Consider the following 72089-nt stretch of genomic DNA (forward strand, 5'->3'; position numbering starts at 1 on the left):
TGTGAGGCAAGTAGCATAGCCTACCTTACGCTGAGTTTCGGTTCATTTATGAGACAAGAGTCCAGTTCACTCGCCCGCGCCTCCGTGTCATGAGTAGGGGAGAGCGCGGGGCACAACCTAACGCGGGGCTAGTTGTAACACGCTTGTTTTAAATACTTCCGCACATGCTTGGATGACGAAACTGTGTGTATTTACTAGTTGCCATATCAACACTATATAGAAAAAAAATTCCGCCAAAATTCTATATTTTTTGGAAGATATCCATAGACATTTATTAAACCATAGCAAAAGTAAATTTCTTACTTAAGTTCATTTTTCTTCTCTAGTTTTTGTGTTTATTTAAAATAAGACAAATCTGATATTATTTTAATCTCCAATATGTTATTTAACAGTTGAGATAGTTATTTAATGCTTCGCTAACTAGCAGAAGACACTAGCCGGGTTTAAATCCCAGTTGTGCAGGCGGGGGCATGTTGTAACACTGCGTTACAATGTGCCCCTATTAGAAATATGCTATTATATTCTATACTTTTATTAATTTTATTGAGAAAACGTGAGAAAAAGGTGAATAAAGACTGAGAGTCAATGTTCAAAAATGACTAATTATTTATTTGTTTTGAACTATGTTGTAGCTGTGTTTTCATGTGTTTGTAGTCAAAACTCAAAAATTAGTTTATATTTAATTATTAAAAATTGCCATTATTTTATATGAAAAAGTTTTTTAATTGTATTTTATTTAGAAAATATTTTAGTTTGTTTTGTATATTTTTTTTATTAGATCAGATAACATTTTAAGCTGTCATATGGTCATGTTACAATGTACCCCACCTATGGGGCATGTTGTCACATTTCACTTCCATTCTTTCAGGGTATGTCAAGAAAAAAGTATATAGGCCTACTGTATTAATAAAACAAAACCAAATAATTGTACTAGACATGTGGGAAATTAATGTGGGGAAAAAAAATACTCTGAACCAAAAGTTTGTGCCCCGCTCTCCCCTATCTATTTTCAACTATATTTAGACTACTTCTTATTTATTAAATCCAGATGAAACATTGATTAAAATTAAGATAAAATTAATTAAAAAACGAAATTCACTTTAAAGAAAGGCTTTGTGCTTTCTGTTTGAGGTCTCTGTGAAATTTTTAAAGTCGCTTCAGAGCAGTCATGACCCGTAATGGAGAACTGTCACGTCCGTAACATTGTTTTTTTGTTTTGTTTTGTTTTTCACATAAATGCGAACACTAAAAATAAAATAAAAATAATATAATATTTTATGTTCTGTGGAGGCCGATCTTTATTCATCCGATGGGTATATATATTTGGTTTGCACAGTGTAATTTATAGAATTACTAAAAAATATTTTGCCACATATGTATTTCCCTCATATTAAATATAAAACGCATGTGTAGACTGATATTTTTCTAATGTCTTGACTCCTTTCAGACGTTTCAAAATATTGGTATTAAATGCATTTTCTGAGAATTTTTATTTTAAGTTTTGACTGCAAATGTCACGTCCATAACACTGGAATCGCCCAATTTTAACGAATTTATCCTCAACTAGTTTTTGTGGTGTAGGTCTATGTATTTTATGTTAACTTAAATAATACTAATAGTAATTTAAAGATGTGGTAGCCCTACATCTTACACATCGTGGAAACAAAATAAGAATGGAAACTAAAATATGCAGTATCGCCCTACAGCGCACATTCTATCAGCTGCAGTTCTGTCGCCTCAGTCCCTACTGTTAAACTCGACGTACGTTCACACATAGATGCAGCGGTAGAGTTACACTCACAGGACACTGTGCACTTAACAAAAGTTCATTATTTGCTCGTGCTTTAAAGCTTTGCCGGGTAAACATTTCTTTGGCATTCTGTTCTGACATGATGCACTTTTTCTAAGCGCGAACTGAAGTGCGCGCGCACTGTCAAACAGCGCCAAACTGGATTTTTGTTGGGTCAGACCCATCTGATATCGAAGGGGAGCTGATAACGCGAGATCAACATGGAGCTAAATGGAAAAAAAAAATAGCACCAAACAAGCCACTTTGAAATGTTGCTGTCTTCATGAATATAAAAGTTGGGTGACCCTCCCCCTAGACTAAAAAAAGTTGGATGACCCTCCCCTCAACAAAGAATAAAAAGACATGACCCTCCCCTATTTTCCTCCGGTGGCCCCTTCCATAAATACCGAACGGTCCCTTATATTTTGATAAACATGACACAATATAACAACGCGACTAGATGAAAAGAGATTTTACTGTTATAAAAACAGATTTGTGAGCATTAGTGGAACTGAAGGTATGAGAATAACGACACACACCTGATCGTTGTCATGCGGTGAATCTGGCCAATCGTGGAACAGCTGTGTCGTCATCAGAGCTCGTGAGTCGCTCTGGAGAAGCTGCTCTGGGGTGCGTTTCCCGAAAGCATCGTTGGCCAACTATGGTCGCAAGTTCATCGCAATGTCCATTGAACTCTATTGGTAACGACGGAACTTGCGACCATAGTTGGCCAACGATGCTTTCGGGAAACGCACCCCTGGTTGAGTCCTCCTGCTCTGAATCACTCTCAATGTACTTTGATGGCATACGTCACAGTCACGTGGCGTCGGCACTGTCTCAAGTCGGACACAATTTCTAACCAGCATGCACTGCTTCAAGTCAGCCGCCGATCGGTCTGTGCAGTGCTGCATGCAGTCGAACTAGCCTATAGACACTGCTATTCTTTTATATTTAGAATGACTTTTAGAACTATATCTTTAATCATCATCGTTATCGTACTTGTTGTGACTGAGCCTTTACCAAGGAAAAGAGAAAGGTATTCAGAATAATCAGAATAATAGCTTACCAATATTTCTGAACAGAGAGCTCCCCCTAAAGTAGTGTTGAAGTTAATGAGATAATTAAGTGACACCTGATATTAATAAGCAGAATCACTGAAGGAAAGAGTCTCGCGGGTTCAGGTCTCAGTACCAGCAGGAAATGTAGGTGGTGGGAGTGAATGAACATTACCCACATGTAGCGAGTGACATAAATCATATGATATAAAATTAAGTGTCTGTATTAAATACCATACCATGATGGTAGTTGAACAAACTCCAAACCAATCCACTCAGATGTGTTGGTACTGTGACTATCGTGAGGAATGCTAAAAGCAGAGCCACTTTCATGGTGCCTAAAATCCAGGGTTGGAGCAAACTAAACTGAAACACCTTGTTAACTTAAACCGGCTTCATGGCTTAGGCCTCAGGCCACTACATGTTATCATCAATACATACTAATCATCTACTACATAATTATTTGTCACTGATTTTTTTCTATAACAAATGTTCTTTATAACAGCCAGAGAAAAACAAATGTTAGAGTGAAGTGTAACTTAATAAAACTAACAGATGAATAAGACTGAATGAAACAATGGAATATATCTAGAACAATAACACACTGTTTCTGCTTCACGTCAGAGATGTAAAGTTTGTCCACCCTGAACGTCTAAATGTGGACCTAAACAAATGAGTGATGAGGATGTGTTAACATGCAAATGTGTTCATGTTCTATAAACTAAGAACAGCAGGAGTATGACACGAAACACAAGAAGAATTTTCTAAATGAGACTAATTCTTAAAAATGTAACAATGTTTTAATGAACACATTCCAGCCGATCACAATCAAGTATTTAGACAGAGGAAATAAAGACGTTTATTCTGAAACAGCAGAAGATGATGATATTATTTCAGTGGGATAATGAGTTTAATAATCTTTACTAACATTAGGAATGGACTATAGGGGAATGAAAGCATGATATGAGCACTTTAATGTCTTTATCTCGTCTTTGTTGTGAATGTCTGCCGTGATCTCCACACCAGCGATCTCGGCTCTCAGAAGAGGAAAAAGAAGAAGCCTATATATATGAGCAAAACAGTTCCCTTTCGTAAAGGGAACTCCCGCTGCATCGATACTCGATACTTTGGGGAATGTCTTCGGCATGAAGCGTCTGAAGTCAACTATGGAACTATTCCAATCTTGATTGGTGCAACGTCACCCGTGACGTCGCATGTGACGGTGATCCGGAAGCTACAAAAGGGTCACAGGAACCAGGAAATGTTAGCTTCTGGTCTTCAGCAAGCGCTCTATGTCATCTTGTCTGTTCTATTTGGTGTTGTTTGTCCCGTGAAAAGAGTATTATTTATGGCGAAAAAAGAGAAGCTATTCAGGCAGTGTGCGTCCCCTTGCCCACGTTATTTAAGCGAGGATGACACACACACGCTTTGTGTAGTTTGTCTGGGAGTGGAGCATGCACGGGCGGTGCTCGAGGGCGCTGTCTGTGCAAACTGTTTTCAATGAAAAAGCTCCGCTCCCGTTTGAGCTTGTTCGATCAATTAGATCAGGCTCGCGTTTCCAGTGCATCAGGTCCCGCGTCTGTTGAGGCAGCGCGCCGCTTGTATGCATGTGATTCGCACGTGGGGCTGGCATATGATACTGAGACGGTTGCGACCCTTTCTCAGTGTTTATTAACCAGCTCCACTGGTCTCGCGCACGGTTCGGAAGCCCGCGCTGCGGCTTCTTCCGACCGTGTTAAAGACACAGCGTTTGATTTATCTGGCTCCGAGGAGTTAGATATTATCTATTAACACTGAATCACGTGGATAGGGGGATTCGCCACCCCATATTCCCGTTAGTGAGGAGTTGCTGGAGGTTGTAATCAGGGCAGTGGTTAAATTAAATGTTAAATGGCCATATAATAAGCAGGAAGCGACTAAGAAAAATAAAATGAATGAGCGCTTCCTGCAGACCCAGTTACAATCTTCGTGTCAGAGCCTTCCCTTTTTCACTGATCTCCATACTGAGGTATCAAGATCGTGGAAAAATCCATTTTCATCTCAATTATTTTCCCCCATGTATATATTTACTCATCCATTAGGGAATCTAATGAAAATGGTTATTAGGTGATGGCTCGGGTTGAGGAATATTTTGCGAAATATTTTCTCCCCGACATTGAGTCACCCCTGATAGCTCAGACACTTCCCTCCAAATCTCGTACATCGAATTTGTTAGGGAAAGCATATATGGCGGTGGTCGAGCTGGTGCATGCCCACACACGATGGGGTTATTACAGGCATACCTGGCTGACCTCCTCAAGCAGGTGGATGATAACTGGGAGGTCTCACTCTATATTACTGAATATCGTAGAGTATCTGACTTATCTCTCCGTATTATTAAAGAGACGGCCCGTGCTATTGGCCGTTCTATGGCAGCACTAGTCGTCTCAGAGAGACATTTATGGCTTATTCGCTTGTGGATCGGGAAGAAAGACAGGGCTTTCCTTCTCGATGCTCCCCTTTCACCTTCTGGCCTCTTTGGCGACGCGGCAAGAACCGTTGTCGAGAGGCTTCAGGAGGCAGAGCGACAATCAGCTATCCCCAGTTGTCAGTCCAGGTCTCATGGGGTTGCTGCCAGGGGGCAGCCTCATGGGACAGCCGCCAGCTCTTCATATTTTGAGAAGGTTTCCTCTCGTGCCCCCCCGTATAAGGCTTGGGGCCAGAAGAAACATTCTCGCACGAAGCTCTCCATACCGAAGACAGGTCTGAGGATTGTCTCTCGGGCTAAGAAGGCTTCAACTAAGAGGTCTTGTCGTAACACGCAGACCCTTATGGGCGTTCCCCCAGGAGAGCGAGTACAGGAGTCTCGCCCCCTTATGCAGCCCTTAGGAAATCGATGTTTGCTTCCCGCCGCCGATGGCGCTTCGGGACACATCGGCTTCCAGCGAACACAAATCGCAGTATCTGCCCGAAGACGTTGCGGCACTGTCGAGTTCGCCGCCTCTCAGGAGGTCTGTAGAGAGCATATTTCGGTTAGTTCCTGCCAGTTAGCTGCTTCAGGTCACCAAAGCCATTTGGAAATTTATAGCCGAGGCCAGTCTCGAGGGACTGGTCCCCATAATGGCATATTTAGACACCCCGAGGGGTCTTCAAAATATAGCCTGGGGGTCCTGCTTATGGTGGAGCTAATATACAAATATTATCTACTAAGGGTGGTTCACATGTCGGCCAGCCCCGAGCAGGGTCGGTTTTTGGAACAGGAAGTCTAGTCCCTCTTAACACAGGAAACCTCAAAGTGGGCTCTTCCTTGGTTACGGGAGCCCGGGTTCTACAGCTGGCACTTCATAGTTCCTATGAGGGGGGGAGTTAGGCCTTATTTTGGATCTCAGGGTACTGGATCAACCTCCGAGGGGGTTCAGATTCAAGTTACCGACTGTCAGTCAGACCAGCTCCGAGGACTGGTCTGTCTTGATAGATCCACAAGCTCCTTAACTCCTCATTCCCTTCTAACCCCATCACAGGAAGTTTCCGAGATCTGCTTTTGGGGGGAAAAGCGCATCAGTTCTGGACTCTTCCAGTCGGCCTAGCCTTATCCCCTCGCACCTTCACTAAATGTATGGACCACGGCCCTTGCTCCATTGAGACTTCAGGGGGTCCGTATCTTATAGATGACTGGCTCATTTTGGCTCAGTCAAAAAGAACTAGCAATTCAACATCGAGATGTTGTTTTGCGCCATCTGAGGTGCGTGGGGTTGAGACTCAATGTCAAGAAAGGTTCCTTAACTCCTCTTCAGAGGACTACGTCCCTGGGAGTAGAGTGGGACTTAGTCACAATGCGGGCACAATTGTCTCCTGCTTGTATAAATACTATCTTAAACACAATGAAGAGTATTAGGTTAGGCCAGGCTATCACTGTCAAACACTTTCAAAGAGTTTTGGGTCTTATGGCTGCAGCTTCCAAGGTAGTACCCTTTGGTCTGCTCCATATGAGGGCCTTGCAGTGGTGGCTCAGGAACAAGGGATTTTCTCCTCTGGGAAACCCTTTTCGTGCGATCAGAGTTACGCACAGATGCCTTCGTTCTCTTGTCGTATGGAAGAAACCATGGTTCCTGTCTCAGGGCCCGGTTTTGGGAGCACCATGTGAGAGAAAAACTCTGACCACGGATGCGTCCCTCACGGGCTGGGGTGCGGTTATGGAGGGCCGTTACACCCGAGGTACTTGGAAAGACCATCATCTCACATTGTATATTAATCGCTTGGAGATGTTGGCTGTATTTTTTGCCCTGAGGCACTTCCTTGTAGACCTCAGAGGCCATCATGTTCTTGTTAGGACAGACAATATGTCGGTGGTCTCTTATATCAACCGCCAAGGAGGTTTGAGATCTCGCCCTCTTTGTAGACTGGCGCATCAAATTCTTCTTTGGTCCCAAGACAAATTTCTCTCTGTCAGATCTATTTATATTCCTGGGGTTGAAAATATGGGAGCAGACATCCTGTCGAGGCAGGGGCCGAGGCCCGGGGAATGGTGGCTCCACCCTGAAGTGGTTGAGCTTATATGGAGAGAGTTTGGCCGGGCGGAGGTTGACCTGTTCGCTTCTCATGAGAACTCTCATTGCCCGCTCTGGTACTCTCTCTCACATCCAGCTCCTTTGGGCTTGGATGCCACGGTACAGATGTGGCTGAGGTCACATCTGTATGCTTTTCCCCCGATCGCTCTGCTCCCTGGGGTTCTAGAAAGGGTCAGGAGGTACGGAGTGAGACTACTCCTTGTAGCTCCGTACTGGCCGGCCCAAATTTGGTTTTCGGACCTTATTAGTCTCTTGGAGAGTCCTCCATGGAAAATTCCTATTAGGAGAGATCTTCTGTCTCAGGCTGATGGTATATTATTTCATCCCCGACCAGAGTTATGGAGACTATGGGTCTGGCCCCTGAGGGGGTCCCACCCATAATTAGGTTGCCCTTTCCACCGAGGTGGTCAGGACATCCATACTAGAACCCCACTCTACTAGGAACTAAACAATTAAGTTAGGGAGGGCATTGAACCCAGTTTATTACTGCCCACTGGCTTCAGTACTGGTGTTCCATCCCGCTCTCTAACGGGATCTCCTGTTCATGCTTAGGGCCTCTGTGGCGGCCTCAGTGCCCTCCGCAAGCCTCTAAGGGTGTTCTCGAAAGGACGTTCCCACTGAAACTCCATGTTCCTGTAGATTGGAGGATGAATCCTGTCATCCAGCCTATTGGCATCAGGCTGATGGGTTATCCCTGGCACCCATCATGTCCTGTGGGTGAGGTATACAAATATATATTTGAGATATATAAGTATATAGGAGAATCTATTGAGTCTGCTTCCTGCTCGTCTTACTCCCTGGAAGAGTGGTGGTGCTGCCCCCTCTTACTTGCTAGCGTGGGAACCACTCAACGTTATTTTTGCCCGGTACTGAGGTACTTGTAGGCAATGTTAAGATTCTTCAGGTATTCCATCCTCCATCGCATGTGTCGGATGGTCAAGGTCGTAGCCTTTGAGGTTCCTACATTAGGACTCAGGCTGAGAGGAGTCAGTCCATCTAGTTATGCATCAAGGGTTAGGAGCTATTCCCTTTATTAAGAGTACAGTTGGTTATCTAAAACCACTCATATTTGAAGTACAAGGTGCGCTTCTGCCTTCACCTCTCATCTAATATTTTCTACTGTCTGGGGCTCCCAGCCATGAGGTCAGTCGAGCCTCCGGCTCCAGACCTCCCCTTCTTGCACCAAATCTTATGACAAGCTAGTTTGGATCTGCCCTCTACTCATTCTATCGTCCGTGAGTGTACCAGATGCTTTATACCAGGGCGTTTTTTCTCTCAGTGTGGTGGCGTGGGTATTCGTTCCCCAAAGTATCGAGTATCGATGCAGCGGGAGTTCCCTTTACGAAAGGGAACGTCTCGGGTTACGTATGTAACCCTCGTTCCCTGAGTAGGGAACGAGACGCTGCATCCCTCGGCCACACTTTTCGCGCCCCTGAGAACGACTTGCTTTGACCAATTAGAAGCTAACATTTCCTGGTTCCTGTGACCCTTTTGTAGCTTCCGGATCACCGTCACATGCGACGTCACGGGTGACGTTGCACCAATCAAGATTGGAATAGTTCCATAGTTGACTTCAGACGCTTCATGCCGAAGGCATTCCCCAAAGTATCGAGTATTGATGCAGCGTCTCGTTCCCTACTCAGGGAACGAGGGTTACATACGTAACCCGAGACGTTTTCTCACAGACATTTATTTTTCTTTGACTGGAGCCTGAAACGGAGGGTTTTTAAAGGCTCTCAGTAACCAGTATCACCAGTCTTCACTAATGAACTCAACCCTTCTCTGTTCAGTTCAAACAGCAACAGATAAAAGTGGCCCAAAACAGAGAAACTCAAACATGGGGTCTGTCCAAATACCCACACTTGGCCACTAGAGAGTATGTGCACGTAACAGGATATAAGTGAGCACATTTTACTGGTGCAAAGACGAGTATTTTGTTATTTGTACAACATTTGCAAATGCTTTTTATCACTTAAAGCTGCAGTCCGTAGCTTTTTAGGGTTAAAAATTATCCAAAATAATTTTTTGAGCAAGTACACAACCAGCCAGTGTTCAAAACTCTCTGCTCGACGTAGCTTGATTCAAAACGGTAAGCTTGTAATAGTGTTTTTAATTCCAGTGGTACTGGTGGATTTCCACGGGAAATTCGAGCATGTCTTTGCGTCATTACGTCACATCTGTCCACATAAAGAAGAGTCTCGGCTAGTCGGCTATGAGTGTGAGGATGCCGGAGGTGGAGATTTATAGCCTTTTCTCTTCTTTTCTTTTCTTCCTATTTTAGCTATAGGAAGAAAAGAGGAGGGGGTATTTGTATTTATATTAATGAAAGCTGGTGCCGTAATTTTGCGGTCAGGGAAAGAATTTGCAATCCTGATCTTGAACTACTGTGTATTACTTTGCGCCCATATTATTTGCCAAGGGAGTTCACCAATATATTTGTCTGTGCAGTGTACATTCCACCTAGTGGGAACGTTCATAGGGCAGCTAGTCAAATTGCTGATTGTGTTCACAAGCACTTACAAATTAAGCCTGATGCACCTGTATTGATTCTTGGTGATTTTAATCAATGTGGTTTGGAGAGATCCTTACCAGGGTTTTTCCAATATGTGAAGTGCGGAACGAGGAAAAATAATATCCTTGACAAGTGTTATGGGAATATTAAGGATGCTTATGTGGCTAAAGCCAGACCCCCCCTCGGCAATTCTGACCACAATGTTATTAATTTGCTCCCCACCTATCGGTCAATTTTTAAGAAAAGTAAACCAGTTACAAAGGTGGTTAAGGTGTGGTCAAGTGATAGTATAGAGGAGCTGAAGGGATGTTTTCTCTGTACGGACTGGGACATTTTTTATCAAGATGCAAATATAGATATGGTCACTGAAGCAATTACGGCATATATCTCATTTTGTGTGGATCTAGTTATCCCTCAAAGAGCTATTAAGAGGTATCCGAATAACAAACCATACGTTACAGGGGGAATTAAAGATTGCATTAAAAAGAAAAAATTGGCCTACAGGTTGGGGGATACAATGGGACTTAAAGCAGCACAAAAGGACCTTAACCAGCAACTAAGGGTAGCACAAAAACAATATAAGGAACAGGCTGAACAACAGTTGGCAAAATGTAATACTAATGAACTGTGGAATTCAATTCGAGGAATGACCAATATGACCCCGAAAAAGAAGCCATTGTTCGCTGTCAATGAAACTGATAAAGCAAATGAACTGAATAATTTTTATATGAGATTTGAGACAGACACTTTTAAGGAATGTCATGATATTTTAGGTAATGTAAACTGTAATATCAGTAAGGATAGAATATTGATATATTCAGGGGATGTTACAAGGGTTTTTAAAAATTCATGCTCTAGTAAAGCAACGGGACCAGATGGGATGTCATGTTTTCTTTTAAAGACATTTGCTGAGGAGCTCACATCAGTCTGGCATCGCCTTTTCCAGCTCTCAATTGATACGCATACAGTACCAGAGCTTTGGAGAAAATCTATTGTAATTCCAATTCCAAAAAATTCATGCCCTCAGGACAATAATGATTATAGGCCAGTGGCCTTAACATCGAACGTTATGAAATCATTTGAGAAGATAATAATAGGAGAGCTGCGTAAGGAAGTGGAGCCATCCTTAGATCAGTATCAATTTGCATATAAAAGCAATCGTGGTACTAATGATGCGGTTTCTACATTAACACACCTGGTTTTAAAGCATCTGGAGAGTCCAGCTGCCTATGCTAGATTGCTTTTTATTGATTTTAGTTCTGTGTTTAACTCCATCCAACCACATAAACTGCTAGAGAAATTAATTAATCTACAAGTTAATCCTTTTATAATTAATTGGTATTATTCCTTTTTAACAAATAGGACACAACAGGTGAAATTTAACTCAGTGCTGTCGGATGTTGCGGTGAATAGTACAGGGGCCCCTCAAGGGTGCGTAAGTTCGCCATTTCTGTTTACTTTGTATACAAACGACTGCATTAGTCAGCAATCAAATCAATTTATTATAAAATTTTCGGATGACACAGTAGTATTGCAATTGTTGACAAGAGACTGCAGTATTGACGACTACACAGCTGCTATAGAAGCGTTTGTGGGCTGGTGTGACGACCATTATCTACAGATCAATCTTAAAAAAAACTGAAGAGGTCATCATAGACCCCAGATCAGTGGGGGATAGGAGCTCTGTTGTGGTTCATGGTGAAGCTATTGAGCAGGTTACTTCATATAAATATTTGGGGGTTTACATTGATAGTGAGACACATGTATCATGGGTGTGCACAAGGGTCCACCAGCGTTTACATTTTCTACGGAGATTGCGATTGTTTGGAGTGAGCAGTAATATCATGTTAATTTTTTTATAAAGCAACGATTGAGTCTGTTTTAAGGTATGGAATTATTGTTTGGTTCGGAAGTCTAACAGGAAAATTGAGAGCCCAAATAAATAATGTGTTGAGAGTGGCAGGAAAAATCATGGGGACACAGACAATTAGCTCGTTACAGGATATTTTTGAGCGTTGTATCACCCAGCAGGCCAACAAGATTTTATTAGACCCTTCGCATGTGTTGTATCCTGAGTATACGCTGATGAACTCTGGTCGGAGATACAGGGTTACATTATGCAAGTATAACCGATATAAATATTCATTTTTACCGTTGTCTATTAAATTAATTAATGAGCAACTGCAGGAAGATAAATAATGGTAATAGAGGGTACAAGAGGCAGGAACTGAGGGCTGTGTTGTGTTATGATATATGATATATGTATTGTTTTTATGATGTAGGGTTTTGGGACTGGAATGTGTTTTACTTTTATTTTATTTTAAATGTTGTATGTTATGTGTTATGTCTTGATGTGGCAGCAATTTCCCTAATCTAAAACAAATCTCTCCTAAGGGAGACAATAAATGCTACCTTGACCTTGACCTTGACCTTGACCTTCTCACAGCACTTGGTATAATTAAACTTATCAATTTGATGGCGGATCCAGAATGGTTCAAACGACAATAACCAGTGACAACTGGAGATTCACCCATTGTAAAACGCGAAAGACTTCGGACTTGGGAGAAAAAAAGAGACTGCAACTGGCAAAACAAGGATACATATCAGAAGGGCATAAAGTGTAGTCATGCAATGCTGACATTAACAATTTGAGAACAAAGAATAATTTGCACGGTTTGGCGTGATATGATCAGCGATCGTTAGATTTAATCGGCGTGATTTACTGCAATGCTTTTTCCCCTTAGTTGGTCAGAACAAAAGTGGATGTTACTTACTTGATAAGACGACATTTTCCGGTGAAAATTCTAACGTTGTTCATATTTCCAAAAAGTAGAATCTGTGATTGTGAATGACAGTATCCACACCGGTGCGGTGATTGACAGCCGCTCATTCTCCTCAAAACATTGGATTCATCCGCGCCGTGCCGTGCCGAGGCACAACGCCAGAGGAGAACTGGCCCCCGACTGAGCCTGGGTTCTCCCAAGGTTTTTTTTTTCTCCATTAGGTCACTTGATGGAGTTTTAGGACACCACTTGATGGAGTTTTTCAGTTCCTTGCCACTGTTGCCTTTGGCTTGCTCAGTTGGGGATATTTTAGGGATATTTAATTTAATTTTATCAATCAATAAATTCCAATAGAAACAAAACTTGTTGTATTATTTTAATGTAATAATGTGAAGCTGCTTTGATACAATTTGTATTGTGAAAAGCGCTATACAAATATACTTGACTTGACAACGCTCGTAAAGTTGATAATTCCGTGAATAACTGCAGTTGCAGATTTCGAACAGAGATGGCGACAAAGAGGAAAAACTGCGGACTGTAACTTTAATTAAAAGCACCATCATTACTAGTAAATCGTGTTACATATATGTATATGACTATAGGCACTGCTGTACAGACGCTTAGAGGATTATTTAAAAATGCAAAGCTAGAATCAAAATAAAGCTCTGTAAACACTTGCATTTTTACAACACTGTAAATGTGTCCCATCGGGTAATCAAAAGTTCTACACACACTTGCGGTCTTCATGACCTCTTGAACACTTGGGCCAAACACAAGGACAATGTCATGCAAATGTAGCTGGAGTGCATTAAGAACATTTATTTTGTGATTCCACTTGCCATGACCATTTTTGGGCTTTCCTCACTCTTTCCGTCCGCCAGTGACACACTTTGCTTCTTCCCAGTCTGCATGCGCATTCACAGCGGTGGGTCACGCAAGTTTAAGTGCTGAAGGCCGTAATCTTGTAAATGATTGTTTCATACGTTATACTGTTGTACTGTGAATTCAAGTCCCTCTGTGATGGACACATGTATGTTTTATTAATTATTTTCTTTCTTTAAGTGGTTTTCTTAACGTTGATTTGATCCTTTATCTTTCTCAGCATCGTTCATTACTGCTCTAAGAGCTGCACGAGTCCTCATTATCTGTTTTTACTACAGATGTTATAAAAGGAGGATTTGATGGGACAAATTTCTGCATTCATGAGTGATTCTGAGTAGACACAACACAGATAATACACCGCTACACACGCAGACAAATGGTGAAGTGCAAAGATCGCAAGAATGGAACGGCCATTTATGTCAAGATGATCAGGGATGAAACACGAGTTATGCAGTCCAGCAATATCTTTAAAGCTGCTGTTTAGTTGTGAATGTTCAGATGTAAATTGTAAATGTTCATATCATTTTTTTATTAAGATTCATATGAATATAGACTAATACTGACACAGACGTCAATATGCAAATATAGAAAAACAGAGGTAGACAAACACAAATAAGGAGGAAGTAAAACATGAAAATTAGTTTTAGAGCAATACACAAATGATGTGTTGAGCTGAATGAGGGATGAGAGCAGATATAATAATAGCGTAGTGTAAATCTGCAGACAGAAACATCAGACTCAGGACAGAAACACACAACCTCTAAAGTAAGAACATGTTCATTCTTCAAACACAATTACACTTTCAGGTGTTAATATTGTCTGGATGATTATGTACAGTGAAGTCATGCGGCTGTTCAGATACTAATTGAAATGGTCATATTTTACTCCAAAATGAATCTGGGAATGTTTGTTGTCTGAGTTTTTCTCTGTGTTTCTTCCTCAGAAATGGACCAAACTCTATATTTGATTATTCTTCTCATTGGTGAGTGTGTTTGTTGTATTATTTATGGTTTATAGTTTCATCAGGTTTGACCCTGTTATGAAAAGCATTAAATCAAATGCTCTCTTTCACAGCTCTCTGCTCCATATCTGAATGTGTTCAGCGTCAGTATCACTTTATAAACGAGAAGAAGACCTGGACTGAAGCTCAGAGATTCTGCAGAGAGAAATACACAGATCTGGCCACCGTTGACAACATGAAAGACATGAACGAGCTGAAGAAGAGTGTGAATGGGGTTGGTCAGTATGTCTGGATTGGGCTGAAGAGGACGAGTGTTGATAAATGGCAGTGGTCTTCAGGTGAACCTGCGCTCTATCTGAACTGGGCTGATAAACAACCTGAAGGCAGAGATTATTGTGGAATGATGTCAAATGGACAATTTCATGATTTGTCATGTAGTGAAAATCATCATTTCATCTGCAACAACAGTGAGTGCAGCTACTTAAAACTACCGTTTATTTATAGATGCACCATATACCAAATATGACGGCTCCAAGACATTTTCTACTAACACACACAGTCTTAACCTATAAATTAAAGGTAGTGTAGGCAATTTCAGAGAGGCCAGCAATATCAAGCTGGCTTTGAAAGCATGAGATCCCACTCTCCCTTCAGAGTCTCCAAACCCACGGCTCCTCTAAAACACAAGAACACACACAGCAGAGTCGGCTAAGCGTCACAAGCAAGGTTATAATCATAAACGAAAACAAACTAAAAAACGAAAACTAGGTGGGAAAAACATTATCATTAACTGAAATAAAAATAAAAATGAGGCATTACAAAAAATGATAACTAACGAAAACTGTAATGTGTGTTTGGCAAAACTAACTAAGGGTGTATTCACACCAGGAAAGTCCGATAGTTCACTTGCTTTGGTCCGGACCAAATAGGATGTTGATTTTTTTTGTTTGGTACGGTTCGCTTTCACACTGCTCTTTTTACAAGTGAACCAAAATGTGTAAACAAAACCACACGTGTGCTAAGGTCGTCCATTCATTGGACAGGAATTCTCAAGCAGGGAAAAGCAGGAAGTGCACAAACAGGCTCAGCATGGAGATATTTCGTAATGTAATATTTGTTATTTTACTGATTTGGTGTTATTCTCTACAAACGCAATATGAAGAAACTATATGGTATAGATAAAAGCCCGCCCGCACCGACAATTGATTGCTTGATTCCTTACATGCGCTTCGTGAGGCACACTAGCTGGCACACGCACGCAAGGTCTCTCGCTCCCTCTCTCTCTGCCGTGCGCGCGCTCTTGCTCGCTCGCTCGCTCGCTCGCTTTAGACACCATTATGCCAAAATGTCCGTATCCTCATAAGAGCAGTCAAATAAAAGGCGCAGTTTTCTGCAATTGGGTCGGTTCATGTTCACACCGTAAACGAACCGTACCAGAGTTCGTTTGGAACCGTACCGAGACCACCTCTTCAGCTGGGTCTCGGTTCGATTGTTTGGTCCGCACCTGAGTTCGATTGCTGTATTCACACCTGCCCAAAAGGTCCGCACCAAGGGGGGAAACGAACTAGAGTTCGATTCAATCGAACCAAACGAGGCAGGTGTGAATACACCCTAAAATAAAATAATACAGTAAATGTCCTTATTTTACGTCTTTGTCAATGTCTTTCATAGAGCAAATAACGTTCAGCTGCATTTCCTTTCCCTGCTCTCCCTCCATCTCTATGTCACTGCGTGCACACACACACACACACACACGCGCGCACACACACAGCCCCTCCCCTCCGTGCACTCCATGAAAACGAGTGTTCGATGAAAGCAAGTTTGCTAAAGGTCTGTATCTCGTGAACACCTTTACACAATCACACATTAAAAAGTCTTTAGAAAGTTAACTAGTTGCAAGTTTGAGGTAAAAACTAACACTAAAACTAATAAAAAAAACTAAACTAAAACTAAACATTTTCAAAAAAATAAAAAATAAACTTTAAAAACTAATTAAAATTAAACTGAATTTGAAAACAAAAAGTCAAAACGAAATAAAATCTAATAAAAAATGCAAACCTATAATAACCTTGGTCACAAGAGACTGTAACTACCTCATGTCTCAAACCACATAATGTAATTGTCACAGTGGATTGCAGGAAGGCAGTCTGAGACGAGGATATTTTTCCAAAACGAAGGTTTATTTGTAATTAAACACATGGCGGCAGAACAGGTAGCAACACACACACTAAGGGCCAATCTCATTTCTCTGTCTTTCCCCTTCCCCCTTCCCCCTCCCTCCCTAATGCATTAAATACTTAATAATAAAATAATATTTTTAGATTTAATTAAAAAAATCAAATTGGCAGATTTTTAAACATTGCTTTAAAATGGACACGTGAAAAAAGAGTGCTTTATAAAATTATCTTTAAAGCTGCTAAAATGACCCAGACACAGACTTGTTTTCTTCTTCTGGTCTGTGTTGCTGCAGGTCTATTAGTCTGCATTTACACTACAGCACTAAATGCACAGGTTTATTTTGACAAATGTTTTTTCCAGTCCGTCGCTTCAATGTAACAGATTCACACCCGTAATTATATATTTTTTTCCCCCTTGGCAATTTGGCGTGCAGTTTTCATACTCTACACTTTGCCTATCCTGTTTTATAAAGGCCCACTTGAACATTTCTGGCCTCACCCCTGTTGTGTGTGTGTGTGTGTGTGTGTGTGTGTGTGTGTGTGTGTGTGTGTGTGTGTGTGTGTGTGTGTATGTGTGTGTGTGTGTGTGTGTGCAAAACATAAAGCAGCATAAAAATAATGAATAATGAACAAACTGATTTATGAAACTGTTTTTTTTTTTTCTTCATACAGCGAACACAGGACTCGTCTTTGTCGATCAGCCGAAGAACTGGAGAGACGCTCAGAGTTACTGCAGACAGAATCACATTGATCTGGTCAGTGTGAGGAACCAGAATGAGAATCAACAGATTCAGAAGTTCATTAGTGGTCTTGGGTTATCTGGATCATGGATCTGGATCGGTCTGTTCAGAGTCAGAGACTCATGGCAGTGGTCAGATCAGAGTGACTCCTCTTTCAGATACTGGAATACAGGTGAACCTAATAATGCTGGAGGTGTTGAAAACTGTACAGCGGTCATTCAGAACACACAGTGGATAGACATCTCTTGCAACAACCAATTTCCTTTTGTGTGTCATGAAGGTGAGCAGATCCTCACAAACACACACAATCCATCCATCACCTCCAGATATCTTAAAGTTCACGCTACATGTCTGACATGACAGATTCCTCCACAGTGTTTGTTCTGCATGTTGTTTTTGATCAGTCTCTCTCTAGTTTTTGCTTGTGGTTTGTTTTGTGTCCAGATAAACTGATTCTGATCAACGAGACTCTGACGTGGCCTGAAGCTCTGAGATACTGCAGACAGAATTATACGGATCTGGTCTCGGTTCATTCAGTCGAGATGCAGGAGGAGGTGATGAATGTGGTTAAACGTGCGTCTACTGAGGCGGTGTGGTTGGGTTTACGTCACTCCCATATTTTGGGCATCTGGTACTGGGTGAGCGGAGAGACCGTGTGCTATCATAAATGGGCTTCAGGAGAGGAGAACTGTGTGTCTGGAGTGAGATCTGGAGCAGTTCGGTCTGGAGGAGATCAGCGCTGGATCAGCCGTCCTGAACACGACAAACTCAACTTCATCTGCAGCAGATATTAGGAGTGAAGGATATGATTGTGTTCTTACATAACTGGCGAATGTTTTTTTTTAACTGGCAAACACTTTTTGTATTGTTTTAATCATCAGATAATGTGCTTATATCAGTACATTGAAATTAATTTCTGTAATTTAAAAGTATCATATGAGTCTTATTACTATCAATGTAATGTTCTTTGGGTATTTAAAATACTAATGTGCACTATATGTTTTAAAGACCCCATGACATCAACATGAGTTTTTATCTGTGACTGTTCAGTCAAACATACTTGCTGTTAAATAGAAAGTAGAAGATCTTGATTCGAGGATGTGGCTCAAAGTATATCGGCTGTTATAAAGAAAATAAAAGTAAAGCACAAGCCACGTCACTGTCACGGTTCATGAGTGCGCTGCTTCCTGCTTGTCTCGTGCATTTGTTATTGTTGTCTGTGTGCCATGTGCGTGTGTGTGTGGGTGTCACCGTATCAATTATCAGTCAATCATCTCATCTGTAATCAGCTCGGCGCCAGCTGCCACTCATCTCCAGTTCCTTTAAAGACTCACTGAATTCTTCTCTCATTGTCAGATCGTTGGTCGATGTTTGTGCTGTGTTTCCTGTTTCCCGTGAGTTGGTTTCTTCCTGGAGTCCTGTGTTGTGTGTTCTTCGTGTCTGGATCCTGTCTTCACCTTCACGCCGTTTCACCGCCGGATTCATCGCGACCATCTAGTCCCTGCGCCACCCTGCTTCAGCCGTCTGACCCTCACCATCTGCCTGCGTCTGAACTTCTGTGTTTAAGTGTTTAATAAACATACATTCTTGAGATCGCCTGCATTTGCTTCCTTTTTCCAGTGCGTCATGACAGTCAGTTGATTTCATGGGATCTTGTTATTCTGGTGGTGTGGCTTCTTTCTTCTCCTCACTCCTGTGTTTTGCACTAATCATATATTTACTAATTACTTGTTTAAAATATGATTGTGAGCATCTATATGTGTCTCAATAAAATGAAATATGGTTCATTCTTAAAGCTACAATATGTCATTTTTTTCACCACTAGGGGTCGCTAACCTCTTACAATAACAGAGGCGTCGGTTGATGATGCAGTGATAAGAGGAATCATGGAACTTGTCGTCATGCTGAAGGATCTAATAATGTTTGTGGATGTGTGAATACAGTCATGTTTTTTATTACATAGCTTGGTTGAATTCTAATGTAGAAAGCATAGAATTATTTCTTGATAACAGCCGCTGCTAAGGATAACACACCGTTGCCATGATAAACAGAGCGTTGCTATGGACACAGGATTCTAACCGTAGAGACGGAACAGACTATTTTCTTCAGCGGAAGCAATACAATCGTTTTTAAATCAATAAACTCCTTTTTAAATCAATATTTTGTTTCAAATTATTGATTTATTTGGTAGATAGCCATGCAATAAGCGGGATAATGTAGAGCGAGGCGGTTGTTATAGCGAACACAACCCATTCAGGCTGAATCAAGATCCCGACGTGACCCGATCAGCCTGTCGGAGTTGTATTCGCTATAACAACCGCTCTACATTATCCCTTACATATCATGACTGTGGTATGACACAGGGCGCGATTGCTAATGAGAGACAGACACACGAGTCCCGCGGATATTAAAGGAATGAGGATATTTCATTCTACTGAACTATCCGCAAGTGCTGAATCACTACTCACACAGGACAGTTTATTAGACAAATTAAACTTGTGAGGTAACGCAGCGCTGTTTCACTTGGTCTAACGTTACACTATCACACTAAACTGCATTTGAGTGTGTTGAAAGTTATAATGTTATTTATTGTGTTAGTTTGTTGGCTATATGAGACTTGCAGTGAGCTAGATCATAGGTCTCATCAAGTCTTAAAGCTCTGTCAAGTCCAAGTTTGTCGAGAAGCTCTTGGCATTTCGAAAACGACATGCCGATATTGATCATCGTTTTAGTTCTCCTTTTGTCCCAAAGTCTGCTTGCCATGGTCAATAATGTTTGAACAAAACAACAACCGCGTGAGCGTTGCGCTAAGCATTACGCAGCTGTCCACGTCTGTTGCCATGGTTACTATGGCAGTACTAGCAGAAACCAGGGATAACGCGGATATTACGTCATTGACAGGCGACAAGTGACAAGAAATGGGCACTGTTTAAAATTGTGAATTTCTCTGAATTTATAAATTCTTGTAAACATTTAGGATTATGTAAGTACACAATTGAAAGAAATATATTACACTGTGCAAGTGGTTTTTGGATATTTTGATACAAAATTCTTATATATTGTACCTTTAAAGAAAAACTAAAAGTTAAGTATAAAGTATCTTGTGTACCATGTGAATAGCGCCGCGGTGTGGCGGCCTCGCTCATTAGAGATAATGAAGGGACAATGAAAAGACTGTATATCTCCATGGTTTTAAACGGATTTCATAAACTGAGAATATTTGTTTTTTATATGAATTACTTAATTTAAAATAAGACAATTCAAGCTTTATAAAGACATATCTCTTGTGAAAGTGTGGCAAGCATTCACTGAGTTACAGTTCATTTTCGGATGCGTTTCAGAATGAACTTCAATGACAGGAAGACAGCAGAACTCGCATCATGTTTTTTTTTTTATTTATTTTTTGGGAAAAGCACAAAAGTGTACACTAAGTAGACACTTAACACAATCAAATGATGTATAACACTATGATAATTACTATGGACAGTCAAATCCTATACTGAATGCCGTTAAAAATAGGTCAGATATATGCGGTGCTTGCCTTGCATTATGATCATTGTATATTAAACTTGAGCATTCACTTAAGCAATGTTAGCCATTATAGACATATTTATTAAAATCAGAGTAAATAGGACCAATAAGTTCAAGCATAATAGCCAATTATAAACAGATTTCCTCAAATAAAAATTCATCCACATAAGTCAGCATGTTAAGGTTACCACGGCAACCACGTATGTGTCCAGGTTTGAACTCACTTCTAGTGTATGAAAAGTATCTGTACACATGACGGACGGCAAACATCACAAGAACAGCTTGACATGTACCGACAAGTATATTATTTAAGTGTATTCTTTCTGTTAGGATCAAGTAAGTGTCAAGTAAGTTTCATTCATAATATTTCGTCTTAAATCTGATATACAATTTCATACAGTTTTGTCCCTCATAACCAGTAGTATAAGAAGCCTAATCAAGCTTAATTGTTATTTGCTAGTTTGACATGACAGAAGAAAACAGGAAGGTTTTGTGTAGGTTGTCAATGTTTTTATCATTCATCAGCTTGAAACAAAATTGTCTTTCTGTGCTGCTATAGACCTTATGCCCCAGAGAAACAAGTGCGCAGCATCTTCAGAATATTGTCCGTTTTAGCGGCAGCTCTGTGTGTTTCTATGGCATCGCTGTGGAAGAGTAATTAGCTGGTGAAGTGGATTTACTTATTGTAGAGTTAACGAAAGTTATCACGAGCATTGTAATGTTTAAAGCAGATATATTAACAAAAGTCAGTAGACCGGGAAGATTTTAAAACGGGCAGTTCATTCATAAATTCTTAAGATCGCTGGGAAAATACAAACCGGAAGACAAAAGACAACAAGCGCAGCGCTGAAAAGGTGCAGGGCTACATAAGGTCTATAGTTGTGATGTAAGGTGTGCTGGACATCGGCTGCGGCTGGATGTAACCGATCGGCGAGAGTTCGCGTTCAGGAGCTGAAAACTCAGGCGTGAAGTCAGACACTTTCTGCTTCTTGTAGTGACGCTAGCGCTGTGTTTGCATACTTTACCACAGCTGAAGTGAAATAAATGCTATATTTGTCAAATACACAGACGCTTTAGATACTTTTCTGTTTAATACGTTATGCAGCCTACACTGTAGTACTGCTTAATACAGCGTCTGTTTATACAAGAATAAAGTTCAACATAAGCTTATATGTAAATACCAATGTAGTGGGGTCTACGTTTTTATATCAGTTATATGTTGATAAACTTGACACAATATAACATCGACTAGATGAAAAGAGATTTTACTGTTAAAAAAACAGATTTGTGAACAAACTTTATTCAGTCTCTGTTGTCCTCTTGGTAACTTTCTTCTCCTCTTCTCCTAGTGTTGGATTGGGTCATCGCCATCAATGGAACTTTCCGGTAAATAAAAAATAAAAAAAAACCTGACCACATCCAGTATTTTCCACACGATATACTTCAAGATTGACATCCACACGAACATAAAAATTAACTGGATTCTTTCAACATAACGGTCTCTTCATGAAATCCAAAAGTTTATAGACAAAATCTACAGTTTACAAATATATATTTCCTTCTTTGTATATAATACTTGCTCTTGCTTATTGCTCTGCATTAGTTGCTTCGTTAGATCAGCTTCTACTGACTCAGCAGGGCAGAGTTTCTCAGTCTTCTCTCATTGGTCAATTCTATTATACATCTTATTCAAATTATTCCTCTTTCACATTTATTTATTTTTTCCCTCCTACATTATATTTCAGTTAACAATCATATAGACATTATAATTTAGTTAAACTATATACAATTCTTATTATTAATCCTGAAATTAAGTCAGGGTTATACACAACTGAAGTGCTCTTGAACAAGACACCGAACCCCCAATCGCTCCCCGTGCGCCGCAGCAAAAATGGCTGCCCACTGTGTGTGTTCAATACTCTCTACAACTAATGTCCAGACACACTGAAGGTACTCAAGATTAACATGAGATTGACTGAAACTGAGTGTTTCACCCCCCCTTAACACAATCAAATGGTGTATAACACTTATATCATTACTATGAACAGTCAAATCCTATACTGAATGGCACTAAAAATAGGTCAGATATATGCAGTGCTTGCCTTGCATTATGATCTCTCTACAACTAACATCCAGACACACTGAAAAAAAAAGAGTAAAATGTACTTAATATTTATTTTGCGCACATACATTTGAAGTAAACTTTTAACAAAATACACTCTTAACTAAGTTAACGAAGAAAATAAGTAACTTTACCTTTGCCAGTAAAAGTTTGTTGAATAATTTGTACTTAGTGGAAGTTTAGCTTGTAATACTTTTTACTCCAATAATATAACACAGAATTACACCACACTTTTAAACTGGATGCTTTACTTCTATATAAATAATACAATAGATATAGTGCAGACACCATATCTACATAATAGAAGTAACACTGTACTCACCCAAACACACAGACCTCAATATCTGGTTCACAATACACAATGAGGATAGTCAAGTCACCTTTATTTAAATAGTTGTTTCAAAGCAGCTTTACAGTGATAGCAGAGAGATAATGCAACAGAGTTTGTTTCTGCTGTTCAGGTTCATTGACAGTTCAGAGTGTACTGTTGAAGGAGATGATGATTTTGCAATTATACTGCCTTGAGTAATGCTTGATTTGCTTTAAAATGATATAACCTGAGTAATAATAATGCTTTTGCTTAAGTAGAGATATGTAACCCAATTGTTAATGCTGAGCAGAAAATGTATGATGTGATTATTACTGTTAAGAAAACTACTTACTTGCATGAAAAGTATGTATTGACTGATTTAGAGTAGAAAACATTTATGTATTAGAAATTGTTATTATGATAAATAGAAAATGTATTAGTTAAGGTATATGTTACAGACGATTAAGAGAAGAAAGAAGAGAAAGAGAAGACGCAGACGCTGTGAAAGGATACACCGTAAGCAACTGAGGGCTGTGGTGAAGGATTTGGCAGAACTCCATGTAATGACACCAGAAGAGAGTCTGGCATCTGCAGTGGACTGTCTACGTATAAAAGACTGAGAGAGAGACTGAATTGACAGACACTGAATAGCGCAGTGTTCCTCGACGCCTGATGCCAGCTGATTGTGCCTGATTGAAACTTATTATTCTAACTTTACTATTGTAATTTTGTTAACCTTAATAAAACTTGTACTATTATTGGCAAGTTGTCGTCTACTATTGTAGTAATTGAAAAGCCTTAAGCAAGAACTGACCACAGGGAAGTCTGCTGAACAGTTTGTAAGTACCTTTTGAATACTTATAGTATCGTCCAGGTTTGACTTTCCTTACCTACCTGAGATTAATAAATGAATAGGTAAAAGGTGTAAAGATTAAAGGACACACCATAAAACAGTATATTTTTGTGTTAGTTGGTTTGATTGTCACCATTGTTGTGATTCATGTGCTGATTTTTGATGTCTGTGAAGCACAATTATTTTTTATATGAATGCTGAGTTTAAAAAGCTGATTGTTGTAGTTTCACAGTGGTGGTAATGTAGAATTTAAGTGTGTTTGTTAGAGCCATAATATACATTGTGCAAAAGTCTTAGGCATGTTAATATCCCCCTCAAATTGAATTTATTTATGATTTAACTTCTATTAACTAATTCAAATCAATATATGGTGTAATGACCCTCTGCGTTTAAAACAGCTTTTGTCCAGGTACACTTGCGCATAGTTTTTCAGGGAGCTTTGCAGGAAGGTTTCTTCAAGCATCTCGGAGACGTTCCCCCAGTTCTTCTGGACATGTTATCAATACATTATAATCATCTACTACATAATCATTTGGCACTGCTTTTTTCTATAACAAATGTGCTTTACAACAGCCAGAGAAAAACTAATGTTAAAGGGACAATAAGTAACTTTTTAGGTATTTTATTATCTAAAAGCAATATTTTTAATCATAAATATGTCCTCAATGGTGTACAAATACCTATGCCAATGATCTGACTTATCCTCGTAAACGAAGAATTTATTATCTTTATATACATAGGACGGGTAGGTCCACGGAGGCTTCCATGTAGTTCCGCCATCTTGAAAAACTATAATAGCAGAGAGGGACAAAAAGTACTAGGCCAACGCGTTTCCACAACGCGTTTCGTTCAGAGCTCGCGTCACGTGACTGAAACCAGCAGAAGCGGAGCAGAAGCGGAGCAGAGCAGAGAGAGGCGCTTTTGTCACTGCCCCGGCGAGTTTAAAAGGCTGCACTGCACGGTTAAGTCACAGGATAACGAGTCCTCTTCGTCGAAAAAGTCCACAATAAGACCGTAAAAGGAAATGTGATCGGAGATTACAAAAACAAGGGTTATTATAATGTCGGGATAGCTAATGCAGGAGAAAGCTTTCAAAAGAGACGCTGAAGTTGCCTGCTTTCTTCTCGACAGGTAAGTCAATGTTAAGGTCTTAATTACAGGCTTTTTATTTTTATTTTTTTATTAGCCTATATAGACCAGCGTTTCCCAGCGGGGTGACACGGCACCCTGGGGTGCTTCAGGCGAGAGCAGGGGTGCTGTGTAAAAAAACAATTTTTACCATCAATCTCGGATCGTCGGAAGTCTCTAATAACAACAAATAATGCGCACAAATTTATAATAAAAATGCAAATCATAAGTTTTCGGCGTTGAATTGCGGAGGTTGCGTTTGCGTGTGATTTTATTCCCGTGCCTTATTCCCAGTGCGTCCACATAAAGCTGCCTATTTTTCATTGATGCGCTTACAGTCAAATACACACGAAAACATTGTCACAACGTCCGTCTTGCCGCGTATTCACATAAACACATCGGTTATGTCCGTGCTGCTGTCAACGCAACGCGTGCGATTAATGTTTTTCAGTTTAACACGTTAAAAATATTTAACGCAATTAAAGCAGCATTTTTTTCTGTCATCCTTTGGCTAGCGTTACATTATATAATCACGTTCTTCTTCATGCAAATGCTTCTAACATGCAAGCGAGAAAATACAAAAGAGAATGCGCTGTCTGTGATGCTGACACGACGCGCGCCAGACTCGACTTCTCTTTCGCGCTTTAGCTTTGAGTATCCTCATGAGAGCAGTCTTAAATTAAATAAAGTCTTAAATGAACGTTAAGAGTTGTGAGAAAATGGGACGCGTGTGGGATCCACATGTGACAGTGCAGCAGTGACATCAGAATCAAATAACACTTCATTCATAAAAATATGCCATTAAACAATTATTTGAATACTGTCTTTATGATGTTTCTACATTAATTTGGAGATTTACTGTGAAATTATTAGGCTACATAAAATATAGTAAAAACAAGCTATCTTGTGCAATTATAACAAAATTATCCCAATAATTATCCCATTATCCCAATTATTATCCCAATAATTATCCCATACACTGAGTGAGCAAACATTTAGGTGAGATTTGCAATGGTAATTGAGCAATGTTTATATATGAATAAAAAGCCTTAATTGAATATGTCATTATGTAAAGTGATCTCTTCAGAAGAAAGTAATGATTTCCTAGATTTTAAATGGATGGACAAAAAAAATAAGAAAATAATAGATAAAAATATCTATATGACAGTAGGCCTATAAGTTCTTCCCTGTGGTATTGAAAATTGATACATTTATTTATTTATTTATTTATTGCTCAAGTCATACATACATGTTTCATTCATTCATTCATGAATTCGTAACATGCATGAACGAAGAAAAAAAAAAGGAACAGCAAGAAGAAAATCTTATGGTACCTGTCATTTATTTGTGCACATCAAAAATTAAATAAAAAAAAACCCCAGCACATTTCAAGGTATAGTATCAAAGTAGTATCTCTACTATTGAGTAAAGTAGAGAAGGCCCTATAAACAAGGTTGTAAGTTTTGTTTGTTCAAAACTGTAACATTCGTTTGTTCGTTGTGTCAAGTTGTAGTTTGTTTGAAATAACAAACCAGTTCACCCGAAGGAAAACTCGATGAAGTGCTATTAGAGGACATCCTGTCATAGCTTTTTGGTACATAATGGCTACCGTAGATGCAACACACATTTGAAAATGCGAGGCGCTAGAGAGCACTATTCATTTGATTGCAAAATACAATTTCACCACTAGATGGGAGAAAATCCCACTTACTGTCCCTTTAAGAAGTGTAACTTAAAGGGATACTTCACCGATTAGCATTAAGCTTTGTATCAGTAGAAACCTGGTAGTATTTTGGAATGATGAATGATGTCCCCCTGAGATGAGAGATGTCTGTATTGTGTGTCTGGAAAAAAACCTCCAATGACGCAAAAATCGTTATTTAGCGTCATCAGAGGCTTTATTGTCCAGAGGCGAGAGACTACAGCCATTAGGAGGAGCTCGTTCCGCATGTGTTCAACCCGCCCATAGAGGGTGCGATCTCACTCACAGAATGTACAAATAGAGTCAGCCATCTTTTTTTTTCAAGCTAAGCTAACAGGCTCTTGCTCTGTGGAGAAAGCTGAGTAGTTTGGCAGAAGGGGATTTTGAAGATCTGGTGGGCGAATCCGATGCCCGTGGCTGCCTGTACGAGCCACAATACAGCGATGAACAGATGCGGATGATGGAGGAACAAGAGGCGGCCGGAGCAGCTGCGGCTCAGGAGTGGCCTCATAGGGCAGCGAAGCAAGTGCATTCTGGGAGTTGTCTTTCATCCACATGTGCCAAAAATACATTTTCTGGCTTTTCTCAGTCTAGAAGGCTCCAACTTCTAAAATAATTTTACATTTCTACTACATAAATGACCCAATTTAAATACACATTCATATTTCCAGTGGAGAAATATCCCTTTAATAAAACTAACAGATGAATAAGAAAGAATGAGACCATGGAATATATCTAGAACAATAACACACTGTTTCTGCTTCTGTTTCACGTCAGAGATGCAAATATTGTCCACCCTGAAAGTTTAAATGTGAACCTAAACAAATGAGTGATGGGGATGTGTTTACATGCAGATGTGTTCATGTTGTATAAACTAAGAACAGCAGGAGTATCACACGAAACACAATAAGAATTTTCTAAATAAGACTAATTCTTAAAAATGTAATAATGTTTTAATGAACACATTCCAGCCAATCACAATCAAGTATTTAGATGGAGGAAATAAAGACTAATTTATTCTGAAACAGCAGAAGAAGATGATATTATTTCAGTGGGATAATGAGTCTAATAATCTTTACTAACATTAGAGATGGACTTCAGGGGAATGAAAGCTTTCATGTCTTTATCTCGTCTCTGTTGGGAATGTGACGGGTCTCAGCTTTCAGAAGAGGAAAAAAAGAAGCCTATATATGAGCAAAAACATTTATATTTTTCACAAAGAAAAAAAGAATTGCCTTCTCTTCCTCTTCATTTTGTCTTTTTTAATGCCCCAAACTCTCTCACTAGTCAAACTCTCTCAATATTCAAACTTTAAAGGCTCTCAGTAACCAGTGTCACCAGTCTTCACTACTGAACTCAACCCTTCTCTGTTCAGGTCAAACAGCAACAGATAAAAGTGGCCCAAAACAGAGAAACTCAAACATGGGCTCTGTCCAAATACACTTGGCCACTAGAGAGTCTGTGCACGCAACAGGCTATAAGTGAGCACATTTTACTGGTGCAAAGACGAGTATGTGTATTTGTAAATTTGACAACATTTGTAACTGCTTTTTATCACTTAATTAAAAGCACCATCATTACCAGTAAACTGTGTTACATAGGCACTTGCTGTACAGACACTTATTTAAAAGTTTATTTAAAAATGAAAAACTTTGAGAATCAAAATAAAGATCTGTAAACACTTGCATTTTTACAACACCATAAGTGTGTCAAATTAGGTCATCAAAAGTTCTACACACACTTGAACACTTGGCCAAATACAAGGAAAACACTATAGTAGACAAATGGTGAAGTGCAAAGATGGCAAGTGTGGATGGACGACGATTTCAAGATGATCAGGGATGAAACACGAGTTATGCAGTCCAGCAATATCATTAAAGCAGTGTTTAGTTGTGAATGTTCAAATGATTTTTTGATTCAATAAGGTCCATATTATAGACTAATACTGACTGACACAGAAGCCAATATGCAAATAAAGGGAAAGACAAGGATGGACAAATACACAAATGTAGAGGAAGTAAAATATGAAATAGGGGTTTTCAGAGAAATACACAAATGATGTGATGAGCTGAATGAGGGATGAGAGCAGATATAATAATAGCGTAGTGTAAATCTGCAGACAGAAACATCAGACTCAGGACAGAAACACACAACCTCTAAAGTAAGAACATGTTCATTCTTCACACACAATTACACTTTCTGATGTTAATATTGTCTCAATGATTGCTAAAACATTTTTTTTTATATATATATAATTATGATCATGATTTACTCTAAGATCAATATTTGAGTATTTGGGATTTTTAATGTGTTTCTTCCTCAGAAATGGAGCAAACTCTATATTTGATTCTTCTTCTCATTGGTGAGTGTGTTTGTTGTATTATTTATGGTTTTATAGTTTCATCAGGTTTGACTCTGTTATGAAAAGTATTAAATCAAACGCTCTCTTTCACAGCTCTCTGCTCCGTATCTGAATGTGTTCAGCGTCAGTATCACTTTATAAACGAGAAGAAGACCTGGACTGAAGCTCAGAGATTCTGCAGAGAGAATTACACAGATCTGGCCACCGTTGACAACATGAACGACATGAACGAGCTGAAGAAGAGTGTGAATGATGGAGGTGATCAGTTTGTCTGGATTGGGCTGAAGAGGACGGGTGTTGATAAATGGCAGTGGTCTTCAGGTGAACCTGCGCTCTATCTGCACTGGAAACCTGGACAACCTGAAACCAGTTATTGTGGAATGATGTCAAATGGACAATTTCATGATTTGAAATGTAGTGATAATCGTCATTTCATCTGCAACAACAGTGAGTGCAGCTATTTACAATTACAACAACCTTTCATGCACCATATACCAAATATAACGGCTCCAGAACGTTTTCTACTAACACACACAGCATTAATTTATAAATGAAAGGTAGCGTAGGCAATTTCCGAGAGGCTACCCTCGCAATATCAAGCTGGCTTTGAAAGCATGAGATCCCACTCTCCCTTCAGAGTCTCCAAACCCACGGCTCCTTTAAAACACAAGAACACACACAGCAGAGTCGGCTAAGCATCAAGAGAGATAGTGTCAAATTACCTCATGTCTCAAACCACATAACATTACAATAATAAATGATGTTTTTATTAACAAAGTTCAGGAGGAGCACATTCAGATAATTAACACAAATGGAGAGCACTCAGCAATCAATGATAAGAGGTGTGTGTATATATATATATATATATATATATATATATATATATATATATATAATATATATATATATATGTGTGTGTGGCGATATGAGGGCGATTGAATGATCACGGGCACGTTCTCCCATACAGAGGTATAATGAAGTCACGACTACGCCACCCCAGCATTAACCCAGCTGGGGAAATACCCATAAGCAAAAGGGCACATGAGTTCGTTTCTCCCTCCCACAATCACCAGACACGGAGACGTGAATACGTACAAAAATATATATAATTCTTTATTCAATGATCATAAATAGTTTAATAAAAAGGTACTAGAGTCAGTCAAACAATGGGGCTGGATGGCAAGGCCACTACTTTGTACATGAAGTTCAATCAGTAAACAGACATGTCGACTCTCGTGACGGAGCTGGGGTGCACCATTAGCTGGGCAGGCTGAGCTGTAGGCCTCGAATCAGCCCGCAAGGAGTACACCGTGCCCAAAACTTCCAAAGCACACACACTAGTGAAATCCACTACCGCACACTTAAAGGGAGAATTGCTGTTCCCCAGGCACAGGATGGCTAGCCTGCCCACCTTTGGGTCACCCCTACTCCTGGAAAAGAAAGAAGAAAACCAGTTAACAAGAATATAAATACAGAAAACAGCCTTAATTGTTAATGTGACCAGCAACGGGCAATAAACGCCCAATAAACGCACAAACAATGTATAGTGGCTTACCGACAATAAAGGCAGAGAGCACAAACACAAAATCAATTATATCCAAATCAAACCATAAACCAAATCTATAATGAGAAAACAAGAAAACAAACCAACATCAAAGCAGCCGTCCACAGCCCAGCTGTATGCAAAACAGCTTAACGCACAAATGCTGTCAGGAACAGCTATCCGCAAAACAGTTGTCAGAAACAGCTATCAACAAAACAAAATAGAAACAAACAAAAACAAAACAAAAAAAACACAAAACAAATGAAAACAAAACTACTAGAAGCAAAACCGCAGCGTCGAGGCCAAACCGCGTTGCGATCAAACGCCCACTTTAATGGCCTAAAATACACAAGAAACAGGATTAAAACCACACTTTTACTTAAAAGTGAACAGAGACATGAGTGGGTTTACATACCGATCAGCAGGACTTTCGTTCAAATATCCGGCAGACCATTCCCTCATCCCCTTTATTACACAGAGAAATTCACGGGTCATACATTTGCTAAATAAATACAGTCCCACGCCCGCACATACACAATACAATGGACCTACCGCGCAGAAGAGCAGCAGTCACTCACAGCACGCCGTGTTATACGTGCGATCGGATCTCTTTTCTACACTGGAACTACAATGCAGAGGAACAACCCTCGAGCAGTACGATCCGTACCTCCACACAGACACCAGCTGCGTGGAAAAGTCAGCTCACACAGAGCAAGCGGGCACCAGCAACCATGACACCCAGATGAACGCAAGGATGACACCATATCCTACCACTCTGGAAATGCCCTTTATATAGAGCTGGTAAGTCCCGCCCCTTCCGCTAATCCCCGCTGGACCTCTGAAAAATCGTCAATGCAAGTGAATGGGAGAAAATAATTATTTTCTGGTCCCGTTTGAATTGTGCCATGAATGTGAACATATGTTGTCTGTGAATTTTTAATATAATTTTTCGTGTGAAGAATGCTACAATTTAGCGTGTAGAAGTTTGATACGGTTAGACTTTGTGTGAGAGCACTTTGTGGACTACAACTCTTGCTGCTTTCGACGCGTTTGAAACGTCAACACCACTAGCACACGGACACTAGCTCACGGATCCCGCTAAACATGGCTGTGTCTTTGGTGCACTTCATCGCCTTCTTTCAGGGAGAGAACAAAATCGTTGAGGTTGGTGAAAACCACGGGTAAGTCAACTTTATGGGGTGACGTCACATGGCGACATGTAGTCTTTCTCGTTATGTCTTTTCCACAACTGCTAGCCGAAAAATCATACCATATACTGTCAAACTCGTAACACGAAAAATTATATAAAAAAATCACAGACAACATATGTTCACATTCATGGCACAATTCAAACGGGACCAGAAAATAATTATTTTCTCCCATTCACTTGCATTGACGATTTTTCAACCTAGAGGTCCAGCGGGGTTTTACGGATGGGCGGGACTTACCAGCTCTATAGTCCAAATAAGGCCCGCTAAATAATCATGGGGCGGAGTAATGCTTAAAGGAGCACTTCGCCACATATATATTCAGCAGTCTGTTTAACAGTTTAGCAGCAGCATCCCTCCAGCACCCCTTCTCCACACTTCTAGTCCTAACCACTTTCATACGGGGGAGTACTGTGGGTTCAGGCCGAGCTCAGAGCCCTCCCCCCGGACAGCACGCCAAATACACATTAAACTTAACTCCCTCTAATTGTCTGTAAGTGTAAACTGGTGAATGAACATAAACAGCATACGGAGCTCTAGTTGTACCACCTGACTGCTGTAGATTCATTTCGGCGTTGATAGTGTTGACATAGAAACACATGAATCCGAGTCTGAGGACGTGAACAGCTCCTGGTAGATAGAGTTTGACATCTCATAATTACGGTTCCTCATGGTGTGAACGCAGCAGGAGCTCGTTGTTCTGGTTCAGGAGGAACTGTAAAAGACGACTGCGGTGTGTTTGTGGTGCTCAGTGACTGTGTGTTTCTGCAAAGCCTCACAGAACGCGCTGATGATGTGTGACGTCTGCGCAGCAGGTGCATATGCAATGATTTATCAAAATAAAACAACACAAAGAATATATTTTTTTTCAGGTAGGCTAGTTTTTCATTTGCATATCTTAAGTGTAGAAAAATATATAAAGCCAGAGGTTTTGTAGACAAATTTGCAAATGTTTTAAATGTTGATTTTTGGGCTATGTGTATTATAAAAATGCTTAAAAAGAACAATACGTGAACTTTATGTAAACTGCAGATATTCTCTTTGTCAAGTATCCTCGGTCAATTTGATTTTAAGCCAGATTACAAAACTACCACAAACCCCTATTGTTCCAAAAATTATAATTAAGGTAAATTAATTGACTCACTGTATTCAAATGAGTAAAACAGAGAAGTATTATTACTCACATCATCACTACGCCTCCTTTTCAGATATCTGAAAAATGCCACTAAAGTAAGCAGCCTTTTCATGATAAAATGCTGAACTGTTTTATCTTCAATCATGGAGGTCTGCGCAATCGGGCCGTTTTGTCTATGGTGCACACTAAGGATGTTTAGACCCCAATATTATTATTATTATTTTTTAAAGAAGGTCTTAAACACTTAATTATCTTTTTCTTCTATAGTTGTAGACTAACTTTAGTTTAAAGAAGATCTAGACTACATTTCTCATTTTCATTAATGGAGATATGGGAAATATGCCATGCTTTAGTTTAGTGGATGATTTCTGTCCCCTAGTGGAAAACAATGACATTTAAAAGGAAAATGACATAAATTACCACTATAACCAGTAGATGGCAGCAGAGGACTCGTTTGCTCATACAGTGGTGCGAGTATGACGTGACTGTGTAGGTGTAGGCCAACCGGCAGTTCGCAGCTCGCTGGTTCCCTCGACAAAAACTCAATAGGGTTTTCCCATAGGCTTTTGGATTATTATAAAAGCTTTGTGATCAACAAAAGTTTATGATACTTGCACATTTTGTCGATCAAGATCATAGATGAACACAACTTATGAATTTTGAAGCATAAATGTAGTCTAAAGTTAGGCTATAAACGAACTCCACAATGGTCCCACAAACTCAAGACTATCATCACTAAAGCTTCTGACAACTCTTTCAGTTTTTATCTAAAAACTTTTTCCCAGAACATTGAGTTGGAATATAGTTTATAAGAGCAGAATTATAAGCATAATGAGTCTGTAAAAGCGGATTGAGTTAATCTGTTCGGCGTGATGATGTTTAATCTCCGACAGCCTCTGTAGTCTCATTTAGCCACTTGTTAGCAACAGCCTTTTTCAAGACATGTAAAAATCAGGAGTAGCGTAATATTGATGTATTTTATGTCGAAGAATAATGTCGAATGCAAAAAAAAAAAAAAAAAAAATTAAACTGATTTTTAAACATTGCTAAAGGACACATGTGGAAAAAATCTGTATTAAATAAAATCTTTAAAGCAGCTAAAATTACCCAGAAAACATAAACTTATTTTCTTCTTCTGGTCTATGTTGCTGTGGGTCTATTAGTCTGCATTTACACTACAGCACTAAATGCACAGGTCTACTTTGGCAAATGTTGTGTCCTGTCCATTGCTACGGTTATCACTGTCAATCACAGCAATTTCAGGAGTGACTGAGGAACAGTGTAACAGATTCATTCCCGTAATTATATATGTTTTTTCTTGGCAGTTTGGCTGCAGTTTTCATAGTCTATGCTTTGCCTATCCAGTTTTATAAAGTCCTTTCCATTTCTGGCCTCACCCTCTCTCTCTCTGTGTGTGTGTGTGTGTGTGTGTGTGTGTGTGTGTGTGTGTGTGTGTGTGTGTGTGTGTGTGTGTGTGTGTGTCTGTGTGTGTGTGTCTGTGTGTTTAAGTTTCCTCGGAAACTTACTTGAAATGAAATACTTCCATATTAATTAAAGTGTTTTCCTTACAAATTATACTGTATTATCAGCATGACAATTTGAGTAAATGTAACTGTGTAAAATATAATAACATAATTATTGTATGTAATTCATGTAATTTGTTAGTGAATTTAGAACAGACTGTGGATAAATGTCACACTTTCAATGTTGAGTCAATTTCTGTATAGAATTTTTGGTAACACTATAATAACGTTCAGTTGTAAGTCATTTATAAGTGGTTAGTTAATGATGAACTAATCATTTACAAAACATTCATAAATGAGTAGCAAGTGACATATTAACATTTTATGTATGTTTTGTAAATTGTGTTACAAGTCATTAACAATTGATTAGTTAATGATTAACTAATCATTTAAAAAACATGACTAATCATTCATAAATGATTAATTAGTGATATGTTCATTATATGTTTTGTAGATTCAGTTATAAGTCATTTAGGGGAGACCGGGGATGGTTGTAACACGGGTCAGTTGTAACAATTCCAATCTGTCCAATCAGGAACTAGTTACAAATCACCTGATTCACTTCGCACACGCTCAGTTTAGTTCTTATTCCACATGTGATAAAGTAGAGCCCTGTGGCAGACACAGCACATGTTAGAGTGGAAAAAACAATTTTGAGATAAGAAAGTTACTTTTTTTTACTTTTTTTGTTTTTGTTATGGGAATTTCTGCTTTGTAGTTAAACTCATCAAACTTTTATTATGTTTATTGTGTGTCTGTGTAGATATTTTCCATGCAAGTTGTTAGTGCTAATGTTTTGCCTGTTAGCTGTAAGGTGAGCTAGTTCATGGCTACATGACTCTGGGTTAGTTGTAACAACAAGACTCTGGGTTAGTTGTAACAACAATGAAACATTAATTTTTATTATGGCCAATACTATAGACTGACAGTAACAACTATGCTTACACAAATAGAATGTTCAAGTGTTCAAGTTCAATTTATTATGGTCAATTACTATGACAGAGTAACAACAGAGTCACACACACACACACACACACACACACACACACACACACACACACATGCGCGCACACACACACACACACTGTTCAAGTGTTCAATTTTATTAATTATTATTATTTAAAATTTACAATTTTATTATTCAATTTATTATTATTATTTTATTTATTATTTATTATAATTTTATCAATTTATAATGGTCAATTACTATGACTGAGAGTGACAAACACACTGAGACAGAGTGACACACACACATCAGTTATATTGAAAAGTCAGTGTTGAATAAAAACCTTTCAAAATATTTTTTTTGTCAAAATCCTTATTTCATTATGTTACATATCACCCCGGTGGATATCATAATATTACATCTCACCCCAGGGTATGTTACAACTAACCCAGACTATGGGGTGAATTGTAACATTTCACTCCTCGTGTTTGAAACTAAACCATGCATTTTCTATTTGTGTTGCAAAGATAATAGCAATGTCATTTAATAGCAGACACTTGTAACTAGTTTGGATCACATTTTGAACACACTGACTTCAAAGTACTACAAGATATAGACAGAAAGGTCAAAACTGTTACAACCATCCCCGGTCTCCCCTACAATTGATTAGTTAATGATTAACTAATAATTTACTAAACATGACTATGCGTTTCATAAATGTTTAATAAATGATGTTACATTTTTTTGGTATGTTTTGCTCACATCAGGAGCACAGTGGTTAAAGACTCCATGTGTTTCAGAGAAGACAGCTGTCTATACCCTCACCAGTCAGCACTTACACTGCAGTGCACACTACACTACACACTACAGTGTTCAACACCTGTTATAGATGTGTAAACACATGAATAAATCATTTACAACCCTTTCTGCATCCCCTAATCTAAAGTGTAAACTATTTATCACTTGTGAATGTCTTACACTTCATTTGTAGATTACCACTTCAAGAATGAAAAAGGCATAAGGTCTGCGAATGTTATCTACGAATGTGTCACACATTTACAAGTGATGAATAGTTTACACTTTAGATTAGGGGATGGAGAAAGTGTTGTAAATCATTTACAACACTTTCTGCATCCCCTAATCTAAAGTGTAAACTATTCATCACTTGTAAATGTGTTACATATACCTACAAATGATCTGTATGTGTATTCAAGGCATTTACAACACTTTTTGCACCCTCTAATTCAACACATTACATATAGACAAAAAAACAAACATTTATTAAACATTTATGAAACACATATTCATGTTTTGTATATGACTAGTTAATCTTTAACTAATCAATTGTAAATTACTTATAACTGAATCTACAAAACATACATACAATAATTAACATATCACTTATTAATCATTTATGAACGCATAGTCATGTTTCGTAAATAATTAGTTAATCATTAACTAATCACATGTAAATGACTTGTAACGGAATTTACAAAACATACATAAAATGTTAGTATATCACTTGCTACTCATTTATGAATGTTCTGTAAATGATTAGTTCATCATTAACTAACCACTTATAAATGACTTACAACTGAACATTATTATAAAGTGTTACCGAATCTTTTTATGAAAAAAGTCCAGTTCAAAAAAAAAAAAAAAAAGAAAAGAAAGAAGAAGAAAAAAAGGAACAAACTGATTGTTTTGTTGTTGTTGTTTTTTTCCCTAAAGTGAACAAAGAACTTGTCTTGGACAATCAGATGAAGAACTGGACAGACGCTCAGAGTTACTGCAGACAGAATCACACTGATCTGGTCAGTGTGAGGAACCAGAATGAGAATCAACAGGTTCAGAAGTTCATCAGTGATCATCAGTTATCAGGATCACAGATCTGGATCGGTCTGTTCAGAGTCAGAGACTCATGGCAGTGGTCAGATCAGAGTAACTCCTCGTTCAGATACTGGAATACTGGTGAACCTAATAATGCTGGAGGAAATGAAAACTGTACAATGCTCAATCCAAACGCTCAGGGTCAGTGGCATGACATCTCTTGCAACAACCAATATCCTTTTGTGTGTCATGAAGGTGAGCAGATCCTCACAAACACACACAATCCATCCATCACCTCCAGATATCTTAAAGTTCACGCTACATGTCTGACATGACAGATTCCTCCACAGTGTTTGTTCTGCATGTTGTTTTTGATCAGTCTCTCTCTAGTTTTTGCTTGTGGTTTGTTTTGTGTCCAGATAAACTGATTCTGATCAACGAGACTCTGACGTGGCCTGAAGCTCTGAGATACTGCAGACAGAATTATACGGATCTGGTCTCGGTTCATTCAGTCGAGATGCAGGAGGAGGTGATGAATGTGGTTAAACGTGCGTCTACTGAGGCGGTGTGGTTGGGTTTACACAACTACTGCCAAATGAACATGTGGCTCTGGTTGAGCGGAGAGATCGTGTGCTATCAGAACTGGGCTCCAGGGAACGGAACGACACCGGAAAACTGCAGCCTTACGAAGAGAAAAGGAGCAGTTCAGTCTGGAGGAGATCAGCGCTGGATCAGCCTTCCTGAGACTCACAAACTCAACTTCATCTGCAGCAGATCTTAGGAGTGAGAAGACGTCAATGTTTGTGTGTTTACTTACATTCACTGTTTTCATTCTTTACTTTTCTTATTTACTTTCATATGTTTATTTTTTTCGTTTAGTAATTTCTGAATGAATCTATTTCTGTACTATTTCTCTGTGTTGATTATCATAACATAATGTGATCTTATTAAAGTTTTCTGACATCATTGAATATTATTTAGATGTCTAAAATACTAACACAATATATGTGTGTTTTAAGAATCTCTTTGCATATCTGGTATATTTATGTGTCTATGTTTTTCACTAATCTTATCTGTATCAGAAACTGTTGAATATGATTCTGTGAGCAGCAGATCTTAAGAATAATCATTATTTGTGTCTCAGGAGAATTAAATTTGGTTTATTCTTAGAAAGGCAGACGTGAAGTGATGTCACAATAAACTGTCAAATAAATAGTAATAAATATGTAAAATGTATATGTGATTGTTGGTGTGTTTGGTTGATATTTAGGATATGATGTCACTTACAAAACATGCATATTTCAGTTTCCTGGAATAAATTAGTGGTGTGAATCTTTGCGTCGACAGCGAATCGATTTGATTCATGATTCATAGTTGTTCGATTCAGGAGCAATTTTCGCAAGTTCAGAATGATTAGATTCGAGGCGATTTACAATGAGATACAATTCAATTAATGATTCGATTCTGAATTTCTAAAGTGCATTCATAAAATTATGTAAATGCTTTTCTCTTAATGTGTCTTATTCATGGTGTGAATCACAGAAACCTTCAGTGGGTCCGAGAGTCAAAATCAAAACCCTTTTTTACATTGATAGATCATGTTAGTTATTAATGACGCGACATCACTTTATTTTATTAGCCAGACTTCTACATGTCTAATAATTGGAACCTTTATTTGTCCATAAAGCTTCATTTATTATCTTCTTATTTGTAAAACAAACCAGTTGAGTTTTTGCCACTGATAGTCTGAAACTCCATTTATTAACCCAATTTCAACTGTCTGTCTGACTTTGGTTACATGTTTGATGTTACAACCCATATTGCCTGTAATCTGCATACAGTGGTCTCATATCTTCCTTTATTTGCTGAAAAAGTTGATCATTATGTTGAACAATGTCATAGAGCGTACACTACCTTGTGGTGTACCATTATCTATTGTATATATTTTCCAACAAGGTGTTCCCACTCAATTGGACGCACCAATAGTCAATGTTTTTACTATCTACTGAGACTTACAGGAATTGGACACAAGAACATGTTATGGGCGGAAGGAACATGATCGGGTCATTCCCTCTGACAGTGAGCTTGAGGAGAGTCAGGAAGAGAGGGTCCCTGAATCAGGCAAGAGACTGTTGGGAGGTCAGGGGTTAGTAAGGGGTCAGTCAGTATGCATGTGTATTTGGTTTATATATTTATATGAAATGTGAGAAACATTTATACATGATGTATTAGATGCAATTAGTAGTAGTTTGTTTATTTGATTGTTTGATGTTTGTGATTGGTTGGACACATTTTATGATGAATATATTATCAGGGACCCCCAAGCTGCCCAAAAAGGGGTGAACTTTTTTTCCCTCACAAATAAAACAAACAAAAAAACATGTTCATTTATTCTCAAAAATGATAATAGTGGAAAGGGTAGTTTAGAGGCGAGATCTTTCATCACTTCTAAACAACCCTTTCTCACTGCCATCTTTTTAGAGAAGAAATTAACATGATTTTGGATTTCTAAAAGAGGGAAGTCAATGAAAATTACACAGACATTCTGTGAATCTTTGATCTTGTGATGATATTTTGAGGTTTATGAAACTAAAGATGCAGATCATGCATAAATGTTTCCTCTACTCTGGTTAAAACCACAGAGCAGAAACAGAGCAGAAGTCAAACCACAACTATGAGCTCAACTCTATTATTAGGCCTGAAGAAATGAGTTGCATGACCTCTGTTTGGCTCGAGGTCATGGTGCAAAGGACCCTAGGTTGATTTTACTCCGAACCATCCCTTTAAACAGTCATTTTTGCAAGTGTAACAGAGTTAAAAAGAACATTAATTATAATGATATTAATGGATGTTGAATTCCATGAAAATAGAAGGTAAATTTAAATCAATTTTGGTGCCCCCTAGTGGTTAATGCATTGCAGACATTCATTATTTGTTATATATTGTTTTTCAGATGTAAACATTTGTAGTGATTATATCAACAAATGTGCAGTGAGTTGGATGGGTTTATATATATATATATATATATATATATATATATATATATATATATATATATATATATATATATATATTTTTTTTTTTTTTTTTTTTTTTTTTTAACCTTTATTTAACTAGGAAAGTCACATTGAGGTTAAAACCTCTTTTACAAGTGAGTCAAGACAGGGTCAGATAGCAGGATTAAACCGATAACAAACCACAGACAAAACCAACATCATCAATAAATACAACGAAGAATACAGCAGCATAAACATTTAGGTATTACCTAATACCCTATATAATACTGTTCACAGAAACGACATTAATAAAATCATTTTAATAATGAATTTAAGTGGAAGTGGAATTATCAAAACATCTGCATTTAGCAATGACCAATTCTTTTATTCTATGTTTATAATCATTTAAAGAGATGATTTCATTATATGTCCGATGGATACCTTGAGTGTTTATAGTTGTCCCTCGCGACTCATGCGGTGAAATTAACGTGCTACTACTGATGCAACATCAGATAGCTTAATGGAATACACACAGTCACCCTCATTTTATGTTTTTCTTATTTCAGTGGTTTATGTCTGCAGTGTTATCACCCTGTCTAATAATACATTTTGATGTATTTCTCAGACACGAATATCATTGCTGCGGAGAATAAAAGAAAGAACAGACAACCAGAGTCTTGTGTGCGTCGTCAATTTGAAATTTGTGACGGTTGTGTGGGATGTGTTAAGGCCACATTGGGGACAACAATCGTCACCCAAGCAGCTGCTAAAGTGACTACATCTTCAGTGAGCTGAAAGAAGCCTCTGCAAAATGTGAAAATGTAAGTGATGTGTTTTGCTGTAAATCTAATTTTAGTTTTCTCCCACCCAAGGCCTCCGAAAAGTTAGACCCATTATATAAGAACGGCTGCTTTTGGAAACAACCCACAACATACTGTGACTTCCGCTATAAAGTTACTGCTGAGAGAAACTGACCTAAGACTGGGAACAATGATGACATTTATTTAAATGGCTGTGTGACGTGTAAATGATGACAAAAGATGCAAATGCGATAACCCAGGTTTATTGAAAGAACACGTAGTGAAGACCCAGGCCTAAGCACAGTGGTAGCGCAGGAGGCAGATGTGCAACCCGACAATCCGTGATGTGATGAGAAGAGACAGGATCCTCCGAAGACGGCAGGCAGACAGAAACTCAACACGAAATCCAACGGGAATAGGGAACACCAGATGAAGACCACACAGCACAGGGGAACAACCAACAACGATCTGACAAACATGAGACGAAAGACAGGGCATTAAATAGGCTGGTGAGATGACATACAGCTGCCACTGATCACTGATAATCAGCGGTAATGCCCACATAAAACAATCAGCGTAACGAGACAATTAACACACACACACACACACACAAGACGGCGCGAGAAAGAGTCAGTGAATTCATGAACCGTGACAGGCTGCCAACATTGGTTGATATCACTTTTATGGTTATTAAATCTCAATAAATGCATAAAAAACTATAATAAGTGTTCAACAGATTATGATTAGCCTACATATTAAGATAAATATGCAAGATTTGGTATAAAACTCAATCCTACCCGAATTCAGTGTAATCAGCATAGAAAACTAATACACAACAGCTACAAGAGTTAAAAGTGTACTGCCTTGGTGGAAACAGTGAAAAAAAAAGTGTCATTCTGAACTGAGTTATAAACCTTTTGCATCTATCTTTCTCTTAAAGTTTCACAGACAGATAAAGGCATCCTAGTCCAGACTAAAGGGACCGGCGCCTCCGGCTCCTTCAACCTCTACAAGAAACAGAGCGAGACCAAGACAAAAACCCGCCAACAAAGCGGCTCCTAAAGCCAAGAAACCTGCTGCCGCTAAGAAGCCCAAAACTGCAGCAGTAAAGAAGCCAGTCACGAAGATATCGCCGAAGAAGGTGAAGAAACCCACCGCTAAAAAGGCAACGAAGAGCCCCAAGAAGACAAAGAAACCAGCGATTCCTAAGAAAAAAGGCAAAGGCACCAACTAACCCAAAGCGGTAAAAACTAAAGCAGCCAAACCTAAAAAGACAACAGCCAAAAAGAAATAAACTCAGTCTTTTTACTTGTTTTAAATAAAAAAAGCTCTTTTAAGAGCCACCCACTAGTTAATAGTAAAGAGTGTTATTTCATTGGTGAAAAATGACATTGGCTTTCCTTTGTTACAACTGAAAGCAAACAACAGGCCCATTAGGGAATGTTATGTTTTTTATCGAGTCTGAAGTATTTATACATAATATATATTAACATATTTATACTATGCTTAAAGACCAAAGTGTTTAACTTGTAATCACACATTTTTATCATCATCATCATAATCAAAATGATCACAGGCTTCTCCGCAAAGGCAACTATGCCCAGCGCGTCGGTGCCGGAGCTTCTGTGTATTTGGCCTAGGGGTCGACCGATTATCGGCGTGGACGATTATTGCCGCCAATATTAAGCATTTTTATTGTTATCAGTATCGGCCATTTTCAAAACTGATTTGCCGATAAAAAAATGTTATTTTGAAATGCGCGATCTGGCACTGATCCAGCCACCTCAGTCAGAGCGCACCGCTCTGTGGCCTAGACTAAGCCCCGCCCATCAACCATTTGATTTGTTGGGAGTCACGAGTCCGGCCAATCAATACGGCTGGCACGGCTGGCACGGCTGGCACGGCTGGAAAATGTTCCGCTCTCACACCGAAAGCACAGGAGCTGCTTCACTGATCATCATCACACATCACTCAGTTATCTCTCGAAGGTAAGAAAGCAGTAAACGTTCCTGAAGTTGCATTAAATCACTACACTGAAGTTGCATTAAATCACTACACTGAAGTTGCAAAACACCTAAATATAATCGATTTATGATGACAAGCCCCGTTCACAGTTATTATACTGTGAATTCCCGGTCAATGTCCGTCATTGCAGTGATATGCTTTAACGGTGTCATGTACTTGTCTCTTGTTTCGTGTGCAAGCACATGGCCGGTTGTTTTGTGTTGTGTCCTTACCTTGTTTCCTTGTCAGTTAATGTTTATTAGTGTTACCTGTGACTTGTGATTATGTGTCCTTACCACACCCCTTGGTTCCTCGTTAGTATTGATGTTCATCAGTGTCACCATACTCTTGTGATTATGTGTCCTATGTAAGATCCCTGTGTTTGTTTCTCAGGGCTTGTTCGTCTTGTTATCATCTGGTTCTGTGAGCTTTGTAATCTGTCTGTGAGTTCCAGTTCATGTCAAGTCTAATTATCGTCAGAGTTCCTGTTTGTCTTCGTCAAGTTTCTAGTTCCGTTTATTTATGTTTGTTTGCCCCATCGTGGGTCCTTGTTTTCCGTTTGTAAATAAACCGTGTTTTATGAAAGTACTGTCTGCACTTGGGTTCTTATCAGCAAAACGTGACAAACGGAGCTTCACATCAGTGCTAAGATAGTGAAACTAAAACCTACTTCTCTCACCATTCGGCCAACTTAACGTTATATTGTGAATAGATTATCAACACGAATGAATTTTCACTCACGTCTGCTGCGGTTTTTGTGTTGTTCACATAGCTTCACTGAACAGCGTCCGTTCCGTTAGGGCTCTTAGTAAAAAAATTGCGCATATTTGGAGAAATATTGCTTTATTCTAACATGATTGCTAAATAATTTGTCATACAGATTCAGAATTACCATTACGCAATATTGAAGAGCTGAAATGGCATCAAGCGCGAGCTCTGATGCCCTGACACGACGCGAGCTCCCTATTGCTGATTTAGTTATCTCCGCGCTCTCTCATTTGACTAATAACGTTACACATTGCACGTTTCTGGATGACATTGTCCTGTACACTTACTAGTTTGAATCGCCGTGATAAACAGTTAAAACAAACATTTCACACATCAAAAAAAAAAAAACACTATTACAATATGGGTTGTGTGTGATTTTAATGCAATTCTGGGTCATATGAATAATGTTCACATTATGCATGCAAATGCAGGTGTAGTGATTAGCTGCAGATAAAATGCTAAATATAACACACACACACACACGCACACATACACACACACACACACACACACACATATATATATATACATACATACACACACACGTACATACATACACATATATGTATATGTGTGTGTGTATGTATATATGTGTGTGCCTTTTTAGTTAATCCATTGATGTGCATTAGACTATTAATTGAATAGTCACCTCTATTATTTTAGGCTATGTTTTAGTCATCAGAAAATAATTATGAGAGGTTAAGCTATTGCACATTTCTAACATGTAAATTATTGATGCCAATACTTCCCTTTCCCTAAGCTGTTTAGCTGTAGTACAATATCCATAGGCTTAATCATGAAACATACGGTGGTCCCACTTTAACTCTCTCTTTATCTTACCCTCATTGTAGATGCATACACGGAAGAAGACAACATTTAGAAGTGCAGTGTGGGAGTACTACACTCAACCAACACCAGGGCAGGCAGTGTGCAATACATGTAAAAATGTTGTCAGTATGGGTGGTACAGTGGCAAAAAGTGCCAATACTTCAAACCTGTGGTCCCATCTTAGGTTTCATTGCAATGAATTGTATAAATCTGCACAATCAAACAAACCTGAATCTGAGCAGGGAGCAACATCCACATGTCAGCCTACAATACATGACATTTTTCAGAAACAAAAAAAATGGACAAATCTGGATGACAGATAAAAACAAATGGACAAACTGATCACAGAAATGATCATTTCTGACAACCAACCATTCACAATGGTCTCTGACATTGGCTTTAAGCGACTCATGGATGTGGCAGAACCACGATATGTATTCAGTATTACCGCACTGAGAAGCTGCCAGAAATCTATGAAAAGGTTGTAAGCAAGCTTAAAGCCCTAATCCAGCCAGAGAAGGCTGGATTCTCACTCTCTTTTACAACGGATTGCTGGTCAGGATCAACAGAGTCAATGATGAGCCTCACATGCCATTTCATTGACAATGAATGGAACAGAAGGCAGGTTGTTTTAACCCTCTGGGGTCTGGGGGGTTTTTGGGGTCCTTGAGATGTTCTGACATGCCCTGACATTTGTGCTTTTTTCAGTTGCTTATAAACATATTAATGGCAAAGGTGTAAATTCACTCTATTTAGCACAAACAGGGCTACCATAATATGTGAACAACTTGCATGTACATGTTTGTATTTTTGATAGAATAATGTTTATGCATGGTTTTTTCAAAAACAAAAAACTAAAGTTTCTGAAATAAGGCCATAAAACACATTCTAAATATATGTAAATAAGACTTTTGACTAATGGATGACGTTGCCTAGAATTTTTTCTTCAAAAATATGTGAAAATCATCCTGCCTAATCATTCACATAACACAATACATTGATTTAAATCTTGTAAAACACTTTTTGTTTGGAAAGGCCATATGCGGGTGGGCGTGATTCACACCTGCGGAGTCAATGGGGCCCGCATAATGAGGCTGCATACGTAATGAGCCTTTCATTCAGGTGTGTGACTGAGCCACAAGAATGCAAGGACAATATATAACTGGTTTGTTGTTTTTTCCCACAAATTTTGCTTGCAAATTGTACAATATTCAAGGTAAACATTTCTAGTAATTGTGCAGTTAATTGTTCTCATACTGTATTTTCAGATTTGGAATATATTCTCTTCCCAAATGTGTCACTAATAAAGCATAATAAAATTATTTAAAGAGAAGGCTTATAATGACCTTTTAAGATTTTGTTTACATCTATCCTTATATATATATATTAGGGCTGTCAATCGATTAAAATTTTTAATCGCGATTAATCGCGTGATTGTCATGAGTTAACTCGCGATTAATCGCATTTAATCGCACATTTTTTATTTGTTCTAAATATACCTTAAATTTATACTTTTCAAGTTTGTAATACTCTAATCAACGTGGGCATTGATAAATATAGATGATTTATGCAAATGTATGTTTATTATTAAAACCATAGTCAATATAGCATGAAGACGAGACATGTTTCAAAGATCATAGATGTTTTTCAAAGAACTTGTTCATGTCTATTACATGTAGAAAGAACAAAGAAATACCAGGTTCCCATTACTTCTCTTTCTTTGCACTGAGCAATTTACTAACACAAAAATGTTTAGATTTTTGCATGACAGGGCAGCTCTTCTGAAAATGCTAAATGTACATTTAGCATTTATTATTACATTGTAGTTTGTCTCTCTCTGTGCCCATTTTGATGAAGCTAAATTATCAATACATTCTCAAACGTATATTTTACTGTTTCTGTTGTCAAACAACGGAATGAATTTGAAATGGTGACTGAAACGCGACCAAATAAACATAACCAGCTCTCCCTTCCAAGACGTTAATCTGCACAAAAATTCTGATAATCGAGCCGTCGTCTGGTGAAATCAAATACACATAAGCTAACATCCGTGCTCTGATTTCGGCTATATTTGTAAAATTAGAGAAGCAACATAATATCTGTGTTTAACTGAATTAAAGCGCTGCTCCTTCGCGTGAGACGCAGAGAGAGATAGAGAGAGAGAGAGCGAGAGAGAGAGAGGTGCGCGCGCGTGCTGGGAGAGGAGTACCGGCGGTACCGGTAGGCTATATTCTCAGAAACTAAATAAGGTTTGGGCGCTTTGTTGAAGGGAAAAAATCGCTAAAGGGGTCTGCAATGTCGCTAAGTTGCCAACACTGTGTATCTCCATTTCTCCAACTAGGGGTTGGGTCACGGGCCAAACAGAAAATACGCGCTGCGTTAATCGAGCGTTAAAAAAATTAGTGCCGTTAATATGATTTTGCGTTAACGCGTTATTAACGCGCTAAATTTGACAGCTCTAATATATATATATATATATATATATATATATATATATTTTTTTTAAGGTTATACAATTACAACAACATTTAAAATTGTAACAATATTTCCAGTGTAATCTTTCTTTGTATTCGCGATTCATATTTAAACAGTATTTTTGCCAGCTGTAGTAGCTCCACAACAGCGCGCATCTGTGCGTTCATTCATTCATAGAAACGCGATTCATATTAAAACAGTATTTTTGCCAGCTGTAGTAGCTCCACAACAGCGCGCATCTGTGCGTTCGTTCGTTCATTCATTCATACACAGAAACGCGATCAATATTTAAACAGTATTTTTGCCAGCTGTAGTAGCTCCAACAGCGCGCATCTTTGCGTTCATTCATTCAGATTAGAACAAAGCAAACAGAACTGACCTAATTCCTCAGCGGGATCCGTTTGCTCCTCGAAATGATACTTCCAGAACTTCTGAGGTAAATTTTTGCAGGATTATTATCAAGATAGTATTATTCCTCACAGCATCGTAAAGTACATAAGTCTGAAAGTGAACTCGCGGTGTGTGTTCTCCAGCTGATGTGGGCGTTTCACAGGTTTGTTTGGATCGCCTCACATTTGCGTTTGAATAGCGCGCGCTCTCCGTGGGCGGAGCACATTAAAACTTAATTAGCTGAGATGAGAACGACTGACATCTCTCTCTTTACATACATATTACATAAACTGTGAATATTTGTTTTTTTATAAAAATTACTTAATTGAAAAGAAGAGAATTCAAGCTTCATGCCTGTGTGACTGTATGCCTGTTTGACTGAGTATTCGCTGAGTTACAGTTCATTTTCGGACGCCTTTCAGAATGGACTACACTGACGGAGAGTAGGCAGAACTCGCATCATGTTTATTTTTCTTTATTTGGCGAAAAGCACAACACTTTGTTTTTATTATGAGCATACACAAAAAAAATACACACTAAACAGGATCGATTGATGTATAACACAAGCATATAAGATAAAAATTTATATTTTTTTTTATTTATTTTTTGCACTCATACGGAAAAAAACGAGCCTATCGCGCCGGCGCGATAGCCGACCTCAGGGGGTTAAATACGAGAGTAATGTATGGATCTCATTCTGGGGAATACATCAGAGACACATTCCTGCACATGCTGGAGGAATGGGAAATTACCAAAGACCGTGTAGTTCTGGTCCTGCGTGACAATGGCGCAAACATGGTGAAGGGTTTGAGGCTTGCCGATATTCCGGACCTTAGCTGCACAGCACATACGTTGCAGCTGGTTGTGAACGATGGTTTGGCTAGCCAAAGAGCTGTGATATATGTGATTGCCATGCTAAAGAAATGTGTCACTCACTTCCAACATACCATCTTGGCCAAGCAGCGTCTGAGAAACATCCAGAGGGACCTTGGCCTACCAGAACACAACTTAATCCAGGCAGTCCCAACAAGGTGGAATTCAACACTCCACATGCTGCGAAGGGCATTTGAACAAAAGTTTGCTCTTAATGTCTACTCTGGGGAACACGGCAGTTTTACATGTCCAACTGCCTACCAATTTGATTGAAACACTCATCCCAATTGAGGAAGTGACACTAGAAGTGAGCTACAATAATTCTTCTGCATCCAGCATCATTCCCTGTGTGACAGTGCTCAAGATGCTACTTGAAGATAAAGGGCCATCAACACAAGGCATCAGAACACTCAGGGAGGTAATGAGGGAAAGCCTAATCAAGCGATTCGCCAAACTTGAAGACTCAAAAAATGTGGTTCTAGCATGTCTTTTGGATCCACGTTTCAAGAGTCATGCGTTCTCCTCTGCCTCTACACTAAACAAGGCCAAAGAATGGCTTAAAGATGATGTAGAGGATGCTCTTCAAGAGCAGGTTGAAACAGAGAGAGCCAATCAAGAGCAGCAGGCAGATGGAGAGGAGCCTGCAGCAGAAGACCAAGCCTCTAAAAGGCAAAGGAGAGAAGAGACCCCTTGCCATAGCCAAATAGACAAGATTTTCAGTTCTCTTCTTGGTCCCCATACTGGTGATCTGTCAGACAAGGACAGCACTGAAGAAGAGTTACATCAGTACCTCAAAGAGCCAGTGATTGACCGGCGTAAGGGGGATCCACTCCAGTGGTGGGGACAGAATGAAGGGCGCTTCAAGCTACTTGTCAAAGAAGCAAGAAAATTTCTTTACCCTCATCAGTCCCTAGTGAGCGTGTATTCAGTGAAGTGTCTGCAATTTATGACAAAAGAAGAAGCAGGCTCACTGGAGAGCATGCGGAGCAGCTCTGCTTCCTGCACCACAACCTGGTGCTGCTGAATTGGGACTACTAACTGTTACCCATTTTAATTTACCTTATACAACTTCAGAGAGATTACATTTATTTTCCATTATTTGTTCATTTGTTGCTGTTTAAATTTGCTTTAAGTTTTACTTTGTTTATAGAATGCTGCTGATGGATGCAAGTTTTACTTTGTTTATAGAATGCTGCTGATGGATGCTCCCAGCACTTTTTATGTTTGTTGTTATTATTAATATTAATGTTGTTATTATGAACAGTTCTCAGAGTTAAAGATATGTTAAAATAATTTAAAGAGTCTTAGTCAGAGGCCTTTTTATTCTTAATTTTGACATTAATTTTCATTTTTACACTAGACACATATCGGTTCAAAATATCGGTTATCGGTCTACTTGATCTGTAATAATCGGTATCGGCATCGGCCCTGAAAAATGCATATTGGTCGATCCCTAATTTGGCCGCTGTGCTCGAGTATCTGACCGCTGAGATTCTGGAGTTGTCTGGAAACGCCGCCAGAGAGAGGTTAAAGTGTAACATATGTCACTTTGAGTGATTTATGGCCATTAAGTGGCTTTTTTTCCCATGCTTGCTCCTCCCCTTATGGGCGTGAACAGAACCAGGGAAATATTATGAATTAAATTATATATTTAATAATATAAAACGTTGTATAAAGTTAAAATACACATATCTTTAGTGTTCTCACACATTTGTAAAACACATTAGTTGCACATTAACCCTCTGGGGTCGACAAACGCGCCGGCGCGTTTTGGTGGATTTTCTTCACATAGTAGCACAATAAACTTAAATTTCTCCATCATTTATGGTCATACAGAAAAAAGAAATATGAAAAAAGAATCTGTGATATTTCTACTTTTGTATGTGTCCACTTACAATCAAATCAAAACATTGTGCTTTTGTGAAATAAAGAAAATAAACAGGGTGTGCTTTCTGCCTCTCCGTCGCGGTGAACTTTTTTTTCTTGAGCACGTCTATAAACTGAAACAAAACTCAGCGAATACTTGTCACACATTTATGAGCCATATACCTTTATATACATTTAAGTGTGTACTTTTAAATGATCAGATTCAAACTGAAAACAAATATTCTCTGTTTAACCTGTTAAGCTGCAACCCCACTTTTGAAAAATCCCAAGAAATGACATACCCAAACTGAAACAGATACAGTTCATGAACCCTTTGCACTAAAAGCACAAGTATGATCTCATTTGAAAGCTGACACCTGGCAGTTTATTGTAATGTAGAATTAATTATTGTCATAATGACAAAAATTGTTATAAATAGCTTCAAAGTTTTGTAAAGTTATTAGAAATTATTTTTTATGAAACATCCTCATGAAAATAAAATTGAAGTTGGCCCTGGAGCAGTCTAGAAATGCACTACAGCTAATGCCACATGTCTAAACATTTTATGTTTAAAATCTTAAGATAATAAGTCCAAAACTCTGTATTTAGTGAAATGTTTTTCAAGACCATGTCATGTGACTTTATTTTGATTTGATGCTAAAATGCTACTGATATTTAGTGTCATCTTCTTACCATCTATGCAGTATATTGTCTTTATTGTTTTGTGGTGCAAACGAGCCCCATTCAGTCTCAGTCTCCCCCTGCACACATTCACACCTCTCCAGCCAGGTTATGGCTCTAAATATGCATTTCTTTTGTCTGCATTAGTTACTAACGACTGGCTATTCACATGCTATTCATATGGTTTCAGTCACTAATTTATTTTCTCAAAGTTCACCCTTACATTCTAAACTGTTTTAAATGCATTTCTTGAATAAAGAAACATTTCAGTAAGCATTCAAAAAATAATAAAAATATAACTTCTAGGTGGCAGGTGCACCTAGGGCTAGCTAGCACGTTAGCTTAGCACACCATCAATACACGACAATTTATGAGATTAAAACCATGTTTGTGCTTATAAACTTACTTTATAAAGCAAATCGAGTATTTTAAATAATTTTCTGTGATCTAATTTGGCTTCAGATAAAAAAATCAGACAGAAAATATACTATTGTATACTGTTCTGCACAATGATAGTCTATATAGATTAGCATTACATTATAAATATAATCTATTATTATGGAAATACCTGGCATGGATTGAAAAACACAGGTAACTCAAATATCATAGCAAACATGTTTATTGTCTTCAAAACGACTGTATCTCCATGTTACAGCCATAGTTACAGCGCGATCTCTTGTTAGCTGTGTGTGTGTTCGAGGCTTCCTGGATTGTCACATGATTATGGCACTTCTTCATGTTCTAATACTGTGCACAGGGCGGCGAGGGCGCCCTCAGGCTTTTGGTATGAATTGAAAACGCATTAACAGGGTATACAAACGCTCATAATGATTACATCGACGCATTTGGGTATAAATTCAATAAATATTATTCCTGTCTATAGAAATCTGATGTAAACCTATGAGAATATATCAATATTTCTCCAAATCTGCACATTTTTTAGCTAAAAGCCCGGAAGGACGTTGTTTTGTGTATCGCTGTCATGACGACGGCACGGGAGTTTTTTTATGAATGAAAGCGGCTGACGCGCATAATTCATATCAAAGGTATCGACTCATTTTTTCATTTCATAACTCCTGACACAAATTAAGAAATAACTGTCGCTATAAGTTTCTCAGAATACAATAGTGGTCAAATTCTGAAACTTGAGTCTTATATCTTTGTAATGATGTATAGTTTGTCAAGGTATAACATTAAATCTGATAGTAACTTTGAACTATTTATAAAAAAAACCGCTTCAGTGCGCCCGCGCTCTGGCAACGGTTAACAGGTTAAGTCATTTGTATAAAACCAACAAGATGTCCAGCTTCTCACGCGCTTGCTCATTATTTTTAATTTGACCACGCCCACACGCGCAAAAGAGATTCACATGCAAATCTCCACATGGAACGCAAACGCGCTCATTACCGCAAAAACAAAGCACCAAAAAACTTAACAAGTCTCTGCTTTTCGTCGAGTTTGGAAGACGTGCCTTGAGCTTACATTGGATTTACATCAGAAGAAGAAGAACGCGATTTGAAGACAAGAAAGATGTAAGGTAAGAAATTCTTACTTATTGGTTTATGTTATTGTTGCATAAACTTCACATTGCAGTTGAACTGTTGCTAGATATATGGTGAATATTATAATATTTAGACACATTTTTACTGTTACTGTGTTTGTGGATATCTGCTCAAACGTAGATATGTATAATATGGTAACCATAATGTTTCATATTTTGGAGCGCGTCGTGCGTTTGAATGTATCATATTGTGGAGCATGCTCTGCGTTTGAATGTATCATATTGTGGAGCATGCTCTGCGTTTGAATGTATCATATTGTGGAGTGCGATCGCATTTGAAAAGCAAAACGCACCAAACAAAGGCTTCATGTTTTTATTATTATCTCATTTCATATCATCATAACGAATAGAAACATTTGAAGTAACATATGATAATCAATCTATTTTTCTCTAGCGTAGTTGTTACTGAAATCTTTTGGAAGATTTATATGCTGCTATAGGTTATTGTTATTATTATTTTATGCAGCACTGTGCATAGCCTATGCTTACAAGGCACAACAAACCTGGTGTTCATTATATTATATATTGTTGGAAACAGTTGTGTGTGTGTGTAGCCTATTCTGTGAATTTTAAAAAGCAATTTTAACCAGAAAAATCTAAAATTTATTCCCAGTAAATTTTAGAACTATATTCCCTATAGTTTCTCTTGATATCAGTATGTTCACTTTTTTTTTCTTTCAGGGACCAGATGCCACTGAGTCCTGCTGACTTCAACATTCACATGAGTCTCTGTATATGAACATGGTAAAGTGAAAATCAAACACCTTGGAAATGAAAGGTATGTACAATGTTTTTAGGAATGGCACAAAGGTCTCTGTCTTTGGATCATTGTTTTCAATAGTGTGCTTTTTTTGTCATTTTTTGTGTATCTTTGGATTATGTTGTGTTGTAAATAAATACAAACAATCAAAAAGCCATTCTTTTTTAAATCTCCTCATTCTTTGTGCAAGGTTGCTCAGAATGACAGGGTCTGATAGCTCCTAATAGGGCCGTTAGGGGAGTATCTTTGTCTTTCTCAGGTGTGAAAAGCTTACATATTAATGAGGTGATCACGCCTCCCGCATAAAGCTTTCTCACACAAAACACGTCTTACAGTTTTTAAATCAATATATTGTCTTATCTGAATGAGCAGTCAGTGTGATTTTCACATAGTTTTGGAGCAAATATTCTAGGCTACATGATACAAGTTTCAAAAGTCTTGTGAAGAAATTATCAGTATGGGTTTCAGTGACAATTTTTTTGTGTATTTTCACAAACCACGCATAAATGTCATTATCTCAAAACTACAAACTTTTACACACATGCTGCTGATATATTATTGTAGCAGAGTTTGTGCTGAATACAGTGTAATCAGACTTTAGCCATGGAAATGTCACAAGTAACAGAAATAAGCACAAATGTCAGTGCATGTCAGAACACCTCCAGGCCCAGAAAACCCCTCAGACCCCAGAGGGTTAATAAACTGTCACAATTGAAGACCACTTTTCTCCAAATTGAGAGCCGCCGGGACTCTTAGCATCATGTATTTCCTAATGTCGGGTTTGCATCTCTTCTCTTTATTCCAGAGCATTTGGTGTTTTGTATTGATTATCTTTGAATTGATTATGTAATTGGCATGATACATTTACCTGACATAATAAATTGTAAACATTTGATTTTATTATAACAGGACTCTGACATTATTTTCAGTAAAGAGTTAAAAAGAATAGTCAAACATTCGCTCACATTTAATGATGCACAGATATCATTATAACCTTTTCATTTATGGAGTCAGATGAAATAATGAAAAAATACATATGAGAAAATGTATTTAATTTAATAAAAAATACTTTGCCACGAGAAAAGACCTTCCCCGCTGACCGGATGCCTCCATTGGGCCGATTGAGCGTGGGCTTACAAGAGTGTAGAGAGTAAGAGGAAAGAGGAGGTAATGGAGAGAGACCTAAGAAAGGGACCCAGAAAATAAGAAGAGAGCCAGAGCATCAAAAGAGACAGAGCAACAGTTTCAATCTTCTTTTATCCCTTCCGTGACCATGTGACTAAAACCCAAATGTGAGAGGTTCACACTGACCAATCAGATATTTACAACTTCCCCCACCGTACTAAAGGTGTGACAATTCATCGACCCCCAAAGTACACACATCTTGGCCTACAGGCCTTGATCCCTATCAGCCCCTCTGTGCCTTTATGAACTCCAAATGGTCCTTGTGGTAGAAAGAGGGGGTGGAAAATAGTCAAGCAAATGTCTTGGTTCATTTCAAATATCAGTTTGGGGCGGAGACGACAGTCCCTCGAGCGGCCAGGGCGGAGACTTTCCCTCGGGCGGCCAGGGCGGAGACTTTCCCTCGGGCGGCCAGGGCGGATCCAGCTGTGCAGGCGACCGGGACGGGGCAGGTCCTTCGGGCGGCCAAGGCGGAGACGACCCCTCGGGCGGCCACGGCGGAGACGACCCCTCGGGCGGCCACGGCGGATCCGGCTGTGCAGGCGACCGGGACGGGACAGGTCCTTCGGGCGGCCAAGGTGGAGACGACCCCTCGGGCGGCCACGGCGGAGACGACCCCTCGGGCGGCCACGGCGGCGCAGAAACTGGAACAGACACCACCAGCGCAGGAACTGGAACAGACACCACCGGCGCAGGAACTGGAACAGACCCCACTGGCGCAGGAACTGGAACAGACACCACCGGCTCAGGAACAGACACCACCGGCTCAGGAACAGACACCACCGGCGCAGGCTCAGGAACAGACACCACCGGCTCAGGTTCAGGAACAGACACCACCAGCGGCTCAGGAACTGGAACAGACACCACCGGCGGCTCAGGAACTGGAACAGACGCCACCGGCTCAGGAACAGACGCCACCGGCTCAGAACTGGCACCACCGGCTCCGGCACTGGAACTGGCACCACCGGCTCCGGCACTGGAACTGGCACCACCGGCTCCGGCTCAGGAACGGACACTGGCTCCGACTCAGGAACGGACACTGGCTCCGGCTCAGGAACGGACACTGGCTCCGGCTCAGGAACGGACACTCAGGAACGGACACTGGCTCCGGCTCAGAAACGGACACTGGCTCCGGCTCAGAAACGGACACTGGCTCCGGCTCAGGAACGGACACTGGCATGTCCAGGATCCGAGTCAGACGCTCCAAATAATCCATCATAGCCTTGGCAGCCACACGAATGGGCATCTCTTGATCTGTCTCTAGCTGGGCAAACGGAATGTGAACAGTCTCTGACTGGGCAGACGTGACGTGAACAGTCTCCGGCTGGGCAGACGGAATGTGAACAGTCTCTGACTGGGCAGACGTGACGTGGACAGTCTCCGGCTGGGCAGACGGAATGTGAACAGTCTCTGACTGGGCAGACGTGACGTGGACAGTCTCCGGCTGGGCAGACGGAATGTGAACAGTCTCTGACTGGGCAGACGTGACTTGAACAGTCTCCGGCTGGGCAGACGGAATGTGAACAGTCTCTGACTGGGCAGACGTGACGTGGACAGTCTCCGGCTGGGCAGACGGAATGTGAACAGTCTCTGACTGGGCAGACGTGACGTGGACAGTCTCTGACTGGGCAGACGGGACGCGGACAGTCTCTGACTGGGCCGACGCAGGTCTCCTCCTCCTTCTTCCCTTCTGACGGATGTGTACCGTCTCTGAACTGGACGAAACCATCGACGAAGTCCCAGCGCTCGATGAGACCCGTGGTGAAGCTTCAGCTATCCTGATTTCCTCATGCCTTTGTGCACATCTAGAAAAATACTCTAGTAAAGAGATGCCCTTCTCTCTCTCTGCGGGAGAAAGTTCGCTACGTGGAATCCACATAGTAACTGGGGACGAGATCCTACAAAAAATAATAAAAAATGAAAATTACCGCTGGATTTATGGTGACGGAGTCGTTCTGTCACAGATGCACACGGGAAGCAGGAAAATCCAAGTGCAGTAATTTATTAAGAGGGCAGTCCAACATCGTTGTAATCCATGCAGAGGTCAAAAATCCAGAGAAGCAATCCAAACAAGAACGGGTATAAACAGACAAGAAGTGTGGTGACACAAATTAACGACTCCGTACACATACAGAAACAGGCAGAGAATAAATACACACAGATCTAACAGGACTAACAATGAACAGCTGGGAATTGTAGTCAATGTGAATGACACCATGAAAACGAGACACAAACCACACACTGTGACAGAGATATGTCTGTATTGTGTGTCTGGAAAAAATCGTTATTTAGCGTCATCTGAGGCTTTTTTGTCCAGAGGCGAGAGACTACAGCCAGTAGTCGGAGCTTGTTCCGCATGTTTTCAACCCGTCCATAGGGGGTGCGATCTCACTCACAGAATGTAGAAATAGTGTCAGCCATCTTTTTATTTTTAAGCTAAGCTAACAGGCTCTTGCTCTGTGGAGAAAGCTGAGTAGTAGACTAACCACGATGGCGAAAGGTAGTTTTGAAGATGATATGGCAGAAGGCGATTTTGAAGATTTGGGGCCTCATTTATAACCGTTGCGTACGCACAAAACAGGCCCTGAAAGAGGCGTACGCCACTTCTGACGCATAAGTTGTGATTTATAAAAACAAACTTGACGGGAAAATTTGCGCACCTGCACGCAAACTCTAACCCATGCGTACGAACGTTTTGGAGATGGAGCAGTTTGGCGACACCGATGGTGAGCTGGAGTTAAATGTATTTTTGGTCACTTTTAGACAGAAAATCTAAAGACATATACAGAAAGATAATACAAAATATAATTTCACTCACCAAGCCTGTCACTTGAAGCAAATATCCATCCCTTCTTAAATGTCCATGCCAGCGAGCGCGTTGGGCAGTTTAGTGAAACTGACGCAGTTTAAATAAATAAAATAATGATTTAAACTATGTTTTACTTCTGATATAAACATTTAGATTAAATATGCCATTAAAATTAAAGTTAAACACTTAAACATGAAATCATTACTGAGAAGTTACAAAAACTTTTCCTCTGGCGTGCTGTGTTTTAATGTTTTAACCACAGAGATAATTGCTTATCATGATAATACCAGATTGTCTGAGAAAATAGTTTTGTGCAAATAATGCCCAAGGCCTATCTGTTTCCATTAAAAATATAAATCAATTAAAAATACAATTCGGCCAGTGGAAAAGATTGAGAAAAACTTTCTCTGAAATGTATTTTACACTATTTGATTTATGTATTCAAAAACGAGGCAAGATATAGGCAACTACTTGATTTTTAATAATGAAATGTGTCTTGTACCGTTAAACATGGAATCACGTGGATGAATAATCATATGCAAATGATATGCAGATGAGGATCTGCAGAGTAAAACTAGGCGTTGTAAGCTCCATATATGGTTATTTCGGGTGAAGACGCATGTACGCACAATCTTCCGCTGACTGGGATTTATAAAGTGAATTCTGCGCAGGTTCTGGCGTACGCACGGTTTTATAAGTCTGAATATTGTTTTGCGTAAGCCATTTTTGGCTTTCGGGCGCACGTACACTTTTAGTAAGGTTCCTACGCACAGTTTTATAAATGAGACCCCTGGTGCGCGAATCCGATGCCCGTGGCTGCCTCTACGAGCCGCAATACAGCGATGAACAGATGCGGATGATGGAGGAACAAGAGGCGGCCGGAGCAGCTGCAGATTAGCAGTGGCCTCGTAGGGCAGCGAAGCAAGTGCATTCTGGGAGTTGTTGTCTTTCATTTACATGTGCCAAAAATAAATTTTCTGGCTTTTCTCAGTCTAGAAGGCACCAACTTCTAAAATAATTTCACATTTCTACTACATAAATGACCCAATTTAAATACACAATCATCTTTCCAGCAGTTAAATATCCCTATAATAAAACTAACAGATGAATAAGAAAGAATGAGACAATGGAATATGACTAGAACAATAACACAATGTTTCTGCTTCTGTTTCACGTCAGAGATGTAAAGATTGTCCACCCTGAAAGTCTAAATGTGGACCTAAACAAATGAGTGATGAGGATGTGTTTACATGCAAACGTGTTCATGTTGTATAAACTAAGAACAGCAGGAGTATGACACGAAACACAATAAGAATTTTCTAAATAAGACTAATTCTTAAAAATGTATCAATGTTTTAATGAACACATTCCAGCCAATCACAATCAAGTATTTAGACGGAGGAAATAATGACGTTTATTCTGAAACAGCAGAAGAAGATGATATTATTTCAGTGGGATAATGAGTCTAATAATCTTTATTAACATTAGAGATGGACTTCAGGGGAATGAAAGCTTTCATGTCTTTATCTCGTCTCTGCTGTGAATGTGAGGGGTCTCAGCTCTCAGAAGAGGAAATAAAAGAAACCTATATATGAGCAAAAATGTTTCTATTTTTTTCACAAAGAAAAAAAGAATTGTCTTCACTTCCTCTTCATTTTGTCTTTTTTAATGCCCCAAACTCTCTCACTAGTCAAACTCTCTCACTAGTCAAACTCTCTCACTAGTCAAACTTTAAAGGCTCTCAGTAACCAGTATCACCAGTCTTCACTACTGAACTCAACCCTTCTCTGTTCAGTTCAAACAGCAACAGAAAAAAGTGGCCCAAAACAGAGAAACTCAAACATGGGGTCTGTCCAAATACACTTGGCCACTAGAGAGTCTGTGCACGCAACAGGCTATAAGTGAGCACATTTTACTGGTGCAAAGACGAGTATGTGAATTTTGTCATTTGTACAACATTTGCAACTGCTTTTTATCATTTAGTTAAAATCACCATCATTACTAGTAAACTGTGTTACATAGGCACTGCTGTACAGACACTTAGAGGTTTATTTAAAAATGAAAAGCTTTGAGAATCAAAATAAAGCTCTGTAAACACTTGCATTTTTACAACACTGTAAATGTGTCCCATCGGGTAATCAAAAGTTCTACACACACTTGAACACTTGGGCCAAATACAAGAACAAAATGTAATGCAAGTAGACAAATGGTGAAGTGGAAAGATCGCAAGTGTTGGTGGACAGGCCGATACATGTCCAGATGAACAGGGATGAAACGAGTTATGCAGTCCAGCAATATCATTAAAGCAGCTGTTTAGTTGTGAATATAACAGTATAAATTGTGAATGTTCTTTTTTTTTTTTTTTTTGGATTAAGGTTCATATAAATATAGACATGAAAATATATATATGAAAATACAGAGGAAGACAAACACAAATAAGGAGGAAGTAAAATAGGAAAATTAGTTTTAGAGAAATAAACAAATGATGTGATGAGCTGAATGAGGGATGAGAGCAGATATAATAATAGCGTAGTGTAAATCTGCAGACAGAAACATCAGACTCAGGACAGAAACACACAACCTCTAAAGTAAGAACATGTTCATTCTTCACACACAATTACACTTTCAGATGTTAATATTGTCTCAATGATTGCTAAAACTGCTATTTTTATTTATTAATTATTTAATTTATTTTTAATAACATGATCATGATTTACTTGTTTGGAATTTTTAATGTGTTTCTTCCTCAGAAATGGACCAAACTCTATATTTGATTCTTCTTCTCATTGGTGAGTGTGTTTGTTGTATTATTTATGGTTTATAGTTTCATCAGGTTTGACCCTGTTATGAAAAGCATTAAATCAAACGCTCTCTTTCACAGCTCTCTGCTCCGTATCTGAATGTGTTCAGCGTCAGTATCACTTTATAAACGTGTTGAAGAACTGGACTGAAGCTCAGAGATTCTGCAGAGAGAATTACACAGATCTGGCCACCGTTGACAACATGAACGACATGAACGAGCTGAAGAAGAGTGTGAATGATGGAGGTGATCAGTTTGTCTGGATTGGGCTGAAGAGGACGGGTGTTGATAAATGGCAGTGGTCTTCAGGTGAACCTGCGCTCTATCTCAACTGGGCTACTGGACAACCTGAAGGCAGAGATTATTGTGCAATGATGTCAAATGGACAATTTCATGATTTTCCATGTAGTGATAATCATCATTTCATCTGCAACAACAGTGAGTGCAGCTATTTACAATTACAACAACCGTTCATTTATAGATGCACCATATACCAAATATGACGGCTTCAGAACATTTTCTACTAACACACACAGCATTAATTTATAAATTAAAGGTAGTGTAGGCAATTTCCGAGAGGCTAGCAATATCAAGCTAGCTTTGAAAGCATTAGATCCCACTCTCCCTTCTCCAGAAAGCCACGCATTCAGAACACATGAACACACACAGCAGAGTCGGCTAAGCATCAAGAGAGACAGTGTCAAATTACCTCATGACTCAAACCACATAACATTACAATAATAAATGATGTATTTATTAACAAAGTTCTGGAGGAGCACATTCAGATAATTAACACGAGTGGAGAGCACTCAGCAATCAGCTATAAGAGGTATATACACTCAGCAGTCTCACCTCAATTCATTGACAGTTTAGCAGCATCCCTCCACCACCCCTTCTCCACACTTCTAGTCCTGACCACTTTCATACGGGGGAGTACTCTGGGTTCGGGCCGAACTCCCCCCGGACAGCACGCCAAATACGCATTAAACTTTACTCACTCTAATTGTCTGTAAGTGTAAACTCGTGAATGAACATAAACAGCATACGGAGCTCTAGTTGTACCACCTGACTGCTGTAGATTCATTTCGGCGTTGACAGTGTTGACATAGAAACACATCAATCCGAGTCTGAGGACGTGAACAGCTCCGGGTTGTCATCTCATAATTACGGTTCCTCATGGTGTGAACGCAGCAGGAGCTCGTTGTTCTGGTTCACGAGGAACTGTAAAAGACACTGATGTGTTTGTGGTGCTCAGTGACTGTGTGTTTCTGCAAAGCCTTACAGAACGCGCTGATGATGTGTGACGTCTGCGCAGCAGGTGCATATGCAATGATTTATCAACATTAAAACAACACCAAGAATATCTTTTTTTTTCTGGTAGGCTAGTTTTTTATTTGCATATCTTAAGTGTAGAAAAATATATAAAGCCAGAGGTTTTGTAGACAAATGTGCAAATGTTTTAAATGTCGATTTTTGGGCTATGTGTATTATATTAAAAAAATGCTTAAAAAGAATAATACACAGACGTTGTGTAAACTGATAAACTGTTTGCAGATATTCTCTTTGTCAAGTATTCTTGGTCAAATTGTTTTTAAGCCAGATTACAAAACTACCACAAACCCCTATTGTTCCAAAAATGATAATTAAGGTAAATTAATTGACTCACTGTATTCAAATGAGTAATTACTGAGTATTATGAGTATTATTACTCACATCATCACTTTACCTCCTTTTGAGAATGCCACTAAAGTAAGCAGCCTTTTCATGATAAAATGCTGAACTGTTTTATCTTCAATCATGGAGGTCTGCGCAATCGGGCCTTTTTGTCTATGGTGCACACTAGGAATGTTTAGACCCCAATATTATTAGTATTATTTTTTAAAGAAGGTCTTAAACACTTTATTATCTTTTACTTCTATAGTTGTAGACTGAATTTAGTTTAAAGAAGATCTAGCCTACATTTCTCTTTTTCATTAATGGAGATATGGAAAATATGCCATGCTTTAGTTTAGTGGATGATTTCTGTCCCCTAGTGGAAAACAAAGACCTTTAAAAGAAAAATGACATAATGAAATGACCACTATAACCAGTAGATGGCAGCAGAGGAATCATTGCTCATACAGCGCTGCAAGTATGACGTGACTGTGTATGCCAACCGGCAGTTCGCAGCTCGCTGGTTCCCTCGACTAAAACCCAATAGGATTTGTGTTCACCACAGACATTATTTCAGCCATTTAACCAAAACCCCATTCAAAAAACCCATTGACTTCGGGGCGATGGAAACAGAAGTGCTAAAATGCTAAACTCTACACAGTGATCTCATACTTTTAGAACCACTATAGAACCACTCTATTTGATCTTGCCACTTCATAATGTAGTTCTTTTCATGATTTGTTTTTGGATTTATTATAAAATAGCTTTAATAACAAATTATTAATGCTAATAAGTAAATAATGCAAAAAAAAAATAATAATAATAATTAAACTGATTTTTAAACATTGCTAAAGGACACATGTGGAAAAAATCAGTATTAAATAAAATCTTTAAAGCTTCTAAAATTACCCAGACAACACAGACCTGTTTTCTTCTTCTGGTCTATGTTGCTGTGGGTCTGTTAGTCTGCATTTACACTACAGCACTAAATGCACAGGTCTACTTTGGCAAAGATTTTGTCCCGTCCATTGCTACGGTTATCACTGTCAATCACAGCAATTTCAGGAGTGACTGAGGAACAGTGTAACGGATTCATTCCCGTAATTATATATATTTTTTCTTGGCAATTTGGCTCCAGTTTTCATACTCTATGCTTAACCTATCCTGTTTTATAAAGTCCATTCCATTTCTGGCCTCACCCTCTGTGTGTGTGTGTGTGTGTGTGTCTGTGTCTGTGTCTGTGTGTTTATGTTTCCTCGGAAACTTACTTGAAATGAAATACTTCCATATTAATTAAAGTGTTTTCCTTACAAATTATATTATCAGCATGACAACTTGAGTAAATGTAACTGTGTAAAATATAATAATGTAATTATTGGGAGTCACGTGTGTACCTCAAGCGAGATGGCGGCTATCTAGATAAGCTCCTACCCACTCGTAATAATTAAATAATTTATGACGAAGTAGTTGACATTGTGTTAAAAAAAAATACTTTGAAAACGTTTATGATCCGGATGCTAAGAACTTAATCACGTTTTTGATTGTATCACGATGACTACAACATCCAAATATTTCAAAGAAGCAAACCGCATGGCGACCAGGCAGACCCCACCTTTAACGGACACTAAGGCAGCTTCGAGTCCCCCCGAAAAGCAGACTGACGCTAAAGTGAGCCTAGAGAAAGTTTTTGCTGAAGTTACTAAAATGAGTAAGACCCTTCAGGCAGTGGCAGCGGACACAATCGCCATTAAAGAGACGATGACGGAGCTAAAAGATACCGTGAACGGGCTGCAAGTTCGAATGGAGGAAGCGGAGTGCCGTATCTCACAAATGGAGGATGTGACAGAGAGGTTGGCGACAGATAAAGATGCTAAAGAAAAGAAGATAAACGCTTTGTGGGATCGTGTTCAAATGCTTGAAAACCATAGTAAGAGGAATAATGTAAGACTTGTGGGGCTGAAAGAGAAGTATGGAACGAACGGCACCTTGGAGAGATGTGTGAAGAAAGTTTTGAGTGAAGGCCTGGGGATCGACATGGAGGGCGAATTCGAAATTGAGAGAGCCCATCGAATACTGGCTCCCATGCCGAGTGAGGATCAACCGCCGAGACCGGTGCTGATCAGGTTTTTGAGGCAGTCAGCGCGGGAAAAGGTACTTCGAGCCGCGCGGGAGCACCGGGGAATCGAGTGGGAGGATGTTAAGCTATCCGTGTTTCCCGACATGACGAAGGAGCTGGCTGAAAAAAGAAAGACCTTTTTGCCTGCCAAGAAATCGCTTCAACAGCTAAACGTGAGATACACGCTTGCTTTCCCTGCTACCTTGAGATTTACTTGGAAAGGTAGAAACCGTAGTTTCACCAGCACGGAGGAAGCGGAGCGTTTCATCAGCACCTTACGCAATGATGGGTCATAAACAGGTACGCTGTATGCCCTTATAAGAACAGTGATGCGTTTGGACGATGAGGATTATATAAAAGTCAACCATGGGTGGAAATTAAACACGAGTGGGTTTTGAGCTCTATGGTATGCTGCCCGAGCAGCGTGCAGCTGGACAGTGACATTATGAGCTGCATGGGGGGTACCCCACGGACCAATAGGAGTTATTTTTCGTTGTTGCATGTTATATTTGCAACAATTTTTTTTATTTTGTTTTCAGGCTTTGGTTTAGAGACCAGGGACTGGTCAGAGCTCTCAGGTTCTGTTTTAAGGGAGCATTTTAAGTTACTTAATGGTGTTCGTTATTTTTTTTTTCAAATTTTTCATGAAAAAGGTTCGGTCATGACAAAGTTTACCACTAAAAATGTGTTATTGTATTTGCTAGACAGGAAGGTCTATAAATATACAACAGCGGGTTCCTTTGTGGTTGGAATTAATTTTATTTTATTTTACTTTACCCTTTCTCCTGATGTCGATACTTCATAGTGCACTATGGTGGGGAATCATATAATATGTGTGTCTTGGAACATAAAAGGCTGTGGGAGTCCTATAAAAAGAGGCAAAGTTATGACATATTTGAAACATAATAAGGTGGATATTGCATTTATTCAGGAAACACACTTTAAAGGGGAGGAGGCTCTAAAACTGAAGTATGGGTGGGTTGGACATGTATTTCATAGCTCCTTTTCCAGTAAGCGGAATGGGGTCGCCATACTAGTGAATAAGAAGCTAAATTTTGTTCTGACTGGTGAGGTCAGGGATGGTGAAGGGAGAATGGTGTGTATACAGGCTACGATAAATGGTACTGCTGTGGTGTTATGTAACATCTACGCTCCAAATATAGGGGATCCTCATTTTTTCTATGAATTAAATAAGAATTTAGGGGAAATGGATGGCCAAATAATACTAGCCGGAGATTTTAACCAAGTGTGGGATGCTTTTATAGATAAAAGTAAATGTAGTGACCAAACATATTCTAAAGACAGAACAGCAATTCATATGATGAGTGAGGATAATGGATTAGTGGATATTTGGCGTCTTGTGAATCCACGCGAGAGGGAATACACCTTTTATTCACATTGTCATAAATCCCACTCCAGAATTGATATGTTCTTGATCTCAAATACAATGACAAAGCATGTAACACATTGTAAAATAAATGCTATTGCCTTATCAGATCATGCTGCTGTGACGTTAGGCATTGATATTAATTGTGACAAAGAGCGAAATGGCAGATGGAGATTAAACACCTCACTGTTGTCTCATGAGGCCTTTAGTTTATCGTTAAAAGAAGATTTACAGTCTTTCTTCGAAATTAATACTGGTAGTACTGATAGAAGAGCAACTGAATGGGAAGCATCTAAGGCATATGTTAGAGGGAAGATAATAGGTTATGCTTCTAAAAGGAAAAGGGAGGATCGGGACAGAATACAGGAATTAGACAACAAAATTAAGAATCATGAAAAACAATTATCCCAATGTTTCTCAAATCAATTATATCAAGATATTTGTAAACTTAAATTTGAACTCCAGGAAATTTATAATAAAAAGGTGGAATATGCCTTATTCAGATTGGGAACGACTTTCTATGAGGAAGGGGAGAAAACTGGTAAATTGCTTGCTAGACAGCTGAAGCAAAAAAATACATGTAATTTGATATCAGCTATTAATAAAGGAAACAGAGTAGTAACGTCAACTAAGGAGATAAATGATGTTTTACAGAAGTTTTACAAAGATTTATATACAGCTGATATTAGTCCTAAACAAGAAGAATTGGATAGTTTTTTCTCCAAACTCAAAATGCCTAAATTGTCCTCAGAGGAGATGAATATGCTAGAAGGCCCAATAACAGAACTTGAAGTCAAAAAAGCTGTATCTATTATGAGGAATGGAAAGTCAGCAGGGCTAGATGGGCTCCCGGTCGAATATTATAAACAGTATATAGACTTACTTGCACCCACCTTAACAGAAGTATATAATGAGGCATATGCTACTGGATTTCTTCCCTCTTCTTTTAACGATGCTCTAATATCAGTGATTCTTAAGAAAGATAGGGATCCAACTGAACCCTCAAATTTTCGTCCAATAAGTTTGATTAATGTAGACTGCAAGATCCTGAGCAAAATTCTTGCGTTACGTTTAGAAAAGGTATTATCCAACATTATAAACCCTGATCAAGTTGGATTTATGATGAACAGGTCATCAACGGATAACATGAGAAGGTTACTCCATCTAATTTGGTTAAACAGAGAAAAGACTGACCCAATTGTTGCCCTCTCACTTGACGCAGAGAAGGCGTTCGATCGGGTTCAATGGGAATTTCTATTTACAACTTTGTCCAATTTTGGGTTTGGGCCCTGCTTCATAAAGTGGATTCAAACATTATATAAGACACCTAAGGCATGCGTGATCACCAATGGTAAAGTTTCTCCATCTTTTGACCTCACTAGGGGGACAAGACAGGGGTGTCCGCTATCGCCACTATTGTTTAATATCACACTGGAACCATTGGCAATTGCTGTTAGGACTAATGCAAACATTTCAGGCGTACAGGGAGGCAACAAAGAGCACAAATTGTTTTTATATGTCGACGACATTCTGGCCATGGTAAAAGATCCAGATAAGTCCTTACCCCACCTAATGGAGACAGTTCAATCCTATTCCAAAGTGTCTGGATATAAAATTAATTGGACAAAGTCAGAAGCTACGCCTATATCCGGAATATGCAACGCAAATATGGTAACTAAATTTGGCTTTAGATGGATCCCAAGAGGAATAAAATATTTGGGTATAAAGATATGTAGGGAGTTGGAAGAGATTCCTACCCAAAATCTGGCACCACTTCTACAAAACATAAAAAAATAACTTAGATAAATGGGGAAAAATTCAGCTAACTTTATGGGGAAAAGTAAATATAATTAAGATGGTGGTCTCCCCTCAAATTAACTATGTGCTGATGATGCTGCCGCTTTCAATACCACAGTTGATCTTTAACCAATATGATATAATGGTTAAACGTTTTCTATGGAATGGGAAAAGGCCTAGGATAAAGTTTAACAAATTATCTGCATCCCGTGATAAGGGAGGGTTGGGATTACCAGATCCTCGGCTCTATCAGATATCTTTTGAAATGGCCAAATTGGCCAAGCATTGGAACAATAATGCCCAATTAGACTGGGTTACTATTGAGAAAACCTTGTCACGGCCATACAACCCTATCGAGCACTTGTCTTAGTGTTTAGACACAACTACAAATCCTATCATGAAGCACTCAAGAGAGATTTGGGTGAAGATTCACAAGATGCATAAATTATCACAATGTAAACAACCATACTCTTCCCTATGGTATAATTCTACTATTTGTATTGGGAAATCACCCATATATTGGAAGAAATGGCATATGAACGGCTTGTGTACTGTGTCAGATTTGTTTGAAAAGGGTGTATTTATGTCTTATAATAATCTTGTACAGAAGTATAATTTAAAGGGGAAAGATCACTTCTGGAAATATCTTCAAATTAGGAATTGTGTTTCCACGAAAATTCAACACACAGACGGAAAGCATATCTTGGACTTCCTAACACTTCCTCATCCCCAACAAAAAGCCTCCGTATTTTATAGGACAACCAATCAGGTGCTCAGCAATGTCTGCACTAATTTAAAGACGATATGGGAAAAGGACATTGGGATTGTAATTGGGCTCGAAGAGTGGAAAAGAATTTTGTCAAACACAGGCAAATATGTTAGAGAGGCTAGAGGACAATTTACACAATATAAAATCATACATAGGTTTTATTTGACATCTCATAGACTCAATAGAATGGGTATGACAAATAATGATGTTTGTTGGAAATGTCAAAAGGATAGAGGTACTTTTATTCATTGTATCTGGGAATGTCCAATTATTCAACCTTTGTGGCAACAAACCTTAAATATTTTGAGCAAATGGCTTGGAACAACAATACCGTTATCACCAAGGTTGTGTCTATTAGGAGACAGGGAACAGATGCCAAATACTTCAAAGGGAGAGTTTGCAGTAATTATGGTGGGGGTCTCGGTGACGGCTAGAGTCATCCTGAAACACTGGAAAACTCCAGAAACCCCAGAGTTAAAAGAATGGGTCAACATAATGACCAAGACAGCCTCATACGAACGTTTGCTTTGCAAACTACATAATAAGAACAAAGCAGGGGTCCCGGTGGATATTCCAGTTTGGGAAGATTTTTGGTCCTTTGTGATGCTGTCTTTACATGTGAAACAATAATTTTTTTTATTTTATTTATATATATATATATATATATATATATATATATATATATATATATATATATATATATATATATATATATATTTTTTTTTTTTTTATTATTATTATTATTATTATTTATTTATTTATTTTTCATTATTATAATCAATGTAATTTTCATTTATTTATTTTCTCTGACCATTTGTTAATACATCTACTTCTGTTAAGTTCAACCACTGTAATATTCTGGCCTTGCAAGCAGTATTGATACATGTATTGTCATGTACTGGATGAAAAGAATAAAAACTTGAATTACAAAAAAAAAAATAATGTAATTATTGTATGTAATTCATGTAATGTGTTAGTGAATATAGAACAGACTGTGGATAAATGTCACACTTTCAATGTTGAGTCAATTTCTGTATAGAATTTTTTTTATGAAAAAAGTCCAGTTCAAAAAAAAAAAAAAAAGAAAGAAGAAAAAAAAAAGGAACAAACTGATTGTTTTGTTGTTGTTGTTGTTTTTTTTCTTAAAGTGAACACAGGACTCGTCTTTGTCAATCAGACGATGAACTGGAGAGACGCTCAGAGTTACTGCAGACAGAATCACACTGATCTGGTCAGTGTGAGGAACCAGGATGAGAATCAACAGATTCAGGATTTCATTAATGGTCTTCAGTTATCTGGATCATGGATCTGGATCGGTCTGTTCAGAGTCAGAGACTCATGGCAGTGGTCAGATCAGAGTGACTCCTCTTTCAGATACTGGAAGACTGGTGAACCTAATAATGCTGGAGGAAATGAAAACTGTGCAGTGATCAGACCGAACGCTCAGGGTCAATGGCATGACATCTCATGCAACAACCAATTTCCTTTTGTGTGTCATGAAGGTGAGCAGATCCTCACAAACACACACAATCCATCCATCACCTCCAGATATCTTAAAGTTCACGCTACATGTCTGACATGACAGATTCCTCCACAGTGTTTGTTCTGCATGTTGTTTTTGATCAGTCTCTCTCTAGTTTTTGCTTGTGGTTTGTTTTGTGTCCAGATAAACTGATTCTGATCAACGAGACTCTGACGTGGCCTGAAGCTCTGAGATACTGCAGACAGAATTATACGGATCTGGTCTCGGTTCATTCAGTCGAGATGCAGGAGGAGGTGATGAATGTGGTTAAACGTGCGTCTACTGAGGCGGTGTGGTTGGGTTTACACAACTACTGCCAAATGGACATGTGGCTCTGGTTGAGCGGAGAGATGGTGTGCTATCAGAACTGGGCTCCGGGGAACGGAACGACACCGGAAAACTGCAGCCTTACGAAGAGAAAAGGAGCAGTTCAGTCTGGAGGAGATCAGCGCTGGATCAGCCTTCCTGAGACTCACAAACTCAACTTCATCTGCAGCAGATCTTAGGAGTGAGAAGACGTCAGTGTTTGTGTGTTTACTTACATTCACTGTTTTCATTCTTTACTTTTCTTATTTACTTTCATGTTTATTTTTTTCGTTCAGTAATTTCTGAATGAATCTTCTATTTATATTTTAATAGTAATATTTCTCTGTGTTAATTATCATAACATAATCTGATCTTATTAAAGTTTTCTGACATCATTGAATATTATATAGATGTCTAAAATACTAACACAATATATGTGTGTTTTAAGAATCTCTTTGCATATCTGGTATATTTATGTGTCTATGTTTTTCACTAATCTTATCTGTATCAGTAACTGTTGAATATGATTCTGTGAGCAGCAGATCTTAAGAATAATCATTATTTGTGTCTCAGGAGAATTAAATTTGGTTTATTCTTAGAAAGGCAGAAGTGAAGTGATGTCACAATAAACTGTCAAATAAATAGTAATAAATATGTAAAATGTATATGTGATTGTTGGTGTGTTTGGTTGATATTTAGGATATGATGTCACTTACAAAACATGCATATTTCAGTTTCCTGGAATAAATTAGTGGTGTGAATCTTTGCGTCGACAGCGAATCGATTTGATTCATGATTCATAGTTTTTCGATTCAGGAGCAATTTTTGCAAATTCAGAATGATTAGATTTGAGGCGATTTACAATGAGATACAATTCAATTAATGATTCGATTCTGAATTTCTAAAGTGCATTCATAAAATTATGTAAATGCTTTTCTCTTAATGTGTCTTAGTCATGGTGTGAATCACAGAAACCTTCAGTGGGTCCGAGAGTCAAAATCAAAACCCTTTTTTACATTGATAGATCATGTTAGTTATTAATGACGCGACATCACTTTATTTTATTAGCCAGACTTCTACATGTCTAATAATTGGAACCTTTATTTGTCCATAAAGCTTCATTTATTATCTTCTTATTTGTAAAACAAACCAGTTGAGTTTTTGCCACTGATAGTCTGAAACTCCATTTATTAACCCAATTTCAACTGTCTGTCTGACTTTGGTTACATGTTTGATGTTACAACCCATATTGCCTGTAATCTGCATACAGTGGTCTCATATCTTCCTTTATTTGCTGAAAAAGTTGATCATTATGTTGAACAATGTCATAGAGCATACACTACCTTGTGGTGTACCATTATCTATTGTATATATTTTCCAACAAGGTGTTCCCACTCAATTGGACGCACCAATAGTCAATGTTTTTACTATCTACTGAGACTTACAGGAATTGGACACAAGAACATGTTATGGGCGGAAGGAACATGATCGGGTCATTCCCTCTGACAGTGAGCTTGAGGAGAGTCAGGAAGAGAAGGTCCCTGAATCAGGCAAGAGACTGTTGGGAGGTCAGGGGTCAGTCAGTATGCATGTGTATTTGGTTTATATATTTATATGAAATGCGAGAAACATTTATACATGATGTATTAGATGCAATTAGTAGTAGTTTGTTTATTTGATTGTTTGTGATTGGTTGGACACATTTTATGATGAATATATTATCAGGGACCCCCAAGCTCCCCAAAAAGGGGGTGAACTTTTTTCCCCTCACAAAAAAACAAAACAAAAAAACATGTTCATTTATTCTCAAAAATGATAATAGTGGGAAGGGTAGTTTAGAGGTGAGATCTTTCATCACTTCTAAACAACCCTTTCTCACTGCCATCTTTTTAGAGAAGAAATTAACATGGTTCTGGATTTCTAAAAGAGGGAAGTCAATGAAAATTACACAGACATTCTGTGAATCTTTGATCTTGTGATGATATTTTGAGGTTTATGAAACTAAAGATGCAGATCATGCATAAATGTTTCCTCTACTCCGGTTAAAACCACAGAGCAGAAACAGAGCAGAAGTCAAACCACAACTATGAGCTCAACTCTATTATTA

The 72089-nt window shown here is 38.9% G+C and overlaps 3 protein-coding genes across 3 annotated transcripts; all 3 read left to right on the forward strand.

The window, feature by feature from the left end:
• Nucleotides 1-14513: 14513 nt before the first annotated feature.
• Nucleotides 14514-18240, forward strand: LOC308684101 (snaclec 7-like; the record flags this gene model as incomplete). The annotated part of the gene is made up of 3 exons (XM_081355149.1): nucleotides 14514-14550; nucleotides 14643-14867; nucleotides 17891-18240. The coding sequence occupies 3 exons, from the start codon at nucleotides 14514-14516 to the stop codon at nucleotides 18238-18240; spliced, it is 612 nt and encodes a 203-aa protein (XP_081211275.1).
• A 2989-nt stretch (nucleotides 18241-21229) lies between these two features.
• Nucleotides 21230-38420, forward strand: LOC308705922 (lymphocyte antigen 75-like; the record flags this gene model as incomplete). The annotated part of the gene is made up of 8 exons (XM_081391232.1): nucleotides 21230-21266; nucleotides 22327-22363; nucleotides 27447-27618; nucleotides 28468-28573; nucleotides 29416-29454; nucleotides 29548-29775; nucleotides 37541-37780; nucleotides 38059-38420. The coding sequence occupies 8 exons, from the start codon at nucleotides 21230-21232 to the stop codon at nucleotides 38418-38420; spliced, it is 1221 nt and encodes a 406-aa protein (XP_081247358.1).
• Nucleotides 38421-60384: 21964 nt separating this feature from the next.
• On the forward strand, nucleotides 60385-70182 carry LOC308705929 (C-type mannose receptor 2-like; the record flags this gene model as incomplete). The annotated part of the gene is made up of 4 exons (XM_081391241.1): nucleotides 60385-60421; nucleotides 60514-60870; nucleotides 69303-69656; nucleotides 69821-70182. 4 exons carry the CDS (start codon nucleotides 60385-60387, stop codon nucleotides 70180-70182), a joined length of 1110 nt encoding a protein of 369 aa, XP_081247367.1.
• Nucleotides 70183-72089: the final 1907 nt, after the last annotated feature.

The sequence above is a fragment of the Scardinius erythrophthalmus genome, assembly GCF_964197995.2.
Source record: "Scardinius erythrophthalmus genome assembly, chromosome: 2".
Taxonomy (NCBI): Eukaryota; Metazoa; Chordata; class Actinopteri; order Cypriniformes; family Leuciscidae; genus Scardinius; species Scardinius erythrophthalmus.